The sequence below is a fragment of the Rhinolophus sinicus genome, chromosome 1 (genome assembly GCF_057876585.1).
Source record: "Rhinolophus sinicus isolate RSI-liver-muscle chromosome 1, RSI-T2T, whole genome shotgun sequence".
NCBI classification, from domain to species: domain Eukaryota; kingdom Metazoa; phylum Chordata; class Mammalia; order Chiroptera; family Rhinolophidae; genus Rhinolophus; species Rhinolophus sinicus.
Genome location: NC_142501.1, coordinates 114,972,140 through 115,044,228, shown reverse-complemented (window position 1 = coordinate 115,044,228; position 72,089 = coordinate 114,972,140). Strand labels below are relative to the sequence as shown.

The following is a 72,089-nucleotide window of genomic DNA, read 5'->3' as shown; positions in this document are numbered from 1 at the left end:
GTGCACCTGTGTCATCCGCATGAGTAGACCAGAACTTGGCAGAATCTGAAAGTAAAAAGCAGAGGTATATCAAACCAGTCAAAGCTTCTTATAATACACCTATTAATCATAATAATGCATTTCAAAGACGACATCTAGGACAAATTTAAATTAGAGTTGTATACCAGGACAACAGTAGAAAACCAGTGCTGGCTGAAGGCAACAGAGTTACCGATTTTTAGGAAATTTATTAATGACCTGTACCATCCAAAATAGGCATCATTTGTCAAGACCAATGGAGAACCAAAGATTTTATCTGCGGAATACATGAAGAAGGAGCTTGATGAACAAATAAAATGCCTAAAGTAAGTGGACCACAAATATTTGGTGCTTAAGCTGAGGTTGATTTAAAGCATGACTGTATGAACTTTTCCTCTTGGCTGTCTGGCACGAGCCAGATTTTACAAGTAGTTCTTTGAAGAACAACCTTGAAAACCAATCTAGTGCCTTACAGTAGTATTGAAGTACTTTGTGAGTGAGTCTTCTATTCATTTTTGCTGCAATCTCTTCAAAACCATTTGTGAATCTTGAATCAAAGGATTCAATGAAGGGAACACCTTGGATACTGAAAGTTTTGAAGCCTTTAGCAAATTGGAATTATTAAAAAGAGTGTGTAAATAGGAAGCCATTGAATTTGTCACTACCAAAGCGAGGAAGGATGTGAATTAAGCACAGAGAGCTCCGTGTATCTGGTTGAAGTTTGAAATGTTATAACTGTGTTTTGTAATTCCCTCCCTTTTGAGAAGAATTTTTTGATGAGCTTCCTGGGGATGAATTTGCATTTGTATTGAATGGAATGAAATAGAAAAGGCCTGTTATTTTGCAACATCTCCATTTGGTTTGGCAAAACATTCAAGATAATCAGAAATAGAAACAACTTATTTGCTGAGTTTTATGGCATAAAATATTTGTCTAAGAATGACAATGGCAATGAAATAATGAAGACAATGATGACGAAAATATTTGGACTGAAATATTTAAACATTTCCACACATAAAAGCATAAATAATAAGCTCCACATAGTAGAATTTCCCTGAACTTACCAGGAATCTCACCATCGGTAGAAACAGCATTTTTTTTTTTCCAATAAAATATGGGCTACAGAGAAGTGTCAATTAAAGGCGTCAATAAATTGAAATTCATTAATGATAAAATGCAAACTTGAAGAATATTGCCATTTTATAAACCAACTAAAAATAACAAGTTGGAGCACCGGAAAGTGAGGAGAGAAACAATGTGGCAAGAAAATATTTGAGGAAATAAAGGTTAAAATATTTTCAAATATGATGGAAAATATCAAACAGGTTCAACACAAGGGAAATAGGAAGTTATTTTGAAATGAATGGTAATGAACACACATCTTATGAAAATTTCTGGGTATAGTTAAAACTGCATTTAAAACAAAATGTGTAACAATGAAGGCTTTCAGAGAAAAGAATAAATGTTTAAATCCAAAGCTTGAACTACCACATTAAAAAGCTTGGAAATGGAAAGAAAATTAAAGACAAGGTAGAAAACAAGAAGAAATAAAGAGAAGAAATCAATGAATCAGTGAATGGAGAAATCATAAAGAAAATTCAGAAAGCCAGAATTTGGTTCTTGGAAAAATATGATGTCATCAATAATCCCTTGATCGAGACATAAAAGGATGTAATACACATGATCAATATCAAGAATTGCACAGGAGACATCACTGGGAGCTTGAAAATGATGCTAAGAAAATAATTAATGGCCACTTATGAATACGGGTAAATTCCTTGTAAGATAAGACATACCTAAACTGACCCAGTAAGAAACACGACATCTGAATGGTCTTACATTTTGCTAAAGAAAATGAATTTGAAATACAAAGCCTTCCCAGAAAAACTGAAGGCCCCGATGATTCCACTGGTGAATTCTGCAAATAGTTAAGGGAAAAATGAAGAAACGATATTAATTATTCATCATAAATTTCAGAAAATAGAAGAGGAGGATTATTGACCAGCTCATTTCCTGAAGGCAACATAACCCTGATATCAAAACTTGAGAAAGATGTTAGAAGTAAATAGAAGTACAGACCCATATCTCTCATGATCACAGGAACAAATATTGACAAAATAGTCACAAAACAGAGCAATATTGAAACTCATCACATGACATGATCAAATGTGAGTCAGCCTAGGAATGCAACGTCGGTGCCATATTAAGAAGTCATTCGTATATTCTGGATACTAGCCCCTTATCGGAGGCACTGTTTGCAAAAATCTTCTCCCATTCAGTTGGTGGCCTCTTTATTTTGTCAATGGTTTCTTTTGCTGTGCAGAAGCTTTTAAGTTTCATATAGTCCCATTTGTTTATTTTAGCTTTTACTTCCATTGCCTTTGGAGTCAAGTTCATAAAATGCTCTTTGAACCCAAGGTCCATAAGTTTAGTACCTATGTTTTCTTCTATGCAGTTTATTGTGTCAGGTCTTATGTCCTTCGATAGATGAATGGATAAAGAAGTTGTGGTATATATACACAATGGAGTACTATTCGGCGGTAAGAAAAGATGATATAGGAACATTTGTGACAACATGGATGGATCTTGAGAGAGTAATGCTGAGTAAAACAAGTCAGACAGAAAAAGCAGAGAACCATGTGATTTCACTGATATGTGGTATATAAACCAAAAACAACAAAAGAACAAGACAAACAAATGAGAAACAGAAACTCATAGACACAGACAATAGTTTAGTGGTTGCCAGAGGTTAAGGGGTCGGGGGGTGGGGGGTGGGAGATGAGGGTAAGGGGGATCGAATATACGGTGATGGAAGGAGAACTGACTCTGGGTGATGAACACACAATGGGATTTATAGATGATGTAATACAGAATTGTACACCTGGAATCTATGTAATTTTACTAACAATTGTCACCCCAATAAATTTAATCAAAAAAAAAAAAAAAAAAAAGTCATTCGACATAAAGAGAATTAGATTAGAGTAAGAAATGACATGATAATCTTAAAAGATGGATGAAAATTGTGTGACAGAATTCAGTATCTATTCATGATGAAGCATCTCAGCTTACTCAGAATAGAGAGGATCTTTCGCAACCTGATAGAAACCGCTATGAAATACCTCCAGGTAATTATTATACTTGATGTTTCCCATAGAGATGGGAACAAGGCAGGGATCCTGCACTTAGTATGTTTTCCCACGTTTTTCTGGATGTTTTAAACCAATGTAATAAGACAAGTAAGAAATAAAGATTATATCAGAGGAAATACAATGGCTTTTATGTGCCCTTCCCATAGTTGTATAGATATACTACTAAAATCTGCAAGAACTAATAAGTGAACGTAATCAAGTTACACTATATAAGGTAAGTTTACCAAAATCAATTGTATTTTTATGTACTAGAATAACATGGAAAAGGAATTTAAAATTAGTATTATTCAAAGTGCCATAAAAATAAACAATACTTGGAAGTAAATACGCCTAAACCTAGAAGATGTTCTTGAGACAAATTAAGGACATAAATCAATACACACGTAGACCATGTTCACAGGTGGAAGCATCCATAATCCTAAAATATCTATTTTCCAAATTGATCTGTAGATCCACCGTAAACTAGTCATGATCCCAGAAGGCTTTCTCTCTCTCTCTCTCTGTGGCTCTCTCTTGTTTGGATAAATTGACAGGCTGATTCTAAAATGAATATTTAAATCTAAGGAACCTAGAATCGCAAAAACAATTTGGAAAAGAAGAAAAATGTTGGACAACTTACACGACCTAATTTCAAGAATTACTGTACAGCTTTAATCTTCAAGGCAGTGTGGTATTGGCTTTAGTACAGATGATAAGATCAGTGGTCAGAAAAAAGCCACACTTAAATTGTCAACTGATTCTTTGACAGAGGTGCCAAGTTAATCCAAATTAATTAGGGAAACGATAGTCCTTTTACTAATGATGCTGGAAAAAACAGACAACTATTGTGGAAAGAAAAAGAATCTCTTTGCATACTTTGTGACAAACACAAGTTTATGGATCAAATGTAAAAACAAAACTACCGTGTTTCGCCCAGAATTAGACCTAGCTGGACAACCAGCTCTATCGCATGTTTTGGAGCAAAAATTAATATAAGACTGGGTATTATATTATATTATATAAGAGCCGGTCTTATATTGCAGTAAAATAAGACCGGGTCTTATATTAATTTTTGCTCCAAAAGACGCATTACAACTGATTGTCCAGCTGGGTCTTATTTTCAGGGAAACACGGTATCTGTTTTGAGAACAACACAGGGATGAATTTTTTTGTAATCTTGGAATAGGCAAAATTTTAGAGAAGACACAGAGAGCTCTAAGCAAAAATGGAGAACAAAGGGGAAGAGGAGGAGAAAGAGAAGAAAAATGGGATTTCAAAACTTTGAAAACTTTAGTTCACCAAAATACACCTTTAAAAGAATGCATAGCAAAGCCCGAGATTGAAAGAAAATGTAAGTTGAGCTTTTACATAATAATGCATATTGGACGTATAATGAAAACAATACTCCATTCAAGCATAACATATACAAATCTGAAAAATACTCTTCATCTAGAGTAAAACGTTGTGTCATGTAGACTCGTATCTTGCTAAATTTCAAAGATCGAAACATTTCTGCACTTGGAAACAGCTATGTACACTACTTAGGAGGTACATGATGTATAGAAGCACTACCGAAAACCTGCACTCGGGGTTTGTGACAAAAGGGCCAAAATATTCTCCCGAGCATCAGAAACAGTCTTTCTCTGCTGGAATCCATTTTTGAAAACTCAGAAAGACGCAACAGCTAAAATTGGACTCTTTCCTTCTGAAATGGTAGATTAGAAAAATAGTAGATACTTTTTCCACTAGATGCCAAAATTACGTAGTGATTAAGGAGAAGTGATTGCTAGTTCATAGCATTTTAGGTTCAAATGCATATGCAACTTAAAAGCACAAAAACCTAATGTAGCCTTAACGTGTTGTAATGTAAGGGTTTCATCCCAAGAAAGTTGTCAAAGCTATTACTGGTTTATCCTTGATTTTTAGCTATAATCTTCCATGATTTATTTCTAATGATTTATATATTTTCTTTAATTTGTTTCACTTGACGTAAGGATGTTTCTCAGACTGTCTAATAATGTCTAGGTTTAATAACTGTATTATGTCTGTATGATCTATGCTTCTGCGTATTGGTAAATTCATTTTTATATTTCCTACTCAGTTTTATAAGGACAAAAAGATGATTAAATACTCAAATATTGGCAAAATCATTGTACAGACAAGTGTCGTGACACTGCCAAAAATGAACAGTCAGCAGTGTGGTTAGTTATGAACCGATTAACTTAATGCGAACTCACGTTTGGAAAGACAGTTGAAGGATTTAAGTGACAAATTTAAGGTGGGTTTTTAAAAAAGTGTTTGAAAATCAAACATCGGCTATAATACTACTGGTCCAGTCGTCACAAATTGACAAGTGAATATAATACCAACTAAAGAAAGGATTGGAAAGGTGGATCTTTTCTGGCCATTCTAGACTGAATAAATTGGTGAAATCCTGAGGCAAAAAGAGCAAATTTCCTTTCTTTCTTGACATATATACTGAAAAGAGAAAGAGATTTCTAGTTCCACAGGCCTTATTCACAAAGCAGATAAGTACAAAGTATACTCCAATTTTTTTAAGTAGATTTTTGGGTCTAAGGTGATAGATATTGAGGTTGAAAGTAAAACATTTCAAAATACAGAAGAGTTATCTCTGGGAATCAAGCTTTTAAATGCTTGTCTGTTTTATAAATCGAGATTATTAGATTTCAGTTTAGGGTACATAAAGTTGTTTTTTCCCCTTCTCTCATTTATGGTTTTTGCTTCTCCCAAGTTCTCTGCCTGTTACATCTCTGCTTTCTTAATTCAGGAAATGAAATGTCCTATTTCATTTTGCTCAGACCACCCAGCAAAAGACTGGGCCAACGCCCACCAAGGTCAGAATGGAACTCAGCGCTGCCCACGAGCAATCTCTGAAACTTGAGACACCTGGGCCTTGCACGAGCGCTCTGGGTACCCTTGACCTCAGCCACGGGGCTTCTGTGCGCATGCGCAGTTGACATCAGTCTCTGACCCGTGCACCGTTGCTTGGTTACAGCCATTCTCTGGGCTGAGAGATTCCAAACTTCCTAACTGCCCTGCTGGGATAGTGTGGCGACAGGGAGTTGGCTGCTCTAGAGTCTGCTGTTGGTTGGGCTCGGGAGAAAAAAAGCGTAAGAAGTGCTGAGGAGGTTCTGAAGCCCTTAGGCTTGGCCATGAAGAAGGTTATTGGCTTCGGGCTTCGGAAGGTTTTCGGAAAGAGATCACAGAGCGATGGTCTTGGCAGGCATCCTTGGACTGGAGATGGTGTCTCCTTGCAGTTTGGGTACCACATCCAAGACAGAGATCTCCCCCAAATCCACAAAGCTGCCTGCAGGGGCGACGTATCAGAAGTGAAGAGGCTTCTCTCGCGCCATCCAGAGAGATTGAATGACAGAGACAAGCAGAAGAGGTGAGAGGGCCTGCGAGGCCAGTGGGCACGGGCGGGCCTGGAGGAGGCTGGGGGACCTGGCAGAAGGGCTCAGCGGCCCAGGCTCATCCAGGTGGAGCTCAGCCCTCCTGTCACCCAGGGCGCTGTGCTGTGTTCCCTCGCGGGTGGGGACCTTACCCGGGTGCCAGTGCCCAGGCCGACTTTGTGAGCACCAGGAACAAAATCTCAAGGACCCGTCACTCATAATTCCCCTTATAGAGCACTTTACTGACAATGTTAAAGCGATTTAACTAAATATCAATAATAGAAATGAAAAGAAGTATATGCAGCATTTTATTTTTGATGTCCACAGTTTTAGACCATATTGATAAATACTATAGAAAAGTGCTTAATGAGAAAACGAATTCCCATAGTAGATCAACTTGTGGGCTAAAAATTCTTCAGCTAAAGCCCAGTATCCGTTTTCCATCAGTGTCCACCCAGGTATGTACGGTGTTCACTGAGGGGCCTTAGAAGGGAAGCTTCCAGGGGCACATGCTGTGGGCTTGCCTAGGAAGACTCGTTTTCTCCCCGTGTGTGCTCTTCCTCTAGGTATCAGTTTTACATAAGCCGGCTAAACTCTCAGGGCTTTACAAGTCTGGGTTGCACGTGCTGTCTCTTTGATTGTGGTGATGACATTAAGAATCGTTTTGCACAGTAGACAAAGATTTGCCCTTCTAGGTGTCAACAGGTGCTCTATTGCCACAATTTCTTTACTAAGAGCTGAAAAGAGAGATACATGATTGGAATATAGCTGAAAATGCCCAAACACCCTAATATAGGTAGGATGTTAGAGCTTGATAGTGACGGCATTTCACGTTAGTAGAAAAGATGAATTACTCATGAATGACGGAGAAATACCTGTTAAGTATTTGGAGAAAATTCGTTAGATTTTCATATCACAAAAATAAGTTCCAGATGTACTATAGATAAAAACTTATAAATATACGAAATGAGGAACGTACCAGAAGAAAACAGAAATGCCTATTTATACATTTTTTTATGTTGGTGAAGACTTGAAAAGCAAGAGTTCAGAAGGTTGGTTGAGCAATATAAGAAATCAGTAGTCTCTGTATATCAGAAAATAATATTAACAAAATAAAAGAAAATGTACTTGCAAATTATGTACGGCATAAGTATATCAGGGAAAAGTGTATCTTCGTTTTATAGAGAAGTGTCTGAAATCAACAGAAAAAACGCACTCGAATTTTGAATGGGACCAAGTTCTTTCTGTGTATCTGTAAGTGACCAATACTTAGTGTCCCAGGTGAGAAAAGGAATTCAAGTTGAAAGAGAGATGACAACTTCTTTTCCATCCTCCAAGGTTGAGAAGATGAGGAGCCATGGTACTTGTACTGCTGCTTCAAGTTTAAGTTGCTTCTGACTTTTCAAACGGGCAGTTGGTGATAAGTACCACATTTAAAAATGTGTGTTCCCTTTACGCATCAATTCCAAGTACTAAAATATCTTTATGAAATAATTAGATAAATCACATACAATTTGTTTTTCTCAGCACTGCTTACAATATCAATGTATTGTGAAGAACTCACATCAAGGGATTTCGTAAATAAATTGCAGTGCATCCGTAGGATGGAATTACCTGAGACCGTTGAAGGTGGTATGGATGATACATACATGCTCACGTGCAAAGATGTACTCTGGTAGCTCGGAAAAGGAGAAAAGCATTCCTTTGATTATACACACACACGGACTACGATATTATTTTAGCCCAAAATATGTGCAAACTTGATATCTGAGTATTTGTACTGTGACGTTTTCTTTTTAAAAAAATCTGATCTCTACACTGAACATATACAGAAATTCTAGTAATGGTTTATTATTAATAAAGTAATCCCAGGTAATATTTCATTATTCCCAGGTATATGAATCTTGTTCAGATTAAAACAATTTCTCACTTCTATTTTTTAATATATTTTTTTTAAAGATTGGTATTTTTGGCAACTTTTAGCCTCTTCAGAAGTAAAGGCAGTCTTTTTATCTGTGCCTGTAGAAGTTCATGTATCTATATTTCTGTACACACTTAGTTTTTTTTTTATTACATAGTGCTTCATTACCTATAATATTAAATGATTTTTGATTAATCATTTTGGTTCTGTCTTTGTGGAGATCAAAAAAGCACATATAAGTGATTATTACTATTGCAGAAGTACTGCTTTACTATAAAAATGTTGTTTACAAATGTTGAAATCTCCAGCTATAGTTATCCATTCTTTCAATCCATTTATTCATCAAATATACACTGAATAACTGTTACAGAGCAGACACAGTCTACCCAGGACTCTCAGAATCTATCTCTCAGGCCCTTTTCATCCTTAAAAAACTTTATGTTGCCCAGTAGGAGTGAAATGAAAAATTGTAAATGGAAGTATTTGTACCTAATCTCAATTGAAGCTTTTCCTCCCCCATTTCAAACAAAAGGATTTCTACAGTTAGGACGTTGTGAACAGTGACCAAATTTGCTGTTCAGCTAGTGTGCAATAGTATTAAATATGAATATTGATCATTGGAAATCATCCGATTTTCATATAATCTTTGAATCTCCACAGTCAATGAAATGAGCCATCCCTAGTCACTTGACTCCTGAGTCTCCTTTGGCGTCAAGTTTCTTGAAAATCAAAACAAGAATTACTTTGTGATTTTAGTCCTCTTTCCCCGTGATGCTCTTAAGAACGAACATTTATTTAGATGCCAACTTACGAGGAGAACTGCGGAAGGTCTGGTGTGTTTCCATTATTTCACTTCACGTCAGGCACCACGGGTGGTAGGATGCCCGTTCTTGTAAGTACCAGTAAGAAATTATTTAAATGCCGCCAACTATACTTTCAAGGCATTCTGAATTATGCATTGCCTTCCAGTGTCAGAGGTGTTAAAATATGAGAAAAGAAGCATCTTAGAACCACTGCAATGCAGTGTTCTTTCTTAATCCTTAAAACACAGCTGCAAAGTAGGTAGAATGATATCATTTTACTTAATTGAAATGTTGTCTTGTAAAGTAGTAGTGATGGTAATAATTCGGATAATATTACCAAACAGTTATTGAGTGTGTGTTTTGTGCTAGGAACCTAAGTAAACACTTTGCATAGATTCCCATTTAAGCCAACAACAGTGCCCTGTGATGTTAAGTACTATTTTTATCCCCATTTGTTGATGAGGAAATGGAGGCACACAAAGGCTAAGGGACAGCTATTAAGTGGTAGAGTTAAGTTAGGATCAAACCCGAGTTGAGCTGATTCCCCAGGGCATGCTCTCTGTAGTCGCTTAGGCTGCTCTTTCATTAGTGTGGCGAGTAACAAGAGCTCGTGAATGTTGTCCTTTGTGCAGAAGAAAACTCTGTGTTGGTTCTGAAGGCATTGGAGTAGTGTGTCATGTTTACAATTGCATGCAGAACTGCATGTTTGAGACGGTGCCCTGTAATGTCCTAAATGTCCTCTCACCCTCATAGGACTGCTCTCCATTTGGCCTGCGCCTTTGGCCGTCTGGAAGTGGTGACTCTTCTAGCAGAGAAGAAATGCCAGATGAATGTCGGTGACAACAGAAACAAGACAGCTCTCATGAAGGTATGTGGTAGCCAGCTCTGTCAACAGGAGATGGATTTGGTTTAATTATTTAGAATAAAAATGAATTTCTCTCAATTAACTATACCTAATTGTGGAAACTTGTGGAATGCTTACTTTGAATTCCCATAATTTACCGTTTATTTAATGACGTAATCCTGACAGGCCGTGGAGAGCCAGGAAGAGAAGTGTGCAACAATCCTACTAAAACACGGAGCGGACCCACATATGAAGGACTTCCGTAGCAACACGGCTCTCCACTATGCGGCCATGGGGCACAACACCGTGATAGCTGAACAGCTCCTGCAACACCAGGCAGATATGGAAGCAACGAATGAGGTATAGATCCACAGATGTATGTATTTATACACTATTTATAATACATGTGTTTCAGCCACAAGCATTTTATTTCTAGTCGATATATACTGCATGCTGTACATCAGGCCCTGTCGCCACAGAAACAAGTCAAAGCCAAGTCAGGAAGGGGAAATGGGTTGGCCACAGAAAGGGCCCAGCTCTGGCCTGTAACAGTCCTGTTACTGCGTGGGAGTGGGTGCAAGGCTCAGAGCCCACCGAGGACTGAAGACCTGGTGGGCTGGAAGTATGTGGGGGTGGCTGCTACAGGGCAGGGCCTAGGAGATGGGTGCTCCTGGGGGTGGGTGGGAGGAAGGGTGGAACTTGGGTCCCGGCCGGGGAGCTGGCGATATGCAGGTGGGGAGGGGAAGCAGCAGGACACAGGCCCTGAGCAGCCCAGGCCTCGGGGGTTCTGAAGATTGGGGCAGGAGGGCCAGTCACGTTTGGACATCCAGCCGGGGCATCCACCTGTGCTCCTAGCCACTCTGCCAGCCATGGCCCCCCTTGGGGTCTCCACCTCGGAGTGGGGCTCCTGCTCAGCCTCGTGGAGACGCTGGGCGGGTTGTCGTACAGAGGGAGCAGGTGATGGGGTTGCATTCACCCCTTTTTGTTCCTGGACGTACATTACCGCTCGCCAATGCAACCCCAGCAGGAATGCCCTTGGTTGACACAGGAAGGGTCAATTTTACATCTTTGGAAGCTCAAGCATCCCCTGAATGCAAACAGTTGGAACTCAATTTTCTAAAATTTTACTTTACATGATCATACCTCTAAAGTAGCAGTAGAGGGCACAGCTCTCCTTTATGCACTTGTGACAAATTACTTGTGAAAACACAACTTGTTAGAGGCAACACTTCCTTTTTTAAGTGTTTTTTCACGTCCGAGTTGTTTTCCAATTAATGCAAAACAATGCAGGAAAGCACAATTTGCCTTTGAAATCGGCTTCTCCTTAAAACTCAAACGAACAAAAGCATTTTACAATATCATTGAAATCTTCCTGCTGTTGACAAGTTGCTATTTATAAACAAGTGATTTATATAAAGCTATTTAGCTCCCATTGGCCAAAGCCTGAGAGGGAAAAAGGAAAGGGAAAGGAAATAACTATGAGAAATATGCAGGGGAATTTGGAAATTGAACTATTGAGAGGAAATAACAAGAAGAGATTTTTCAAAAACTCATGGACACAGACAACAGTTCGATATTTACCAGAGGGTAGAGAGGGGAGGGGTGATAGATGAGGAAAAAGGGTCAAATATATGGTGATGGAAGGGGAACTGACTCTGGTGGTGAACACACAATGCAATATACAGATGATGTATTATAGAAATGACACTTGCAACCAACTACTAACCAATGTCACCCCAATAAATTTAATTAATAAAAAGTGCTTTTTTATTTTTGTTTTCCTTCAGTTTATATGCTTAGTCAAGGTCCTCTGCAGTTTTGGGGGATAATAATCCTTAGCTTGGGAGAGAGAGTCAGTGAGTTTTAAACTCCCCCGAGACCACTTCTAGGAAGGCTCCGAATCCTCCAAATTACAGTGAACAGGTGGCAATTAAGTGGGAAACGAGGGAAGGACAGATAATTAAGTGACATATCATCCTGTTCTGGCAGAAAGAGCCACCTAGGTAAGAGTCTAAACTCTGCTGTGAAATCTAGACTGTCCCATGAGAAGAAAGGAGTTTAGCTTTAACGAAATCAAGTTGCATTTTGAGTTATTAATCCCGTTTCCTCTCCTACCCAGGAAATTAAGTGTGCTTTTCATAAGTGACATGTCTCTTCCACTTTTATTTGGCCTAATCCTCAATGTCAGAGGAAATTGGTGACATAGGCGAGAGAAGAGACTGAAGTGATCGTCTACTGGACTAGTTCTCGGCTAGAATTGTGCTGGCAAATCAAAGTCACCCTAGGAACTTTAAAAACACTTACAATCATTCACAAGCTAGGCTCTTCCCTGAAGGTTTTGACTGAGTAAAGCTAATAAGGCCTGGACATGTGTTATTTAGAAATATTTCCCTGAGATTCGGATACAACTCTTGGTGAAGAACTACTAGTGCAATATATCAATTCGCAGATCTCAGATACTTAAATATCTCTAGAAGAGGTGGAGTTTGGGAGGTGATTACCCTCCAGCTCTCTCCTTCCCAACACTCTTCGCCTGACTTTTGAACTGTCTGTACCTCTGGGCTCGAGAAGTGGAAGGAAATATCATTGGCGGTATCTACTGGCTTAAAAAAGAACACCTTTTTCCTTTCAGCCATCAGTCATTCACTGGCGCTCAGAGAATCTTCAGAAATTTGCTGATGGGTGGTCTCCTAATGCACAGAATCGGGCCCTTTAAGAATTTTGCATGTTTGTTTGTGCTCCACTTGTTAGATCAACAAATGCTTACTGCAAGCAGGGTTTCCTGCAGTAATAGGAAATTGTGAGCCTACTTTTTTGCCTGTTGTTCTGTAAATCTCCAGTTTTCTTTTCTTTGTTTTTTAGTTAAATTTATTGGGATGACAGTGGTTATTGTATTTAAATAGGTTTCAAGTGTACATTTCTTTTTATTTTATTTTTATTTTTATTAAATTTATTGGGGTGACAATTGTTAGTAAAATTACATAGATTTCAGGTGTACAATTCTGTATTACATCATCTATAAATCCCATTGTGTGTTCATCACCCAGAGTCAGTTCTCCTTCCATCACCATATATTCGATCCCCCTTACCCTCATCTCCCACCCCCCACCCCCCACCCCCCTTATACTCTGGCAACCACCAAACCATTGTCTGTGTCTATGAGATTCTGTTTCTCATTTGTTTGTCTTGTTCTTTTTGGTTTATATACCACATATCAGTGAAATCACATGGTTCTCTGCTTTTTCTGTCTGACTTATTTCGCTCAGCATTACACTCTCAAGATCCATCCATGTTGTCACAGATGTTCCTATATCATCTTTTCTTACTGCCGAATAGTATTCCATTGTGTATATATACCACAACTTCTTCATCCATTCATCTATCGAAGGACATTTTGGTTGTTTGCATGTCTTGGCCACCGTAAACAAAGCTGCAATGAACATTTCTATAATGCGTCATCTATATGTCATATTATGTGCTCACCACCCAGAGTCAGTTCTCCTGCCTTCACAGTATATTTGACCCCCCTTACCCTCCTCTACTATCCACCGTCCCCCCTTACGTTCTGGTAAGCACTCAACTGTTGTCTGTGTCTATGAGTTTTTGTTTCTTTGTCTTGTTCATCTGTTGCTTTCAGTTTCCTATCCCTCATATGAGTGAAGTCGTATGGTCCTCGACTTTTTCTGTCCGATTTGTGTTGCACAGCATAATAATGTCATGATCCATGCGTGTTGTCCCAAATGGCAGCATTTCATTTGTTGTATGGCACAGCAGTATGCCTTAGTGTATACATACCACATCTTCTTTATCCAGCCATCTATTGAAGGACAGTGTGGTTGTTTCCGTTTCTTGGCCACCGTAAATGATGCTGCAGTGATCGAAAGTGTGTGATAAACTCTCTCAGTATGTCTGGGAAATTCATAGAGCCGTGGCATAATCACGATGGTAGGTTTAAACATGAAATCCCATGAAGTTAGTAGCAATACAGATGGGAAGTGTCAATAATTTAGTGTCAGCAGTCCTCTAATGTAATTATCCATTGGATTAACAATCTGAAAAATGAATACAGATAGATTATGGTTTGAATAAGAATGGGAAAAATTCTTGAAGTGGGTGTAATGAGTCTAAGTGACAGTTTTGTTGCATGTTGGGGCCCAGATTTTTAATGAAGCTTATGATACTAAAAAACGGAAAGATTTTACATACAAATATTCACATTATACACAAACATTTGGAAAAGGCAGATAACAAATCCCAAGTGGGCCATAGACTAGTTGTGGCTCCTCGATATGTTTAGTTTGCCCCCCTATGTTGAACCAACATCGAGAGTTTGGGGACCGATGAAGAAACAACGATGTCAAGCTTCTCTTAACGAATCCAGCCTGGTCCCCTTGAGCCCTGACTACAGTGGGTGTCCTGTGGAGAGGCTGCGCCTCTTCTATGAGACATGTGTTCCCCAGAGTGCTGCTGTCCCCACCTGGGTTCTTCACTTACTTGGGTCCCCTTCTTTGTCTCCGGAAGCACTGGAGTGTGCGATTCCTCTCGTACAGAGTATTTTGATAAACATTTCAAGATTTTCAAGACAGTCCATGTTGATTTATTATATGTGTTCTATGTTAATCTCCTTAGAATGAGAGTAAGTTTTTCAAGCTAGAATTCCTAAGTTGTTTTTCTTTTAAAAAAACAAAAAGAAAAAGAAAAAAACCTTCCTTTTTCATTATACGTCCTATAAATGATCATACCCATGGAAATGGCTTTAAGTCTTATGAGGTCAGTGATGGCTATAGTTGTAGGTGTCATGCATATTCCAGTCAGCATTCTATCTTCCTCCTCAACAGGGTTCCTTAAAACTGCAAGTGATTTAGTCGCTTTCATGATGCTAAAAGATCAGTATTAAAACGTTAACTGATAAGCCATGATATTTTATTTCGGAGTTATATTTTGCCTGAGCCGTAAAATAATTTTAAGTAGCAATTAAAATAGACCCAGAATAAAAACAGATTTTTTCAAAAAGTAGATAGGGATTGGGGTCCCAAGATTATCATCGTAACTGAGAATGAAATTTCACATTGAGCTTACCAACAGCCCAGATAAAAACCCATCATCTTATAATGGGAGAAAACCCATGGACCATTTAGCGATAAGCAATCAAAGGTCATTTGAAGCCTAACTCTTTTTAATTTAGAGTCCATTTCTTTAGTGACCCTTTTGGAGCAGGAGAGCCTGAAGTTGACATCTGGGATCCTGAGAACATGGATAGAAGAGAAGCAAGCATGTTTGCATAAGCTGCAGAAAACCTTCACCTCTGTTGGAAAGCTCTCCAAACTATATCCCTGAAATTCCATGATATTTCAAACGTTAATGTTTGCCACAGAAAAGTATTGTCAAATCGGGAATAAGCAACCTGAAACACTTCTTTAGTAATAGCCATATAAAGCACAGTTTTATAATACTTCTCAAACACAGGTGCTCTTTCTGGAATCTTCCTACTGGGCCACAGTAGTTAATTTCTGGTAAAGTACATATTCTTTGGAATACAATGTAACAAACACTGCCCCAGAAACAATTATTTAGGTTTTCAATTCAATAAAACGACTTAAAGCATTTACGTCTATGATTTCGAGCTTGGAGACACAGGGATGAAGAATAGCCCCTGCCCTCCAAAAGCTCCGGGTTCAGATGGGAACGATGAAATCACTGCAGTGCAGTGCGGTAGAGACTGTGATAGGAGCAAAGATTTTGGAACCAGGGCTGTCAGTGTTTGAGGGGAGTTCTGGAGAATGAGGTGGAAGTTCATCCGTTGGAGAGGAAGAAGGAGGATATTTTAAAGGGAAGGAGCAGCAGATGACAGCACAGAGGGCTACTTTGTATTTACTTTCTCTAGTGTATGTTCAAGTTTAGAGGATCTTTTATGAGTTTTCAAATTTGATGTAGAACTATGTAGTTTTTAAGCTGTAAAATGTTTTCTGTTTTACAGTTTGATTTTACACCACTTTTATTTGCTGTGCATCGGAAGAGCCAGGAAATGGTGGAGTTTTTACTCGAGAGACATGCAAACATACATGCAGTTGATAAGTGGAAAAGGTACAGTGGTTTGTTCTTTTGTTTTTAAACTTAGAACTGTTTTAGAGCGGTAACAGTTACTCAAGTCAGAAAGATTAATAAGAAGAGGATTAACCTATGATTACAAAGTGAAAAATATCAGCACATCGTCCGTTAGGTAGAAAAGCAATTATTCTGACTGGTGAACTGGAAGAACCGTATCCTGCAGGATTCATATTCCTTTATGATACCGACTGATGTCATTTGTCATTGCAGTTTGGGGTCACGTGGTATTATATTAGCTAAAGGGTTTTCACTGTAATTTTACTAGTTTTGTGTAGTATGGGGTCTGACTTAGTTTATGACACAATATGGGATTTAGTCTCTCTGACAGTTTTTTTAACCTCTGCCGCGTATTCAGTTTTCCTTAAAAGATGCACGTTAAAGGTAAATAGGAGTTGATTTTGTTGTTTGGATGACTCTGCTTGAAATTGTTTTCTTCAAGGAATGCTGATGTCATAGGGATTTCCCTAAGTGACTGTGAATTGCTACTACCAGATGTTCCTCCGTTTTTATCCTTTTTCATTTCTAGTCTATTTTGATGTGTTTTTGTTTTATCATTTTTAATTGGTGTGGGTAGAAGGGAGAAAGACAACATTAACTGAATAAACTTCTTCTTTAATGAAACAAGTCATGGATGGGTGATAAAAAAAGAGATGGGCTTTCAGTTCACTCAGGACTGGGTTCAATGCTCAGCTTTCCTACGTGTCACGTGTGTGACCATGGGAACATTACTGTCATCACCAAACATGTTTCCCGATGTGGAAACGAGGAAAATCATATCTCCTTCGAGGATGGTCGTGTGTCACGACCTGGCGTGTAATTCGGTGCCCAGCACGTGCTTATGCGCACCATTAACTTCAATGATGACAATGATTGCTAGAATTATTATTAATACTATTGTTTTGAGCCTGCCAACTAGCTTTAATTTACCTGACTTCTAGCTGACTTTGGATGTAACGTATATAAGACTAAGGAAGAAACGGGAAATTCTTCATTGAAATCTTCACCTACTTCAGATAAGTGACCTCAGCAGAGTGACTTGTCTATTAAAGAACTTTAAATTAGCAACTTCTAGGTAGTACCCAAGTGGGGCAAGAGGCTTTTTGTTTTTGTTGTTTTCATGTGCCTTCATTTTAGCTTTGGACATAATTTACAAAGATGAACACTTAAGCATGTAAATGGTCAATTCTATACAGATAAGCAATATATTGCACTTGGTAGAGTCTCTCAATGTTGCTGTTTAGGTAACTTACAGTTCCTAAGGGTGAAGTTGTCTGTCTGTTATTTCAGAACAGCCCTCATGCTTGCTGTAAAGGCTAAATCCTCAAATATAGTCCGGCTGCTGCTTCAGGCAGGTGCAGATGTCTTTGCTCAAGATGACTTTGGATTCACTGCAGAAGAATATGCTTTATCTAAAGGTTTGAAGGAGTAAGTGTTTACATTGACATGCTAATTATCACAAAACTAAACTTCCAAATACTTTAACTGTTACTTCTTAGGTAACAGGTGAGACTTCATAACTGGGTTCAGGCAGTGGGGGCATGGCAGTGAGTTAGTAGACATCCTCAGCCAGAAACCAAACAAACGGTCAGACGTGGAAGACGTAGCAAAGGGACAGATTCCTTATCCCAGAACTTTGAAGACCTTTATCTCTAGGGATCCCAACATTCTCCATTTCATTCCAAGCATAACCCCTGTGTGTCAGGTACCAATAATGTCTCTTCTCTGACTTTTTCAACTAGTTATTTGGGGGTGTAAAATGTACAGTTTAGCAGGAAATTCTCTATTTTCTGGAGGCTATCGGCTATGCTCTCCCCCTTGAAATTTTCAAGAAGCCAAAGTGTTCCCTAAGTCCAAGGGGGACCATCCTCTTTCACAAGTCAGATGGAGAGGGAACGAAGGTCATTCTGGTCATTCATTGGTTTCCATTGATTGTGTTGCTGCAGGCTTGCTGTAGCAACGGGTCCTGTCGTCATGACTACCTGTGCTCCCAGGTGCCCTTGCTGATCCCGAGTCCTCGGTGTTCGTGGTTTTCCACACTTGGACTTCCAAGTGACGATATTTTTTACTTGACACGCATGTGTTTGTTTACATTCTCAGCCCCTATTCCAGAGCACCAGCACCCTGTCCCGGGAGCTTGGACTTCTAGCTTTAGCCACACACACCCTTCCCCAACACTGAAAAACAAAACTATGCGGGGCCCACATCTTAGCCCAGACCTCATGATGACTTACCCTTTTGAGTATCTTGTTTTGTCTTCTGCTAGCACATGTTAGTTGGAACATTCTGAGCTGTCAGAGAGGTGCCAGTAATGCTGCAGGAAAAGATCAGACTTTCCTTTCTCCTTTGTTACCAGATCTGTACGCCAAGGCCACTTGCTATCCCATGGAGTATCTTTCCTTAGGTCCTGGAAGGTCCCATAACGCCTTTCCCACAGTAGCAGGCACTAACTTGCCTGTGATTCCTTAGTTAAGATGAGGCTCAGTGATCTGTTTTCCAAAATAATGAAAATCTGTCAAGTGACTTGACTCTCCCTCAAGTTTCAGAATATTTAAAGTTTTGCCTGACATGGAAGCCAGTAAACAGGAAGCTCTGGATCTAAAGGAGGTTACTTGGTGTTAGACTAGCTGCACCCCTTCCATGCCTCATGAATGTGCATGTGTTATATCTTCCAAGTCAACTGGGGATGCCTAGGAAGGTTAGAAAGATCTGATAGTTCAGAGTTTCAGGAGGTAGTCATGAGACAGAAGTAGTCCAAGCCAGGTCTTGACTTCTATACGTTTTCTGCCACTGGTGTGATTAGCTACGATAATAGGGGGCAATTATGTTATCTGACTTATTGAGGTAACATATTTCTAAACGCCTTTAATTACAAATTACATAATAGCTGAGATGTACTGAATTACAAACCACAAAGAAAGAGTAGCTAATAACCAACATTTAAAACATTTTCTGTAAACTGCAGCATTTGAATGTTAAATAGAACCTATGAAAAGCACACATTAGATTTATTTGGAATTCCAAAACAATTTCAAAAACTAAAGCTCAAAAAAACTTACTCCATTGCCTTCCATTTTGTTGTATTATCTATTTGATCCTCTGACAACCTGTAAAATAAGGCAGTGAGCTGCTTGGTTTGTAGAGGAAAACTCTGAGCCTAACAGCAGTGACTTCTCCGACAATGGATCTTGTGGACTATGGAACTAGGATTTCTCAGTTCTCGCCACTTGCCCCTGCTAATTCTAATTAACTGACTGAACTATTCTGCCCTCACCATGACTGGTTCACCTTGCTTTTTTGTCTTCTTTAATCACATGCTTAAGAAAAATTTTGTACAACTTACCATGTTGTTGTTTTTTTAACTTAAGTTGATAGGGGTGACAACGGTTAGTAAAATTACATAGGTTTCAAATGTCCAATTCTTTAATATATTGTCTGTATATCACATTGTGTGTTGACCACCCAGAGTCAGTTCTCCTTCTGTCACCATGTATTTGACCCCCTTTACCCTTTTCTACTATCTATCCCCTCTTCCACTTACTCTCTGACAGCCACTGAACTGTTGTCTGTGTCTATGAGTTGTTTTTTCTTTGTTTGTCTGTAGAACTTACAAAATTGAAGCGTATGGGATAATTCAAGTTTTTATATTAGCTCAGACATTACCTGAAATACTCTAAGAATTCCATGTTTTGATAAATGTGTTCCTGTCAGTTATACCACAGTAATATTATCACCTCTTTTACACATAGCGACGCCAAACTAATTTCTGATTGTAAAAAAGAGAGGAGATGGAAAAAGTCTTCTGACAATAACAGTCGAGGTAAGACTCCTAATAGTGAAGTATACTTTGTGGTCCTACCAGACATACAGTAAGACTAAGAAAGTTTTGCTATTGAAAGAGCTGTTAAAGCAAAATGTGTATATTGCATGTATATTTTTTCTTTCTTAGTTAATGTCTTTCTTAATAGTCTAGTATTCAGAATTATTATAAAAGTGAATTGTCGGTATTTAAAATCTGAGAGCGTATTGTGTGAAAAGAAAGTCATTTATCTAGTCATGACCCCTACAATCCCATATGATATTTGTGTAAATACGAAAAATGATTTTTAAATCAGTATGTTGTATGTTTCTTCTATAATCAATCACCTTGCAACAAGTTGGACTTGTTCTAAAAATGGACCTTTGTTTAAATTTTACATCAAATGGCTTACAGGTAGTGAATGAATTCTTGTGATTACATTGTGGTTTGTCTCACCATAATGTAACTAAAACTAGGAACTCAACAATACCTTCCTAGTCCCATAAACAAATGGCAAACAGTAAGAACTGCAAAACTTAGCCAGTGTGAAGGAATCGCAGTGAGACTGTTTTTGAAAGGTATCTCCTGATGCAAGTCAGTAAAGCTGTGCCTTGCTGAGAAGCATGGGTTATTTTCCATGTGGCTATGCCAACAAGTTCTCACTAGTATCACCTTTTTTCCTCATAAGTCAAAACAGAGTGAGACATGTTGACCTCATTAGAAGAAGCTGTTTTCTTCTGTTCGTTGGATAGTTGTCATGACAGTGTAATTTCTCTAGAACAAGATGCTCTGTAGCCATTAGTGAAAAGATAATCACAATAAATGTTCCCATAGCCCAACTTAGGACTCGAAAGATGATAATAAAAGTACAGAAAAGTTTCACAATGACAAAAACGCTATTCTACTCACTGGATGTGGCACCTTGTGCATTGTACAACATGAAATGCCCGAGGACCCCTTAAACATTGTAGACCTCTATCAAAGCACTTGTGTCGGTGGTTTTGCAAGTTATAGGAAACACAGAGATGAGACGGAATTTGATCTTTAATGTGCCCCTAATACTTTAGAGCTGTCCCTGGTTTATTTCTGGGGTTTCTTAAAACAGAATTTTCAAGGGCAATCTTTTCATTCATTTATTTATTTGCCTCTGCAGCCGTTTGCTATGTAAGCATCAGGTGTCTTTTAGGTACTAAGTATTATTTTGATGTTGCAGAAGACAAGCGTTTTAAAACCACAGTCCCTACCCTCCAAGAGCTTGTTCTTATCATTGTCATTGCTATTATTTACTATACGTTACACAGTGCTTACTAGGTGCCAGAGCCCACTGAGAGCTTATCATTATCATTATTGTTTTTTATTGGGTGTGTAGTATGAGATCTGACAATTAAGTTCGAGAACTCGCCAGCGTGCACTTACATTATTAGCAGCACTGTACAAACAGCTCAGTAAGGTTTCATAACCTTGGTATATCAGTGTCTCAGAGCTGTGTTCGTGTTGACGTGTGGCAGTGTCTTGCTGAGTGGCGCTCATTATTGTTGTTGCATATTTTTGTGTGCCATTGCGAGGCTGTCTGAGCTTGAATTAGAGCTATGATCAAACATTAAATTTCTTGTTAATCTTGGCAAGAGTGGAAGTCAAATCAGGAACATGTGAGTCCAGGTTCATGGGGATAATGTCGTGAAGAAAACGGCCATGTACAAATGGATTAAACGTTTTTCTGAGGGGAAAGATTGCGTCACTGATGAAGAGACGTCAGGGTGGCCAATAACGACCAGAACTGAGGAAAACATTGCAAAAGTTCATCGAATTGTGAGTCAAATGCATCGGCTGACTGTGAGAAGCATAGCAGACCAAGTACACATCGATAGAGAAACAGGAAAATTTTAACTGAAAATCTTGGCATGAGAAAGGTGTGTGCAAAAATGGCTCCAAAGGAGCTCACTGATGAACAAAAGCAAAGGAGAGTCAAAGGTTGCCAAGACCTTTTGGATAGTCAAGACAATGTTTTGAGCCGTGTTTTCGCTGGTGATGAAACATGGGTGTACCATTACGATTCTGAAACAAAGCATCAAAGTGCACAATGGAAGTCAGCCAATTCTCCACGACCAAAAAAGTTCTGTCAGTCCAAATCAAGAGTCAAAACAATTTTACTAACCTGTTTTGATATCAGAGGGATTATTCATGATAGATTTGTACCAACTGGACAAACAGATAACAATGTTTAGTTTTGGGAAGTTCTGAAAAGACTGCATGAAAATGTTAGAAGAAAACAACCTCAACATTTGGCCCACTATTCATGGCTGTTGCATGACGGCAACGCATCAGCTCACACGGTACCGTCTGTGAGAGAGATTTTAGCCAGTAAACAAATAACTGTATTGACACACCCACCCTACTCATCTGATCTGGCCCCCAATGACTTCTTTCTTTACCCGAAGATAAAGGAAATATGGAAAGAAAGACATTTTGAAGACATTCAGGACATCAAGAGTAACACGACAACAGCTCTGATGGCCATTCCAGAAAAAGAGTTCCAAAGTTGCTTCGCGGAGTAGACGAGGTGCTGGCGTCAGTGCACAGCTTCCCCAGGGGTGTCCTTCGAAGGTGGCCATAGTGATACTCAGCAGTGAGGTATGCAGCACTTTTTCTAGGGTGAGTTCGTGAACGTAATTGTCAGACCTTGTGGGCCAGACACTCGATGTCCATGCTGACGATTTCGGTTGTAAAAATCTGGGTAGGATTTTAGGGAAGTGTGCAGCGTGAGTGGGAGTTGGCCAGATAAAGAGCAGAAGGACCGTGTTGGGCAAGGGAAGAATAATCAAGATCACAGGTTTGGCAGAAGGAAGTGCAGACATAGGCTAAGACACACAGTGACCTTTGCAGATTTACGAGCAGTTCAGTTTTGATGGTATGAAAAGCGTGCTGTGGGAATGGTTGAGAAGGTGGTGAATACCTAGGTAAGGCAAGCTTAGGAAAGTCTTTAGTTCTAGACAAAGGAGTTGCTCTTATCCTGTAGGCCTTGGGAAGTATATCAGTTAGAATGTTTTAGCCGCAGGTAATAGGTGACCTAATTAACAGTGGTTACCACAGGAGGAACCAGGATGGTTTTGGTGGGTCTGTGATGCCATCAGGATCCCTGTTGTTCTCCCTGTTTCAGTTGTGAGGTCGTCAGTGTTTTGTTTAGGTCCCATTTGCTGGCTGGTTAATTAGCAACGGTTCCAAGCATCATATTCTCACATGACGATATCCAAAGACTGAGGACTGCGTTTCTGCAGGGGTTTCTATTTTCCTTTTATGTTTTATGAAAATATAGTTGGCATACGATATTATATCAGTTCAGGTGTAGAACATAGTGATTTGACATTGCTATAACTCGTGACGTGATCACCACAGTATGTCTAGTAAGCATCTATCACCCTTCAAAGTGACTGCGATATTTTTGACATGTTCCCTGTGCCGTTAACTGCATCCCTGTGGCTTAGATATTTCATCACTGGAGTTTGTACTTCTCATTCACTTTCCTTTTCATTCATCTCTTCAACTCCCTCTCATCTGGGAACAGTCAAGGAGCTTTTTCTAGCTATCGGTCTGTTTCTGTTTTGTTTGTTTTGCTTTTTTAGGTTCCACATGTAAATGAGATCATAAGGTATTTGTCTTTCTCTGTCTTCTTTCACTTCACATAATACCTCTAGGAACGTCCATATTGTTACAAAGGGCAAGATTTCATCTTTTATGGATGAGTTAGTATTATATCAGTGATATTATGGATGAGTTAATTATTCTAATATCAGTCATAGTATTACTGTATACACACACACACACACACACACACACACACACACACACACCTCCCACAGACACACATATCAAATCCTCTTCATCCAGTCATCTATTGAAGGACACCTATGTTGCTTCCATATCCTGGCTACTATATATACTGCTGCAGTGAGCATAGAGGTGGAGATATCTTTTCAATTTAGTGTTTTGGTTTTCTTTGGACAAATACCCAGATGTAGAATTGCAAGATCTCATGGCAGTTCTATTTGTAACTTTTTGAGGCATCTCCTTACTGTTTCCCACAGTGGCTATAACAATTTACAAATCCAAAAACAGTGCAGGCTCGGTTTTCCCTTTCCTCCACTTCCTCGCCACCATTTGTTATATGGGACCATTTTGATGATAGCCATCTGACAGTCATGAGGAGGTATTGCACTGTGGTTTTGATTTGCCACAAGCCATGATAAACAGTGATGTCCAGCTGTGTGATTCTTTTAATAGAAAGAAAACTGAGAGGCTGCCAGTAGACCCACGTGACATTTACAGGCTGGGGTCTGGCACATGCTGGTACCCACACCAGTTAGTGGTAAAGCAGTCACTGATTAGCTTAGTATCATCATTTTTCTCTGTGGAGCTGGAGAGAGGCCATGCTCTTTGTGTATTGGGACAGGAAATATCCACAGAGCATTGTGGTTCTCCAGTGAGAATGAAGACGAAGAAATGGCAAGTGGGCAGGGACTCAGCAGTGGTTACTGCAGGGATCATGGGAGAGTTTTGAGCAGACTAGGAAAAAGATGAGATGGCATTCGGACACTCTGGTTGTGGTATAAAGCAGGGACCAGCAAGCCTATTCTGTAAAGGGCCTGATTTTAGGCCATGTGGTCTCCGTCATACCTACTCACGTCTGCCATTATGGTGTGAAAGCAGTCGTGGGCCAACTGAATGGGCAAGCTGTGCTACAGTAAAGCTTTATTTACAAAAGCAGATGGCAGGATGAAGTTTGCTGGCCCCCTCACATAGAGGCTAGTTTGTAGAAAAGCGCCTACAAATAACTGGCAGACAAAGGAGGCTTTTACTTCCTTGAACTAGTATCAGTGCGCTATGATGTTTTCAGCCATCCATTTTGAGAGAAAAAAAGTCAGGAAGGTTAATTTATTCCATTTAACATGTTGGTGTTTGCTGGCTTATATCTTTCTCATTTGTTTTGCTGACAATAAATCCTATTCATTTAGGAAGTAACCATAACACTAGGTGGTGTTTCATTTTTTCCCCCCCTGTGAAAGCCATCTGCTCAGAGCCCCTGTTTGACTAGGGCAGTGGCTGTGGCAAAACAAAGCAGAGCCTGGAGAGTGTTATGGTTAATACGATTTAGTGATGATTGAATGTAAAAAGATAGTGGAGAGAGAGAAAGTCAGATGATTCCTAGGTTTCCAGATTGTGCACTAGCATTTCAATGGGACATGAGAAGAGTGACTAGGACATTATCAGATGGAGAGCGAAGAGCAGCAGGTCAATAGGGAAGCACGTTTTTTTCTCTGAATGTTGAGTTTCTTGGTATATCCATGGGTAACTCATCCTACATGTTGGATATAATTTTTTGTTTCATTTTCACTTACTCTGTTAACCACTGCCTTTTCATACGAGAGCTATGTTTTTACTTTTAGAAGAAATGAAGAAATTTAGAAACCAAAGGAACTCTGTAATCAGTGTACATTATTATACTACAAGTGATAGTTATTTGTTTTGGGGGGGTTTTGTTTGTTTGCTGTTATTCATTGGCTTAGGATCTGATGATATATGACTTACAAGGTAAAAAACCATGATTTCTATACGCATTTGCCACTATGGTGAGGGATGAGAAAAATGGCATCACACGCTGCTATACAGCAATGACTCTTTGGACCTTCCTGCTCTATGAGGTGAGTCCGGATAGACTCTCAAGCAATGAGGGAAACAGTCTCAGGGGTTGTACTTGATAAAACTGGAATCACAAAGTCTTTCATACTTGCCCTACATTGGAGAGATGGCCGGAAAGAGTCTGTTTCCATGTTTTGCCGTGCTGCAAATTAGACTGCCTCTTGACTAAGCTGCTAATAACAGGGTGTTTCATCCTAAGCTGAATACCCTTGACCGAAGAGCGGCACCAGTGGTACTGTGTAAGAGCAAAAAAGGGTTCAAACTGCTCTTCATGACGGAAGTCCAGAAACATCATGCTATTTAAATTTGACCTTGTTAGCTTATGATACTAATTTTACTACTGATACCATTTTCGTTCATTCTGATGGGTCTGGTTAGGATTACAATCATTGTAAGTAGCACTTGACTTGCAGCTATCAAATTTTTGCACATCCCGTTTATTTTTCTTTCATTTGATATAAATATATAATACAGACAAACATACATAAGGACATACATATACATATATATGTGTGTGTATATATGTATGAACATATAAATATAAATATATATACACACATATAAATAGGAGAAATGTAAAGGATCTGCATGTATTAATTGCCGACCAATAGTATCATTACTATTCATTCTACTATAGCCTTCAGGGGTTGTCCCAAAGAAATGTTTTTACATCACTTCAGTCTGACGCTTTCAAAATTCTGTGTTTTTCTGTTGTGTATTTACACTTTATTTGAATTTTTTCTTTAACAGTGGATGAGTGTTCTACATGCAACAATGCGAGGAGGTAGGATTTTATGGATTTCTAAAATTGCATGTTAACTAAGAGACTGCAGAGAGAAGCCAGTAAGCTTTAATGAGTGTTCTGCTCTGGATTAGGCCCTGTACTATGTGCCTAACATTGGTTCTCTCAGGTCGTCGGCACAGTAACTTCGCAAAGGAGCTGTGCTGTTCGGCCTGGTTTTTATTCATTAGACGTGTGTGTTCCGGGAGGTGGATTAGTTGACCCCTGTACCATAGTTACAAGTGGCTGACCCGTGATGTGACCTTCGGCCTGCTTGGCTTCCCAAGCCCCTTCTCTTGTCCCTCAGCCTGTACTGAGAAGTGCCTGGACGGGTCTGGATTCAAGGTTCAGGTGCAAGTCAGGTGGACTCAGAGAGTCCCGTTTAGTGACGTGTTAACACTGATTGAGAAGTGTCCTCCCAAGCCCAGTGAGCGCAAGCTCTTGTGTTAATGTACTCCACAATTGCAGCAGTCTCGAGAACCTTGTTTTCACCATCAGTGTTTAAGGCAGATCTCAGTTCGCTGTGGCCACAGAACCACAGGTTGTGCATAAGCAAGACCTAATCAGGCAAGTGTTTTCAGGTATAATGCGATGTAGCCTTCTTGGGACGAATCGTTGTTCTGTAAGTGAAGAACATGTGTGTATAGATCATGTTGCATTACTGCAGCACAAATTGAGATGATATTTCCAATTGATTTCTCTACTTACTGATGTCTCAGCCTGTGTTTCTCTTCTGGCTGATACCTTTCCCTTGTTCTTGGAAGTTCTTTCCTTTTTTCCAGACTCTTTCTTCCTTCTTCCATGACTTTTCTTGATTTTTTACCTGTGTCTCTGCTTTTCTCGGGGTTTTTTTTTTTTGCTGTTCTGTTACTTTTTTCCACTTCTGCCAGCTAAGTGTTCTCCATTTTTCTAGACAGAATCAAAAGTCCATAGAATTCCAGGTGTTGAAGGGATGTTAGCAATTAATTATTCAAATACCCCCTAGTACTTCATGCTGCCGTTAATGTTTTGGTCAAGTGGTTGATCACATGAGTTTGAACTCAAAGAGATTATGTGACTTATTTGAGTACAGTGAGTGATGAAATGAGATTAAGTGTAGGTGTCTAAGCCCAGTACACTTCCTTCTTTATCATCATTTGGGTGAGTGTTTTAATAATGGAAAGGTCTAGTGACTGCAGTGGAAGAAGATAAGAATGGAATTAGCAGTTGAATCCAAGTTTCAAGAGGAACAACACAGGTTGGGATAGGAATAAGGCTTTTAGAGCAGAGATTAGAGATCAGATAAGGGAAAAGAGATCAGAATAGTAGGGTATGACAAGGTAAAGAGAAATTACAAGAAGGAAGGACACAGGATGTTGGTAATCGTCTAAAAAAGCAGATTAAAATAAGGGGTGCAAGAGCGTCCTGAAAATCTTGCTGCTTTTGTTTGCTAAATTGGAAAAGTAGCAAAATGTAAGTTTTGTATCAAAACACATTATACTAATTTGAGCCCTTGGAAACATTCTCTTAATAGCAAGTAGGAATGTGGAATCATCCACCTGCACCCCAGCTTACCTAGGGGGCTTATGTCCCTCGAGTGCTAAGGCACTGGAGATTGCTGAACTACATAGATCACTCGCCCAAGGCAGGTGTCTCGTCACCTCCACCTCTTTTCCCAATGTGCTAATGTCCTTCCCATGGATATGGAGGGTTGGGCAGAGATAGGACTGATTGTGAAAACAGTAATGGAGTTGGGTCGGTGGTAACATGCCTGTGTTAGGACTGGATGACCGAGGCTCCATTTAGCTTATTTTCCAGGAACAGGGAAATGGAGAACTCCTACTGTGGGTCATTTGAGCCCATCCTTGTTTCAGGAGTCTGTGCTTTCGTAGGCTGAAGTTTTGGAGGTTGGAGATTGCCAGGAAGCTGTGAGGACAAGTGGTCTGGGAGTGGGGAGGCTAAGAACATACATATTTGTTCTTTGACTGTTGTACGTGTAACTTGCAAATATTTCACACATTTCAGGGAACTGATTGTAGTATTTCAGGGTGAAAGGAATGAATGGCGCGATTTAATAACTGCTTTCTACGTTAAAGCAAGACTGCCATTTTTGACTGACGCAGATTAATCTTTGAACCAGGGACAGACCATGGAGAAGGGTCAGTGTATCTTTCTACCTTGATTTAGGTCCTCGCTTTTGTCCCAGTTCAGGTTCCAGTTATGTCAGCTATTAGTTGCGTTTCAATTCAGCCTTCAGGACTTTTGGTGAAAACAAGGTACTCTCAGGTGTTGCCAACATATTGGCTGTCATTCTTTGTTACAGAAACTTAGAGTGTATCTTCATTAAATATTGCATGAGTTGGGAGTGGTGGAGGCAGAAATAGGTAACTAATAGCTTTTCTAGCACATCATACAAATTTTAATCATATCAAGAAACTTCATTTCATATGCAGATAGCTGACCTTTTACGCCCTTTGTTGTTGTTGATTTTGTCAAGAAATGAACTCACTTGTTTTTGTTGTGTGTCTTGACCCTAAAGTGTTTCCCGCGAAACTTGCAAGAATGATTCCTGGTCTGTATCAGCGGAACGGCTCGTCGATGTTGATACCAAGGTAAAGTGCTCCTTTGTGAAATTAACTTTTTTACTCTGAATTTAGTTTTTTAGCATTTACTTGTAAAATTTAGTAGTGTTCCAACTATCATTGTTTTATGTTTGTAATGGAAAATTTGTCACTGTGAACCGTTTTATAAAATATCACCATTCGAGGGTTTTTTTTTTTCCTTTAAATTAAAATTTATTGGGGCGCAATTGTTAGTAAAGTTACATGGATTTCAGATGTACAATTCTGTAATACATTATCTATATCTCACATTGTGTGTTCACCAGCCAGAGTCAGTTCTCTTTCCATCACCACATATTAAACCCCATTTACCAATGGTCCTATTTCATCTTTTCTTACCACCCAATAGCATTCCATTATTTATATGTACCACAACTTCTTTATCCATTCATCCATCGAAGGACATTTTGGTTGTTTCCATGTCTTGGCCACCATAAGTAAAGCTGCAATGAACATTGGAGCACACTTGTCTTTATGGATAAATGCTTGCAGATTTTTGGCGTAGATACCCAGGAGAGGGATTGCTGGGCCATATGGTAATTCTATTCGTAACTTTTTGGGGAACCTCCACACTGCCCTCCATAGCGGCTGCACCAGTCTGCATTCCCACCAACAGTGTATGAGGGTTCCTTTTTCTCCACAGCCTCTCCAACACTTGTTACTATTTGTCTTGTTGAACATAACCATTCAAACTAGGTGAGGTGATATCTCATTGTGGTTTTATTTGCATTTCTCTGATGATTAGTAATGTTGAGCATTTTTTTCATATGTCTATTTGCGATTTGTATGTCCTCTTGGGAGAAATGTCTCTTCAGGTCCTCTACCCATTTTTCAGTTGGGTTGTTTGTTTTTTTGTTGTTGAGTTGCATGAGTTCTTTGTATATTTTGGATATTAGCCCCTTATCAGAGGCACTGTTGGCAAAAATCTTCTCCCATTCAGTTGGTTGCCTCTTTATTTTGTCGATGGTTTCTTTTGCTGTTCAGAAGCTTTTAAGTTTGATATAGTCCCATTTGTTTATTTTAGCTTTTACTTCCCTTGCCTATGGAGTCAAATTCATAAAATGCTTTTGAACCCAAGGTCCACAAGTTTAGTACCTATGTTTTCTTCTATGCAGTGTATTATTTCAGGTTTTATGCTTAAGTCTTTGATCCATTTTGAGTTAATTGTGGTACATGGTGACAGATAGCAGCCCCGTTTCATTCTTTTGCACGTGGTTTTCCAATTCTAGCAGCACCATTTATTGAAGGGGCTGTCTTTTCTCCATTGTATGCTTTTTTGCTTCTTTGTCAAAAATTATCTGTCCATGTTTATGTGGGTTTATTTCTGGGATCTCAATTCTATTCCACTGGTATGTGTCTGTTTTTCTGCCCATACCATGCCGTTTTGATTATTGTTGCCCTGTAGTACGAGCTCAAGTCAGGGAGTGTGATACCTCCGGCATTGGTCTTTTTGCTTAGGATTCCTTTGGCCATTTATGTCTTTTGTGGTTCCATACAAATCTGATGATTTTTTGGTTCTATTTCTTTAAAAGGTGGTATTGGGATTTTGATGGAGATTGCATTAAATCTGTATATTGCTTTGGTAATACGGCCATTTTTAATTATGTAGATTGTTCCAATCCATGAGCATGGAATGTCTTTCCATTTCTTTGTGTCTTCTTCAATTTCTTTTAAAAATGTCTTATAGATTTCAGCATGTAGGTCTTTCACTTCCTTGGTTAAGTTTATTCCTAGGTATTTGATTCCTTTTGTTGCAATTGCAAAAGGAATTGGTTCTTTTCCTTTCTTTTTCTGAGATTTCATTGTTAGTATATAGGAATGCAATGGACTTTTGTACGTTGATTTTGTAGCCGGCAACTTTATTTACTGTATTCATTGATTGTTTTTAATAGCTTTTTGGTGGAGTTTTAGGCTTTTCTATGTATACATCTACAAAGATTGACAATTTAACTTCTTCTTTCCCAATTTGGATGCCTTTTATTTATTTGTCTTGCCTGATCGCTCTGGCGAGGACTTCCAACACTGTTGAAAAGCAGAGGTGATAGGGTACAGCTCTGTTGTGTTCCTGAACGTAGAGAAAAGGGTTTCAGTTTTTCACCATTAATTATGAGATTAGCTGAGGGTTTGTCATATATAGCCTTTATTATGTTAAGGTAGTGTCCCTCTATACCTATTTATTAAGTGTTCTAATCACAAATGGATGTTGTAGCTTGTCAAACGCTTTTTCTGCATCAATTGATATAATCATGTGATTTTTGTCTTTTATTTTGTTTACGGGATGAATCACATTGATGGATTTCCGAACGTTTAACCATCGTTGTGCACCTGGGATGAATCTGCTTGGTCATGATGACTAATCTTTTTAACACATTGTTGCATTCGATTGGCCGAAATTATTGATTTCATTCCCCAAATTGACTCTCGTATCCCCGTGGCACTCTTGTGGTTACCAACTGTGCATTCTAATCCCCTCACTTTCCCCCTTATCCCCACCCTCCATCTAGCAACCCTCAGTTTTTCCTCTATGTGTTTGAGACTGTTTCTGATTAGTTCATTCATTTATTCTTTTCTTTAGATTCCACATATAAGTGAGATCATATGGTATTTGTCTTTCTCTGTCTGACTTATTTCACTTAACATAATGTTCTCTGGGTCCATCCATATTGTCGCATGGTAAGATTCCATTCTTCTTTATGGCTGCATACTACTCCATTGTATAACTGTACCACAGTTTCTTAATCCAGTCGTCTACCGATGGGCATTTCGGTTGTTTCCATGTCTTGGTTATAGTGTATAGTGCTGCAGTAAACATAAGGGTGTATAAATTTTTTTGAATTAGAGTTTTAGATTTCTCCGGGTAGATACCTAGGAGTGGAATTGCTGGATCATATGGTAGTTCCATTCTCAGATTTTTGAGATACCTCCGTACTGTTTTCCATAGTGGCCGCACCAATCTGCAATCCCACCAACAAAGCACGAGGGTTCCCTATTCTCCACGTCCTCGCCAGCACTTGTTCTTTGTTGATTTGTTGATGACGGCCATTTTGACTTGGGTGAGGTGGTATCTCATTGCAGTTTTTATTTGCATTTCTCTAATGATTGGTGAAGTGGAGCATTTTTTCATATGTCTGTTTCCCATCTTATGTCCTTTTTAGAAAAATGACTTTTCATGTGCTCTGACCATTTTTTAATTGGGTTGTTTGTTTTTTTGGAGTTGAGTTGAGAGAGTTTTTTATAAATTTGAGATATTAACCCCTATGGGATATGCCATTGGCAAATATCTTCTCCATTCAGTAGGATCCCTCTTTGTTTTAGTGATGGTTTCCTTTGCTGTGAAAAAAACTTTTTAGTTTGATGTGATCCCACATGTTTATTTTTTCTCTTACTTCCCTTGCCCGAGGGGATATATCAGTAAAAATCTTACTCCAGGTAACGTCTGTAAAGTTTCTTCCTATGTTTTCTTCTAGGAATTTTATGGTCTCAGATCTTACACTTATGTCTTTAATGCGTTTTGAATTTATTCTTGTATATGGTGTAAGGCAGTGGTCAAGCTTCATTTTTTTGCACGTGCCTGTCCAGGTTTCGCCAACACCATTTATCGAATAGACTGTCTTTACCCCACCGTAAATTCTTGCTTCCATTGCCGTAGATTGAATGGCCATATAGGCATGGATTTATTGCTGGGCTCTCTATTGTGTTCCATTGATCAATGTGTCTGTTTTTACACCAGAACCACGCTGTTTCGATTACTGTAGCCTTGTAGTATAATTTGATGTCAGGTATCGTAATACCTCCCACTTTGTTTTTATTTCTCAAGATTGCCGAGGCTATCCGGGATCTTTTGTGGTGCCATATAAATTTTAGGATTATATGCTCCATTCCTGTGGAAACCATCCTTGGTAATTTGATAGAAATCGCATTGAATCCGTATATTGCCTTAGGCAGTATGGACATTTTAACTCTATTAATTCTTCCTATCCATGAGCATGGTATGTGCTTCCATCTATTTGTATCCTCTTTCATTTCTTTCTTCAGTGTCTTATAATTTCCTGAGTACAGATCTTTTACTTCTTTCGTTAAATTTATTCCCAGGTATTTTATAGTCTTTGAAGCAATTGTAAATGGGATTCTTTTCTTAATTTCTCCTCCTGATATTTTATTATTGGTATATACACACGCAACTGATTTCTGAATATTAATTTTGTATCCTGCTACTTTACTAAATTCGTTTATCAGTTCTAATAGTTTTCTGGTGGATTCTTTAGGGTTCTCTATATATTGTATCATGTCATCTGCATATAATGACAATTTTACTTCCTCCTTACCAATTTGGATGCCTTTTATTTCTTTTTCTTGTCTGATTGCTGTGGCTAGAACTTCCAGCACTATGTTGAATAGAAGTGGAGAAAGTGGGCAACCTTGCCTTGTTCCTGATCTTAAGGGGAATGTTTTAGCTTTTCCCCATTGAGTGTGATGTTAGCTGTGGGCTTATCATATATGGCCTTTATTATGCTGAGATGTGGTCTCTCTATTCCCATTTTCTTAAACGTTTTTATTGTAAATGACTGCTGGATTTTGTCAAATGCTTTTTCTGCATCTAATCGATATGATCATATGATTTTTATTTTTCATTTTGTTAATGTGGTGTATCACATTAATTGATTTGCAGATGTTGAACCATCCTTGCATACCAGGAATGAATCCCCCTTGATCATGGTGTATAATGTTTTTAATGTATTGCTTAATTCTGTTCAGTGATATTGCTTAATTCTGTGTAGAGGGTTTTTGCATCTATGTTCATTAGAGATATCGGCCTATAGTTTTTTTGTTTCTTTTTTGTAGTGTCTGTCTGATTTAGGGATCAGAGTGATAGTGGCCTCGTAAAAAGTGTTTGGGAGCCTTCCCTCCTTCTGAATTTTTTGGAATAGCTTGAGGAGAATGGGGGATAATTCTTTTTTGCATGTTTTGTAAAATTCACCTGTAAAGCCATCTGGTCCAGAGCTTTTGTTTGTTGGGAACTTGTTGATTCCTGACTCAACTTCTGTGGTGGTAATCAGTCTCTTCAGGTTTTCCGTTTCTTCTTGAGTTAGCCTTGGAAGGTTGTATGCTTCTAGAAAATTTTCCGTTTCTAACAGATTGTCTAATTTGTTGGCATATAGATGCTTATAGTAATTTCTTAAATATTTTTGTATTTCTATGTGTCTGTTGTCACTTTTCCTCTTTCATTTCTGATTTTATTAATTTGGGTTCTCTCTCTCTCTCTCTCTCTCTCTCTCTCTCTCTCTCTCTCTCTCTCTGATGAGCCTGGCTAAAGGTTTGTTGACTTTGTTTATTTTCTCAAAAACCAACTCTTGGCTTCATTGATGTTTTTTATTGTTTTCTGGTGTCTATTTCATTGATTTCTGCTCTGACCTTTATTATCTCCCTCCTTATACTCCCTTTGTGGTTATTTTGCTGTTCTTTTTCCAGATCCCTTAAGTGTGAAGGTAAACTGTTGGTTAGTGATTTTTTTTGTTTCTCTATGTAGGCCTGCAATGCTGTGAATTTCCGTCTTAGGACTGCTTTCGCTGGATCCCATAGATTTGGTCTGTCGTGTTTTGATTTTCGTTTGTCTCGAGACATGTTTTGGTTTCTTCCTTGATCTCATAGTTAACCCATTCATTATTTAGTAACATGTTAATTCAGGCTCCATGAATTTGTGTGTCTTCCAGCTTTTTTTTCCTGTAGTTGATTTCTGATTTTATAGCACTGTTGTCAGAGAAGGCAATTGGTATGATGACTCCTCTGTAATCTGACACTACTCTTCAGTTCAGGGGCCAGCTTGAGTGTCTGGAAAGGCAGGGGTAGGATTGGGAGAGTGGGCAGAGGGGCCCGGGTGTTGTGATCAGGTCCTTTGTCTGACCTAGGGCCCAGCTGGAGGTCTCAGCTGAGGTTACTGCCTCAAATGCTGGATATGCTGGTCTCTCAGCAGGAGAGATCAGCTGTGGGACGCAGGGAAAGAGCCTACGTCTTGGCTCTTGTGGTCTCTGTTCTGTCCTGGGATCCTCTGTGTCTCCACAGCTGCAGGTGCGGGCTGAGGTCGCCACTCCACCCCCTTCTGTGTTCCCCTGCTCGCCCTATTTGCCCACCTTCACGTAATCCTCGAACGAGTCTCTTAGCTGTTCTATGTGATGAGCAGAGTCCTTTGATGGGTTCAATTTGTGGTAAGTTCCGGAGGAGAACTCAAGGAGACCACCTCGCTGCTGCCATTCCTATGATGTCACTCTTCTATGTATCCTTTGATCTATCCTCTTATTTCTTCTTTGACCAGGTCGTTCTTTAAAAGTATGTTGTTCAGTCTCTATGTATTTGTGGTTTTTCCTGCTTCCTTTTTGCAGTTGATATCCAATTTCAAAGCCTTGTGATCAGAGAATGTGTTTGGTATGATTTCAATCTTCTTAAATTTGCTGAGGCTAGTTTTATGTCCCAATAGATGATCTATCCTTGAGAATGTTCCGTACACTAGAAAAAAAATGTATAGTGTGATGTTTTAGGATAAAGTGCTCTATAAATGTCAATTATGTCTATTTCATGTAATGTGTCATTTAGGGCTGCTATTTCTTTCTTTATTTTCTGTTTGGATGATCTATCCATAGCTGTCAATGATGGATTTGGGTCCCCTAGTATAATTGTGTTTTGGTCAATTTCTCCCTTTAGTTCTGTTAGTAGTTGCTTGGTATATTTCGGTGCTCCCTGATTGGGGGCATAAATATCGATGACTGTTTTGTCTTCTTGTTGTATAGTCCCCTTTATCAATATGAAATGTTCATCTTTGTCTCTTGTTACTACCTTTTTTATCCTGAAGTCTGTTTCATCTGATATCAGTATGGATACACCTGATTTTCTCTGGATAGCATTTGCTTGGCGTATCAATTTCCACCCTTTCACTTTGAGTCTACGTTTGTCCTTGTAGCTGAGATGTGCCTCTTGGAGGCAGATATGATTTGGTTTAGTTTTTTGATCCAATCAGCTGCTCTGTGCCTTTCTGTTGGTGAGTTCAGTCCATTTACATTTAGGGTGATTATTGATATGTGAGGATTTCCTATCATTCTATCTCTACTTTTCTGGTAAGACTGTGTCTCCATTGTTTCTTTGCCTTTTTGTTGTTGTCTCTTATTTCTATGTGGTGGTAGTCTATGATTTTTCCCTCCTCTTCTTTCATTACATTATATATTTCAGTTCTGAATTTCTTTTGAGTGGTTACCATTAAGTTTATGTGAAAGAAAGTTTGATATTTAGAGTATTCCATTTTCTCAGCATGCTTACTTTCTCCATTCGCATATTCCGGTTGAGGCCTTTACTTTCCCCCCTTTTATGTTTTGGTTGCCACAAATTGTCCCTGTTGATCTGGTCGAATAGCTTCCTTCGGTATTTCTTGTAGTGCTTGTCATGTGTTAGAAAATTCCCTCAGCTTCTGTATGTCTGGAAAGGTCTTTATTCCTCCTTCATACCTAAAAGATACCGTTACTGCATATATTATCCTTGTCTCATAATTTCTCTCTGTCTATTGTTTGCATATTAGGTTCCACTCCCTCCTGACTTGTAGGTTACCGTCTTCTTTTTCCTGGCTTCCTTGAGGATTCTTTTTTGTCATTGATTTTTGACAGCTTCAATACAATGTGCGTTGGAGAAGGACTGTTGGATTTGAGGTCATTAGGTGTTCTATTTGTTTCTTGAATTCAAGGATCCAGTTCTTTCCACAAGTTTGGGAAGTTCTTATCGACTATTTGTTTGAATATATTCTCTGTTCCCTTCTCTCTTTCTTCCCCTTCTGGTATGCCCATTATTCTTATATTGCTCTTTCTGATGGAGTCACAAAGGTCTTGTAGTCTCACGTCTCAGGTCTCTTTCTCCTTCCATCCTCGTCATTTCCAGATTTCTAGCTTCGATGTCACTGATTCTTTCCTCCACCTGGTCAACTCTACTACCTAAACTGTCTCTTTCATTCGTCATTTCTTTTGATTATGTTTCTGAGTTCATTAAACTGCCTGTCTGTGTTTTCTTGCATCTCGTTGAGTTTTTCAAGAACTGCAGTCTTGACTTCTCTGTTATTTAAGTCACATATTTCCATATCTTTAAGTTTATTTTCTGGAGACTTTTCATTTTCTTTCTGAGCTGTCTTGTTGCTTTGGTTATGCATGGCAATTGATGATTTATTATTTGTCTTCCTAGACATCTGCAGGAGTGAGTTCTGCAACAGGTTGATAGAAAGAGGTCTTTCTTTTGTTTTCCAGTCGGTGTTGGGATAATGTTTTATTTTCTCTCCGACTGCAGCCTTTTATTGTCTCTCACACTGTAGTGTTATGTTTCCTCTGCACTATTCCGGCTTCTCACATAGTGGTGGGATTCCCTGGAAGGCGGGCGTTTCCTCTGTGAACAGTTCACTGGGGTCATAAGGCACTGCCTCCGTGGGGGGATGTGGGGAACTTCTGAAGTTCCAAAGCTCTTCCTGCACCAGATTCAGAGCCCGTGCATTTCAGCAGTTGTGTTCATTCCTGCAGGGATCCGCCCAGATAGGTGGGGACAGGGGTGGGGTGGGTTGTGAAAGGTGGCCCAGAGCAATGGCGGTGACGACCACCTCAGCCAGTCCTGTTTCCACAGCTCCCTGCCCTTTGCTGGAAGTACTTGGGCTGTGAGTCCTTGACTGCCGACCACAGTTCTCAGAACTGCAAATATTCTGTTCGTTTGATCTGACACTGCTACTGTTCTGCTTCTAGCACTGGACAGGTGGGGAAGGGGCGAGCTCTGGGAGGGTAGGGAGGAAGCAGCTAGTCTCTGTGCCTAAGGCTTCCATTCTTTACTCGGCAGTGAGGGCTTAAACCACTGTTTTCAGCCTTCTTCCCTCAGTCTTTGCTCTGACGTCCCTGCCGTTAGTAGTGGGTTCAGCTGTGTTATATGCTGTCCCCTCAGCCCTGTGGGCCATAATCAGAGCCCTAGCAGTCCAAGTTCTTCCCACTCCTGCAGCTGCACTAGTTCCGGGATGAAGGGAGCTCGGAGCACCGAGCTAGGTCTGCGTCCTGAGCCCACACGGCCCCGTGTGCCCACTTCTCCCCTCCCTCCTCCACCGCTCGAGCAATTTGTCCACCTTTAGGCTATTGCAGTAGTGCGGCCCTTAGTCTCGCCGGTCTTCTGCGCAGGGAGTCCTTTGTGAAATTTCAGTTGTTCAACTTGTTGTAAATTCCAGGGAAGATTTCAAGAGGCTCACCTCACACTGCCATTTTTACGACGTCACTCTTTCTTTTTTCCCCTTCACTTTAGGAAGTATTGAACATGGGGAATGAAAAAAAGAAGAGGCTGGGAAATATAGAGTGATAGTAAAATTTTATTGGGAGGTTTCCCACAGTGATGGAGATATGCAATTTGGTTAAGGGTAAGGAATCTTACTGTGATTTTACATTACATCAGCGGGACTTTTAGAATACTCGTGCATACACGAAATCTGTAATGGATTCATTTACTTATTGTAATAGTCATGAAATCTTCCTGGTACATTTCAATTTTAAAACTATGTGGCATATAATATATAGTTCTATTTTATTACACTTTGTATTTTGGTATCATATAGTTGGTAGGCGTGAGTGTTTTCTCTATACTTTTTTCTTTTTCTTTTTTTTTCAGTTATATTCAACTGACATTCAATATTATTTTATATTAGTTGCAGGTATCCTGGGTTCATCATTTTGACTTAAACAATGGTAATTTTGAAAATTGAGAATTCAAGTTCTCTATCTCAAAACCCGTATTACGAACGGATTCCACTATGTCCTCAATCAGTACATTATGAATATATTTAAATGTCTTCATCTAATTGAAGAGTACATGTTTTGCATAAAATAATAACCAGTTTTAGAAGCAGAGATTCTTAAACCATATGGTGAAATGTCAAATTTCAGAAAGTTTTTAGTTTTCTTTATAAATGTAAAATGTTTCATTTCCGTTACAGTTGACATTCAATATGATGTCAGCCTCAGGTGTACAGCATAGTGGTTAGGCATTTATATAATGTGTAAACTGGTGCTCCGATTAGTGTGGAATCCCTGACACCATACTTAGTTATTACAATGTTATTTCCTGTATTCTGTGTGCTGTCCTTGACAGCTACATGACTGTTTTATAACTGCCAGTGTGTACTTCTTAATCCTTTTACCTTTTCAAGCATCCCCCAACACTCCTCGAATCATGCCAGGATCAGTTAGTTCTCTGCATCTATGAGTTTGTTTCTCTTTTCTACGTTTATTTATTTTTTTTACGTATCACCAATAAGTGAAATCATGTGGTGTTTGTGTTTCTCTATCTGACTTATTTCACTTGGAAAAATACCCTCTAGGTCCACCCACGTTGTCATAAATGGTAAGATTTTATTCTTTGTTACAGCCAAGTCGTATTTTGTTGTATCTATGTACCACTTCTTCTTTATACAAGATGATGGATACTTCGGTTGCTTCCTTATCTGGATTAATGTAAATAATGTGTCAACGACCATAGAAATGCATATGTCTTCTCAAATGAGTGTTTTGGATTTCTGTGGAGGAAAACCCAACGTGGGATTGCTTCCCCACATGGTAGTTCTATTTTTAAAGTTTTGAGGAACTTACATATTGTTTCCATTGCGGCTGGCCGGATTTACAGTCTCAGCAACAGTGCACAAGGGCTCCGTTTTCTTCACATCCTCACCAACACTTGTTATTTGTTGAATTATTGATGATGGCCATTTTGATAGGTGTGAGGTGATAGCTCATTGTGCTTTTAATTTGCATTGCTCTAATGATTAGTGACGCTGAGAATCTTTTCTTATGTCTCTTGGCTATCTGTGTGACCCCTTTGGAGAAAAGTCTATTCAAGTGCTCTTCTCATTTTGTAATTGCATTGTTTGTCTTTTGGTGCCGAGCTTTATGACTTCCTTATATATTCTTGATATCAACCCTTTCTCAGATATATCATTGGCAAATATCTTCTCCATTCATCTGGTCGTGATTTCATATTGTAAATGGTTTCCTTTGCTGTGCAAAAATTTTTTAGTTTGATGTCATATATATATGGGTCTTGTATTCTTAACTATTCAGCCACCTTATGTCTTGACTGGAGCATTTAACTTATTTACATTTGCACTAACTATTTGTAGGTATGTAGATATTGCCATTTTATTATTAGTATTTCGTCTCCTCCTCCTCCTCCTCGTTCTGCTTCTGTTTTTTCTTCTTCTTCTTCAAGTTGTGGTTTTACATTTCTTGTAATACTGGTTTGCTGGTGCTCAACTGCATTACCCTCTTTTTCTTGGCAAGTTCTTTACGTCTCCTTTGATTCTAAATGAGAGCCTTGCTGGATACAGTAATCTTGGTTGTCGATTATAGCTTTTCATCACTTTCACTATTTCTTGCCAATCCCTTCTGACCTGCAAATTTTCTGTTGAGAGATCACCTGACAGCCTTATGGACGCTCCCTTGTTCATAACTAACTGCTCTTTTCTTGTCGGTTTTAATATTCTCTGTGCGTCTTTCCCCTTTGGCATTTTAATTATGATATGTCTTGGTGTGGGCACATTTAGGTTCATTTTGTTTGGAACGCTCTGTATTTCCTAGGCTTGTGTGTCTATTTCCTTCTCAGGTTGGGGAAGGTTTCTGTCACTATTTATTACAAGAGGAGTTCAATTCCTTGATCTCTCTTCTTCTGATAGATTTACAAATGTTACTACATTTGATGTTGTACGAGAGGTCTCTTAAAGGATTCTCTGTCTTTATTTTATTTTGCTTATTATTCATTTTTTTCTTTTTGTGTTCTATTTGGGTGCTTTCTGCTACCATTTCTTCCAAATCACTGATTTGAACCTCTACTTCACCAAATGTGGTGCTGATTCCATCTATAAATTATTCATTTCAGACTTTTTTTAAATGATTTGTATGTCTTCTTTATGTATGCTGTCTCTTTGTTGAAGTTTTACTGAGTCTATCTATTCTTCCCCTAATTTCATTGAGCATCCTCATAACTAGTATTTTGAGCTGTGTATCTCATAGATTATTTGTCTCCATTTGGTTTATTTCTTTTTCTGGAGATTTTTCCTGGTTTTCCATTACATAAACGTTTCTTTCTCTCTTCTTTTTTCACTGCCTCTCTGTGTTTGTTTCTATGTATTATGTAGATCTGCTAATTCTCCTCATCTTGGCAGCATTGGCTCATATAACAGGTGTCCTGTGGGTCCAGTGGTACAGTCTCCCTGGTCACCTTAGCCAGGTTCTCCAGAAGCTCGTGTGGGTGGTGTGTGCCCTCCTGTTGTACTTGAGCCTTGATTGTTGTTGGCGCATCAGTGTGTGGAATTGACCCTCAGGACGACTGGCTGTGACTACAGTAGATGAGCTGATGTGTGTGGGCTGACGTCACAGAGTGGGATCGGCTGTAGCAGGGCTCCGGTGTCTGCTCAGTCCATGGCTTGGGCGTGCCATTTGTGGAGCTAATTGGGTGTCGTTCTGGTGTTGCTGAAGCTGATCACCAGGTGTGTTGGATTTGGGGCCTCTTGGGAGGGGCTGTGGGGCAGGCCCAGGTCAGCTGCTGCTTGTGCCCAACCCGGAGCACCCAGTGGAAGCCAGAAAGTGACCTACTCTTGGTAGCTGCCTTTGTGGGTTTGGAGGCCCCTGGGAGAGGCTATGCTGTGACGCAAGACAGGATGATGCATAGGATACTGGAAAGAAACGGAGGTCCTCAATAGCATAAGTTGCGGCCTTATTGACTGTCTTAAAACAGAATTGTGATGATGCAACACCTCTGCTTACTGAGTGACTCCCCAGTATGTGAGGGTAAAATTCATATGCTAGCATGACACGTGCCTTCTTTGATTTGGTTCTGAAACGGCAGCGGTATCTCCATCCCATTCTCAGTGTTCCAGGCTTACCCCATCCCTTTGCGGCCCTCACTTGCAACATGTTGTTTCATCCTCAGGCTTTTGCTCCCTCTGCCCTTCTGGAATCCCCTTCATGGTTTCTGTCAGCACCTCGTATATCTTTCAAGATGCAGCCCTATCTTTGCCGCATCTGCTGAGCTTCCCTGGTACAACTGATTGTTGTCTCTTTTATGATCTAACTGTACTTTATTCACTTCAGGTGTACAAGTAGCGAGCGGTACTTTTCTGTTCTTGTTGTTTTTATTTATTATATCTACCCCTACTAGAGTATAGGACCAAGTGTTTCATTTATATTCCCAGCTTCCACTGGGTCTACGCCTATGATATGATGGCTACAGTAAAGTTTTGTTGTCTTACTGACTGATGATTGAGTGAGTGAACGAGTAAATGAATATGATGTTTTCTGGAGTTGGGTTTTTGTTGTTGATTTTTACTTGTAGTAATAGAAGTACAGTGTAATGATGAGCTAATGTGAGGTGACAGCTGTGGAAAGATATAAGAAAGGTGTGATCTTCTGATATAGGCAACTGCTGCCTACTGGTATAGACACTGTCCTTGCAGAGTAGCACAGATTAGAATCCTGGATGGTCAGTTACTAGCTATGGGGTCTTGGGGAAACTTCTTTTTAAGCTGTCGGATGTAAGTGGCCTCATTCGTCATAATGGTGCTAATGCCTACCTTTCAGGTATGTGGAATGCACAAATATGGTAACAAATGTGAAAACACTTCGTAAACTGTAAAGGGAGCTACAGAATGTAAAACACCATGATCACAGTGGGATGTAGTAACTTACTAAATATCGGGACAATTTTTGTAAACCTGTAGGACAATCAAATGGCAATACTGTCAAGACCAGAAAGGAAAAGTTAGATGGGCCATGTGGATTTCTAATCTTAGGGATGTTAAGTTGCAGGAGACTGTGATTGGCGATACACTATGTGTACCGTTTTGGTACTTGAGGCTTTGTTGGTGCGATCTCAATGTTTCGACCTGAAGTAAATGTCTGTGTTGGATACCAACTGTGTGCTGGGCAGATAGACAGTGAATGGAGAAGTTCAGGGCTTCAGCTGTAGCTTTAGAAGCAGAAATACAAGTTAACAAGAGTCCGTTATAAGTCACTATGAGTGCTTCATTTAAAGAGAATGGAGAATGCTGGGGGGAGGGACATGGTTGTAGTTGGAATAGGAGTGGGAGTGGAATTTCGGTGATCAGGAAAGATCTTTGTGAGTGTGACAAAAACTGCCAAGTGAAGCATGAGAAGGAGCCAGTCGTGTGAAGATCTAGGAGCAAAACCTCCTGGACAGAGACAATACTGGATCGCATCTGTTCATCATTTTATTCTAATGTCTTGGAATGGCCACCAAGCAGGAAGTGGGGTAACCATCATCAAACCGTTTTCACATTTGTCGTTTTGGGTGGAAAACAAATGAAATTTGGATAGTAAGTACCCGGGACATTTTAGTTGGTTAATAAATAAATGTTCTTATTTAGCCTGATTAGAAATTATTATACTTTTTTGAAAATTTGCATAATTATATATAATATTTTTCCTATGATTTATTAAAACAAAATTTAATGAAAAGATTTTCTTATCACTTCGCTATGTTATTCCATCATTTTTCCTATCAAAATTTTTATCAAACTAGAGTTCGGTTTTTCTAAGCTCTTGCTGACCTACATGAAGCGGGTTCTAAAATGTTTTGTTTAGACTCAACAGGACATACACCAAGGTTTCTTACCATATCAAGCAAGTAGCTTGTTTTAACACTAAAAAAAAAAAAAAAAAAAAAAAAAAAAAGAATGTGTCATTAGAAATATTTCAATGGTATATGAAGTACACTTTTCAAGGTGTTAGGTCAGTTCAAAAGTAATCGCGGTTTAAAAGGTTAAAAAAATTGCACAAACTGCAATATAATTTATACCAACCTAATATTTGCTTAAATACCTATTTTTCAAAAAGTCATTTTCTTGGAGGTTATAACGTTAATATTGTTATCCTGAATTGTTAACTAGAGATTGCATGAAATGTCCAATAGTTACTAATCATCTTGTTTCCTAACCCCTTCAGCCGACAATTGAAGAGAAAGATCCTGTTCCTGACGAAGCTGTAGGAATGGACGAAGTGCAACCCTTCAGACCCGGTACACTTTGTAACACCAATTTAATTTTGGGAAGGAGTACGCGAGGACTTTTGGCATGCGTGCAGTCTTCTCTTCCTCATTCCTTTTTTTTTGTTACAAATTTAATTGAAGGATTTGACATAAATAACATGATGTCACTGTTGGTATCGATGTTTGACAAAAGGTATTTACAGGAATAAGAAAATGAGATTTAAAAACTGTGACTCCACTAAGCTGTTCCTCCATTTGTTCGATACCCTAAATGTCCCAGTGTGGAATCCCGGTACTTAATAGTGGTTACCAGAGGTCAATTATCACACTGGAAGATATTCCCAGTGTTTTCAAATGGTTATTTGAATTTTTATGTTTACCCAAGTAAGCCTCAATTGCTACCATGTCAATTGTTTCTTAACTTTACTTCTCCTCTTAGTGTTTTAACACTGATGGTCTTAAGACATCCAGATATTCTACCGAGCAAACACTGGCTGTGTGTGTACGTGCGCCTATGGTGTCTTCGATTATTAAAAATGGGAGAAGTAATTAATGTTAATGAGTATTTGACAGACACAATCTTTGCAAGCAGGAATTCTGAAGCTTTTGTGCCTTGGGATGCTTTGATGCTATTAAAAATTTTTGAGAATTCCAAAGAACATTTTTAAGTCAGTAGTCTCCATAGATAGTTACAATCTTAGAAATAAAAACCGAACAATTTAAAATACGAGCACACACAGGCATGCATTCCATGAGCCATTAGAGCAACGAGCCAGTCACCATCAGACCTATGATGTTACCATCAGAGCTGTGATATCACGGCTGTGGAGAACTCTACTGTACACTTAGAAGAGAATGAGAGTGAAAATAGCAAATGACAGTCAGTGTTTCTGTGAATATAGTTTTGACCTTTTCGGGCCCCTCGACTGACAGACTTTGGGACTTGACACATTCTCACATGACATTGGAAACCACTATTTTAAATGATGTACGAGCTTCCAGGATGTGAAGTGATAAGAGGCTTTAAAGCTTCACTTCTACAGTTGTGGTTTTCTTTCACTTGTCTTAAACGTTTAAGCTGAGATTTTGTTTAAAAAGCAAAAGGATTCTTTTGCTGTGCAGAAGCTTTTAAGTTTCATATAGTCCCATTCGTTTATTTTAGCTTTTACTTCCATTGCCTTTGGAGTCAAGTTCATAAAATGCTCTTTGAACCCAAGGTCCATAAATTTAGTACCTATGTTTTCTTCTATGCAGTTTATTGTGTCAGGTCTTATGCTTAAGTCTTTGATCCATTTTGAATTAACTTTGGTACATGGTGACAAATAGCAGTCCAGTTTCATTCTACTTATAGACACAGATAATAGTTTAGTGGTTGCCAGAGGGTAAGGGGGGTGGGGGCTGGGGGGTGGGGGGTGGGGGGTGGGAGATGAGGGTAAGGGAGATCGAATATATGGTGATGGAAGGAGAACTGACTCTGGGTGATGAACACACAATGGGATTTATAGATGATGTAATACAGAATTGTACACCTGAAATCTATGTAATTTTACTAACAATTGTCACCCCAATAAATTTAATAAAATTAAATTAAAAAAAAAAAAAAGATAAAAAGCAAAAGGAAAATATTCGTTTTCTGTCTCTTGGTGCCCTGTACTCTTTGGAGCTGACGTGGACCTAGTTTGATCGTATTTTTACTTGGAAACAATAAGGTCACCCAAGTCTGTCATTTGTCATTTGAATTTCAATTATCTAAAGCTTACAAAATGAATTCTGAAGATATTGAAGCATTTAGAAAAGACCATTTTCTTGTAATAAGTAGCTTCTTCTTTGAAATAGTATGATTCATTCAAAGTTGTTTTAAACCCATGTTTGTCACGCATATTTAAACGTCAGCGATTAGACATAACTTTTGATATTGACAAAAAAATTCACACCCCACACCATTTTAACTATTGAGAAGGAAAGCTTTAATTGGGAACACATTATATAACAGAAATTGCTGAGTGACAATAGTTAATTAAACTTACCTATGTGAATGGCAAGTATAGGACACCTAAAATAACATGTACTCTGAAGGAGTAGTGTGTTTGGGAGAAAGAGGGTGTGGGGCTGCTTCTCTGAAGAAGGAAGTTTTACACGATGGTCGACTTTGTGTTATTTTTACCTCCTAATAAATGAAAACTGTATTTTCAGATTCTTCCAGCTGGAATGCTACTTCTTTGACTTTCAATCATGGAACTTCTCAAAGATCCGGGGATTCGAAATTTGGTGATAAACGGCCATTTGCCACACACTCAAGGAGCAAACCTCTGTCAGCATCCACAGAGTTTGGACAGATGACCGTAATAGACAAACGAAAGACTCAGATTGGAGGTGTGTTTTTCTTATGTACTTCTACGCTCCATGAATTGCGTGAATCACAGCTACAAGAAAACAGAGAAAGCAAAGAAGGAAATGAAAAAACAGAAAGAGTTCAACCCTAGCCTACCTCTGTGTAGGTTGATCGTAGTTCTGAATTTCCCACAGTCATTTTGTAGCAAAATGTGCTTTATGTTTACTCTGTTTAGGCAAGTTACAGCCAAATAGAATACCTTTTAGCGAGACATTAGCTTTCTTCCTCAATCTCAGTAACATAAGGAAATAAGAAAGGGAATAAGGAGAAAGTGTGGTTCCATTTAGACTAGTATTTAGCGTACACTGGGGAGTGTATATGCATACATACACACATATATAGGTACATAAATATATGTGTGTGTATATATATATATATATATATATATATATATATATATGTATATATGTCTGTGTATGTGTGTATGTGTACGTATATACCTGAATATATAAATAAAAAATATATATGTATGTATAGATATATAGATATATAGATATGTATTTATATACACACACACACAAATATATAGCAGGGGAAGTAAAAGTTCTTTATGTATTAATTGCCCACCACTTGTATCATTAATATTCATTCTACTATAGTCTTCAGGGGTTGTCCCAAAGAAATGTTTTTACATCACTTCAATCTGCGCTTTCAAAGTTCTGCGTTTTTCTGTTGTGTATTTACACTTTATTTCAATTTTTTCTTTAACAGTGGATGAGTGTTCTAAATGCGACCCTGCGAGCAGGTAGGATTTTATGGATTTCTATAATTGCATGTTAACTAAGAGACTTCAGAGAGAAGCCAGTAAGCTTTAATGAGTGTTCTGCTCTGGAATAGACCCTATACTGTGTACCTAACATTGGTTCTCTCAGGTCTTCGGCACAGTAACTTTGCAAAGTAGCTGTGCTATTCGGCCTAGTTTTTATTCATTAGACGTGTGTGGTTCCGGGAGGTGGATTAATTGACCCCTGGTACCATAGTTACCAAGTGGCTGACCCGTGATGTGACCTTCAGCCTGCTTGGCTTCCCAAGTCCCTTCTCTTGTCCCTCAGCCTGTACTGAGAAGTGCCTGGACAGGTCTGGATTCAAGGTTCAGGTGCAAGTCAGGTGGACTCAGAGAGTCCCGTTTAGTGACGTGTTAACACTGATTTAGAAGTTTCCTCCCAAGCCCAGTGAGCGCAAGCTCTTGTGTTAATGTACTTCACAATTGCAGCAGTCACGAGAACCTTGTTTTCACCATCAGTGTTTAAGGCAGATCTCAGTTCGCTGTGGCCACAGAACCACAGGTTGTGCATAAGCAAGACCTAATCAGGCAAGTGTTTTCAGGTATAATGCGATGTAGCCTTCTTGGGACGAATCGTTGTTCTGTAATAGAAGAACATCTATGTATAGATCATGTTGTGTTAATGCAGCACATATTCAGAGATATTTCTTATTGATTTCTCTACTCACTAACTCCACAGCCTGTGTTTTCCTTCTGGCTAGTACCTTTCCCTTGTCCAAGGAAGTTTTTTTCTTTTTTTCCAGAGTCTTTCTTCCTTCTTCCATGACTTTTCTTGATTTTTTACCATTGTCTCTGCTTTTTGGGGGGTTTTTGTTGCTATTCTGTTACTTTTTTCCACTTCTGCCAGCTAAGTGTTCTCCATGTTTCTAGACAGAATCAAAAGTACATAGAATTCCAGGTGTTGAAGGGATGTTAGTAATTAATTATTCAAAACACCCCCTGGTACTTCATATTGCCATTAATGTTTTGGTCAAGTGGTTGATCACATGAGGAGTATTAATTCCAAGAGATTAAAGTGACTTACTTGATGCAGTGAGTAATGAAATGAGATTAAGTGTAGGTTTCTAAGCCCTGTACACTTCCTTCTTTATCATCCTATGGCTGTGTCTTTTAATTATGGAAAGGTCTAGTGACTGCAGTGGAAGAGGATAAGAATGGAATTAGCAGGGGAATCCAAGTTTCAATAGGACCAACACTGGATGGAGTAGGAGTAAGGCTTTTAGAATAGAGATCAGAGATCAGATAAGGGAAAAGAGATCAGAATAGTAGGGTATGACAAGATAAAGAGAAATTACAAGAAAGAAGGAAAGAGGATGTTGGTAGTGGTCTAAAAAAGCAGATTAAAGTAAGGGGTTCTAGGGTGTCCTGAACAGGTTGCTGCTTTTTTGTTTGTTGACTTGGAGGAACCAGCATTCTTTAAGATTTGTATGAAAACATATTAAACCTTTGAGCCTCTGGAAACATTCTCTTTATAGCAAGTAGGAATATGGTATCATCCACCAGCACCCGAAATTACAGAGCGGGTCCCCTCGAGTCCAAAGGCACTGCAGATTGCTGAACTCTATAGACCCATGGCCCACCGCAGGTGTTTCGTCACCTCCACCTCTTTTCCCGATGCACTGATGTCCTTCCCATGGATATGGAGGGTTGGGCAGAGGGAGGACTAATTGTGAAAACAGTAATGGAGTTGGGTCGGTGGTAACATGCCTGTGTTAGGAGTGGATGACCGAGCTCCACTTAGCTTATTTTCCAGGAACAGGGAAATGGAGAACTCCTAGTGTGGGTCATTTGAGCCCATCCTTGTTTCAGGAGTCTATGCCTTTTTAGGCTGAAGTTTTCAAGGTTGGAGATTGCCAGGAAGCTGTGAGGACAAGTGGTCTGGGAGTGGGGAGGCTAAGAACATACATATTTGTTCTTTGACTGTTGTACGTGTGACTTGCAAACATTTCACACATTTCAGGGAACTGACTGTACTGTTTCTGGGTGAAAGGAAGGAATGGGGTAAGTTTAGTATGTGCATCCTATGTTAAAGAAGTAAGACTGCCATTTTTGACTCACACAGATTAATCTTTGAACCAGGGACAGACCATGAAGAAGGGTCAGTGTATCTTTCTACCTTGATTTAGGTCACTGGTTTTGTCCCAGTTGAGGTTCCATTTATGTCTGCTATTAATTGCGTTTTGAATTCAGCCTTCAGGACTTTTGGTGAAAACAACATATTCTCAGGTGTTGCCAACATATTGGCTGTCATTCTTTGTTACGGAAACTTAGAGTGTATCTTCATTAAATATTGCATGAGTTGGGAGTGGTGGAGGCAGAAATAGGTAGCTAAGAGCTTTTCTAGCATATCATCTAATTTTTTATTATATCAAGAGACTATATTTCATATGCAGATAGCTGACCTTTTACTCCTTTTGTTGTTGTTGTTGCTTTTGTCAAGAAATGAATTCACTTGTTTTTGTTATCTTTACCCTAAAGTCTCTCCCGCGAAACTGGCAATAAAGATTCATGTCCTATATCAGAGGAATGGCTCTTCGATGTTAATACCAAGGTAAAAGGCTCCTGTGTGAAATTAACTGTTTTGCTCTGAATTTAGTTTTGTGTAGCAATGACTTGTAAAATTTAGTTGTGGTCTACCTATCATTGTTCTATGTTTGTCATGGAAAATTCCTCAGCATGAACCATTTTAAACATATGACCCTTTGATGCTGCATTGTTTTGTTGTTGTTTTTTTAACTTCAGTAAGTATCAAAGATGGGGGCTGAGAAAAAGAAGGGCTGGGAAATGTATAGTGATAGTAAAATTCGATAGGGAGTTTTCCCACAGTGACGGAGCTATGTAATTTGGGTAACGGTAAGGATTCTTAATGTGACTTTTACGTTATACCAGCATGACTTTTATAATACTTGTGCCTGAATGAAATCTTGAATGGATTCACGTACTCATTGTAATAGTCATGAAATCTTCCTGGTACCTTTCAGTTTTAAAACTAGATAGTATATGACATATGGTTTTATTTTATTACGCTTTGTATGTTGGTATGGTATACTTGTTAGGAGGGAGTGTTTTCTTCATTTTTTTTTGTTTTTTTCACTTACATTCCGTTGACATTCCATATTATTTTATATTAGTTTCCGGTATACTATGTTCATCATTTAGACTAAAATAGTAGTAGAATTTTTGAAAGTTTAGAATTCACGTTCTCTATCTCAAAACCCGTATTACAAAGGGATTCCACTGTGTTCTCAATCATTGTTTTGTGAATATATTTACATGTGTTCATCTAATTGAAGAGTAAATGTTTTGCATAAAACAATAACCAATTTGAAATGCAGAGATTCTTTTTTCTTTTTTTTCTTGTTTGGGGTTTTAATGGCCTGTGTGATTACATGGTATTTGATAACGTGGGCTCCTGGGCCCATATAAGCAAGAGCAACACAGATTTTCTTTCAACTGATATTCTGACATACTCCATCGTCAAATCAACACTTGTTGAGTACCTATTCTGTAACAAGCACGATCTCATTTACTTCTCAGAATAGCCTTGGCAAGGAAGGGAATCCTCATCTTCAGAGATAAGGAAGTGGAGACCAAGTCAGTCTAGGTAGCATGTGTTGCAGTAGCCAGGGAGAAGGTTGAGGGTTTGATCCAAATGCACTTGGCTCCAAAGCTGATGATGCTCTCGTCTGTTCCCTATAAAAACATGTCCGTGAGATTCTATGCCCATTGTCCATGATGCATTGACCAAAGTAAAGAAAGGATCCGTGTCTGCAAAAGACAGGATGCTTTCTTTACTCTGGTCAAAAGCAGAGATTCTTAAAAATGAAATAATTAAATGTCAAATTTCAGAATGTTTTTAGTTTTGTTTTTTAAATGTAAAGTTTTTCTTTTTTTTTCAATTTATTGGGGTGACAATTGTTAGTAAAATTACATAGATTTCAGGTGTACAATTCTGTATTACATCATCTATAAATCCCATTTTGTGTTCACCACCCAGAGTCAGTTCTCCTTCCATCACCATATATTTGATCCCCCTTACCCTCATCTCCCACCCCCACCCCCTTACCCTCTGGTAACCACTAAACTATTGTCTGTGTCTATGAGTTTCTGTTTCTCATTTGTTTATCTTGTTCTTTTGTTGTTTTTGATTTATATACCACATATCAGTGAAATCATATGGTTGTCTGCTTTTTCTGTCTGAATTATTTCGCTCAGCATTACACTCTCAAGATCCATCCATGTTGTCACAAATGTTCCTATATCATCTTTTCTTATGCCGAATAGTATTCCATTTTGTATATATACCACAACTTCTTTATGCGTTTATCTATCGAAGGACATTTTGGTTGTTTCCATGTCTTGGCCACCGTAAGCAAAGCTGCAATGAACATTGGAGCACACGTGTCTTTATGTATAAATGTTTTCAGATTATTTGCGTGGATACCCAGGAGAGGGATTGCTGGGTCATATGGCAATTCTATTCGTAATTTTTTAAGGAACCTCCACACTGCCTTCCATAACGGCTGCACCAGTCTGCATTCCCACCAGTTGGAGAGGCTGTGGAGAAAATAAATGTAAAATGTTTCATTTCTGTTACAGTTGGCATTCAATATGATGTCAGCCTCAGGTGTGCAGCATAGTGGTTAGGCATTTATATAATGCATATACTTACTGGTACCCCGATTAGTGTGGAATCCCTGATACCATATTTAGTTATTACAATGTTATTTACTGTATTCTTTGCGCTGTACTTGACATCTTCATGACTGTTTTAGAACTCCCAATTTGTACTTCTTTCCTTAATCCTTTAACTTTTCAAGCATTCCCCAACAATTCTCGAACCTGGCAACGATCAGTTCGTTCTCTGCACCTATGAATTTGTTTCCCATTTCTATGTTCATTTATTTTTTTTTCATATCACCAATAAGTGAATTCAGGTGTGTTTTTCTCTTTGTCTGACTTTTTTCACTTAGAATAATACCCTCTAGGTCCACACACTTTGTCACAAACGGTAAGTATTTATTCTTCGTTACAGACAAGTAGCATTTTGTTATATATATGTCCCACTGCTTCTTTATCCAAGACGATGGATCCTTTGGTTACTTTGTTATCTGGACTATTGAAAATAATGTGGCAACGACCATAGACATGCATATTGCTTTTCAAATTAGTGTTTTGATTTCTGTGGAGGAAAACCCAGAAGTGGGACTGCTGTGCCACGTGGTAGTTCTGTTTTTAAATTTTTGAGGAACTTCCATGTTCTTTTCCATTGTGTCTGGTCGGATTTGCAGTCTCACCAACAGTGCACGAGGACTCTGTTTTTTTTCACATCCTCACCGACACCTGTTGCTTGTTGATTCATGGATGATGACCATTCTGACAGTTGTGAGGTCGTATTTCATAGCGTTTTTAATTTGCATTGCTCTGATGATTAGTGACACTGAGCATGTTTTCGTATGTCTCTTGGCTATCTGTGTGACCTCTCTGGAGAAAAGTCTATTCAGGTACTCTTCTCGTTTTGTAATGGCATTGTTTGTCTTTTGGTGTTAAGATTTATGATTTCCTTATGTGTTTTGGATGTCAACCCTTCATCAAATATATCCTTGACAAATATCTTCTCCGTTCATCCGGTCGTGACTGCAGGTTGCTGTTGGTTTCCTTTGCAGAAATTTTGTAGTTTGATTGTCGTGTATATGGGTCTTGTATTCTTAACCATTCAGGTACCTTATGTCTTTTCTGGAGCATTTAATCTATTTCCATTTAAAGTAATTATTTGTAGGTATGTAGTTCTTGGCATTTTATTGTTCATTTTCCTTCTCCTCTTCCTGCTCTTCCTCCTGCTCTTTTTCCGTCTTCTCCTCCTCCTCCTCCTCCTCCTCCTCCTCCTCCTCCTCCTCCTCCTCCTCCTCCTCCTTTTTTTTCTTCTTGTCGTGGTTTTACATTTCTTGTGCTAGTGGTTTGCTGGTGCTGAACTGCATCACCTTCTTTTTCTCTGGCAAACTCTTCACCTCTCATTTGATTCTAAATGAGAGCCTTGCTGGATACAGTCATCTGGGTTGCACATTATTGCATTTCATCACATTTCAATATTTCTTGCCCATTCCTCTGGCCTTCAGATTTACTGTTAAGTGATCACCTGCCAGTCTTATGCGAGCTCCCTTGTATATAACTAAGTGCTTTTCTCTTGCTGGTTTTAATATTCTCTCTGTGTCTTTCCCCTTTGGCGTTTTGATTATGGTATGTCTTGGTGTGGGCCTGTTCGGCTTTCTTTTGTTTGGAACGCTCTGTGTTTCCTGCGCTTGTGTTTCCTTCAACAGGTTAGGGAAGATTTCCGTCATTATTTATTCAAATAGGTTTTCAATTCCTTTCTCTCTCTTCTCTTTTTGATAGCCCTACAAGTGTTGTTACACTTTATCTTGTCCAAGAAGTCCCTTATAGTATTCTCTCTCTCTCTATCTTTTTATTTTTTATTCATAATCATTTTTCATTTCTTTTTTTCTGTTCTGATTGGGTGTTTTCTGCTACCTTGTCTTCCAAATCACTGATTTGATCCTCTGCCTCAACCAAGTCTGGTGCTGATTCCATCTATTGATTACTCATTTCAGATGTTGTATTTTTCATATTTGACTTTTGTTAATGATTTCTATGTCCACTTTTTATGTTTGCTGTCTCTGTTGAAGTGGTACAGCGTTTATCTATTTTTCGCCAAAGTTCATTGAGCATCCTTAGAAGTAGTGTTTTGAACTCTGTATCTGGTAGATTGCCTGTGTCCATTTGGTTTACCTCTTTTTCTAGAGTTTTGTCCTGTTCTTTCATTAGGGAAATGTTTCTTTCTCTCTTCTTTTCTCACTGCCTCTCTGTGTTTGTTTCTATGTACTATGTAGATCTGCTAATTCTCCTCATCTTGGCAGCATTGGCTCATGTAACAGGTGTCCTGTGTGTCGGGTGGTACAACCTCCCTGGTCACCGGAGCCAGGAGTTCCAGAAGCTCGTGTGGGTGGTGTGTGCCCTCCTGTTGTACTTGAGCCTTATTGCTGTTGGCGCATCAGTGTGTGGAATGGACGCTCAGGACGACTGGCTGTGACTACAGTAGATGAGCTGATGTGTGTGGGCTGACGTCACAGAGTGGGATCGGCTGTAGCAGGGCTCCGGTGTCTGCTCAGTCCATGGCTTGGGCGTGCCATTTGTGGAGCTAATTGGGTGTCGTTCTGGTGTTGCTGAAGCTGATCACCAGGTGTGTTGGATTTGGGGCCTCTTGGGAGGGGCTGTGGGGCAGGCCCAGGTCAGCTGCTGCTTGTGCCCAACCCGGAGCACCCAGTAGAAGCTACAATGTGACCTACTCTTGGTAGCTGCCTTTGTGAGTATGCACCTGCGAGGCCCTATGTTGTGAAGCAAGACAGGCTGATGGGTAGGATCCTAAAAAAAAATGGAACTCCTCTGTATCATAAATTGCAGCCTGAGTGACTATTGTAAACTATGATCGTGATGGTGCAACACCTCTGTTTACTGAGTGACTCCCCGTTACGTGAGGGTAAAAGTCATATGCTAGCATGACACGTGCCTTCTTTGATTTGGTTCTGGTTCTGCAGTTGTCTCCCCATTCCATTTTCAGTGTTCCAGGCTTACCCCATTCTTCTTCTGCCCTCACTATGATATGTTGCTTCATACCTTAGGCTTTTGCGCCTGCCGCTCTTTCTGGACTCCCCTTCATGGTTTCCCTCAGCACCTCGTGTATCTTTTAAGATGCAGTCCTCTTTTCTCAGCATCTGGTACAACTGCTTGTTGTTTCTTTTGTGCCTGTGCTATACTTGATTCATGCGATGTGTAGAAATGGAGAGCGGTACTTTTCTGTTCTTACTGTTTTGACGAAAATCAGAATACATCGAGCCCTAGTAGAATATAGGACAAAATCTTTCATTTATATTTCCAGCTTCCCCTGGGTCTATGCCTATGATTTGATGGTTACGATAGCAGTTTGTCATCTTACTTACTTGAAGGACTGAGCGAGTGAGTGAACGAGTCAATGAATATGATGTTTTCTGAAGTTGGGTTTTTATTTTCTTTTTTCTTTCTTTTTTTTAATAGAAAGAAGCAACCAAGCCGGCAATTGGAAAAAGAGAAAATGGTGTGGATATTATTGAAAGTGCTCCACAAGCGCAAACAAAAACTGATATTTTCACTTGTGTTGATGGAGCACACCAAAATAATACAAGTGATAACTTAGTGACTATCTATGAATTCTTTCTAGCTTGAGTGCTGCTATAAGCAAATCTAACATGTGTAGATCCAACTGTGATTTTCATTTCTTATAAGCATTTTTTCCTATCTTTTTTGCAAAAGTATCCCCACTACTAACAACTTCTTCTTGCAAATGATTTGACCCCCTGAAATTCTTTTCTGCTATTACTTTTATTGAAATGTTCATGACTTGAATGTGTATTTAAAATGCATAGTAATATGTGTTCACATTAATGTTCTGTGACTACATTTTATAGTTAAAACATCCGCATTAAGATTAGAAGAAGCAGCTGTAAAATCATGTTGGGATTCTGAGGTACTGTCATTCACTACTATTATTTTTATCATTATTATTTTAAATATCACCATTCAGTGATGTTGAAACTTAAAAGGTATGCTTTGACTGTACTTTCTCACCTCTGCGTTTCCCCACACAAATTATTTTCTTACGGTTTAGCCTATAATTAATAAAAGACATGTGTGCTTAGTATAATGAGGCAGCGTAGTAGAATTCTGCTAACTTGCGAGGTTCACTTAAGGCGGTCGGTGTAGAATAGTATAAAACAAGAAGGCTTCCAAGTCATAAGGAATCAGTTGGGTTCTGAAGTGAAGTTTACCTAAAAGCTAAAGAATTATTCCAGCTTGAAGTATGCCCAAATGCATGATTCTGTGGTTTTTATGGTTGTGTAAATGTCCTAATGAGATTCAGAAAGAAAGAATTTGGAATTTAGGGTTTTTTATACCTTGGAACTTGAAAAGATAATGCCTGATACATGAAAGTATTATTACATTTGTATTCTCAAATAGATCTGCAAGGAACTTTTCCCAGGAAGGAAGAGCATTGTTAATAGAAATAATATGTAGAATTATACTAACAGCAATCCCCTGAGCGCTGCTTTAATGCATAACAACTGTCTTGTTCAGTTAAAACAGCAGGCATTGAGTATCTTGATGGCAACCGTACTTGTAGTAATAGAAATACAAAGTAATGATGAGCCAATGTGAGATGACAGCTGTGGAAAGAGACAGGAGGAGTGTGATCTTCTGATATAGGCAACTGCTGCCTACCGGTATATACACTGCGTTTGAAGATAAGAACACACTAGAATCCTGGATGGGTCACTTACTAGCTATGGGATGTTGGGGAAACTTCTTTTTAATCTGTCGCATGTCAGTGACCTCATTCATCATAAAGGTACTTATGCCTACCTTTCAGGTATGTGGACTGAACTAATGAGGTAACAAATGGAAAACACTTTGTGAAGTGTAAAGGGAGCTGTAGAAATGTAAAATCTATGATCACAGTGGGCTGTAGTGACTTACTAAATGGTGGGGACACTTTTTGTAAACCTAAAGGACAATCAACTGGCAGTAGTGTCAAGAACAGAGTGGAAAAGTTAGAAGGGGCACGTGGATTTCTCACCTGGGGGATGCTAAATTTCAGGAGACTGTGATTGGCAATACCCTGTAGATGTGTAGTGTTTCGGTACTTGAGGCTTTGTTGGTGCGAGCTGAATGTTTTGACCTGAAGTAAATGTCTGTGTGGGATACTGCCAAGTGAAGCATGAGAAGGAGCCAGTCATGTGGAGATCTAGGAGCAAAACCTGCTGGGCAGAGACAACAATGGATCGTACAGGTTCCTCATTTTATTCTAGTGTCTTGGAATGGTCAGGAAGTAGGAAGAGGGTTAACCACCATCAAACCATTTCGATATTTGTCATTTGTGTGGAAAACAAATAAAATGTGCATAGCAGAGGCCTGGTACATTTGAGACAGTTAATAAATAAATGTTCTTATTTTTTCCCTGATTAGAACTTATTATACTTTTTTGAAAAGTTGCATAACTATATATAACATTTTTCCTATTATTTTTAAGTATAATTTAAAGAAAAGCTTTTCTTACAACTTTGCCATTTTATTTAATCATTTTTCCCATCAAAATTTTTATCAAATACAAGTTTGTTTTTTCCAACCTCTTGTTGACCTAGATGAAGTAGGTTCTAAAATGTTCTGTTTAGACTCAACACGACATACACCAAGGTTTCTTACCATGTCAAGCAAGTATCTTGTTTTAACACTAAAAAAAGAATAAAAAAAAAAAAGAATGTGTCATTAGAAATATTTGAAAGTTATATGAAGTACACTTTTCAAGGTATTAGTTCGGTGCAAAAGTAATTGCAGTTTCAAAGGTTAAAAAAATTGCACAAACTGCAGTATCATTTGTACCAACCTAATATTCGCTTAAATACCTATTTTTCAAAAAGTCCTTTTCTTGGAGGTTATAACGTTAGTATTGCTAGCCTGAATTGTTAACTAGAGATTGCATAAAGTGTCCATTAGTTACTAATCATCTTGTTTCCTAACCCCTTCAGCCGACAATTGAAGAGAAAGATCCTGTTCCTGACGAAGCTGTAGGAATGGACGAAGTGCAACCCTTCAGACCCGGTACACTTTGTAACACCAATTTAATTTTGGGAAGGAGTACGCGAGGACATTTGACATGCGTGCAGTCTTCTCTTCCTCATTCCTTTTTATCTTTGCTACAAATTTAATTGAAGGATTTGACATAACGTGATGTCATTGTTTGTATGGATGTTTGAGAAGAGGTATTTATAGGAATAAGGAAATGAGATTTTAAAACTGACTTCACTAAGATGTTTCTCCATTTGTTCGATACCATAATTGTCCCAGTTTGGAATCCCTGTACTTAATAGTGGTTACCACAGGTCAATTATCACCCTGGAAGATTTTTCCAGCATTTTCAAATGGTTCTTTGACTTTTTATGTTAACGCCAGTAAGCCTCAATTGCTACCATGTCAATTGTTTTCTAACTTCACTTCTTCTCTTAGTGTTGTAACACTGATGGTCTTAAGACAACCAGATGTTCTGCTGAGCAGACACTGGCTGTGTGCGTACCTGCGCCTCTGGTGTCTTCGAGTATTAAAAATGGGAGACGTAATTAATAGTAATGAATATTTGACAGACACAATCTTTGCAAACAGGAATTCTGAAGCTTTTGTGCCTTGGGATGCTTTGATGGTATTAAAAATTTTTGAGAATTCCAAAGAACATTTTTAAGTCAGTAGTCTCCACAGATAGTTACAATCTTAGAAATAAAAACCGAACAATTTAAAATACATAACTTTTGATATTGACAAAAAAATTCACACCCCACACCATTTTAACTATTGAGAAGGGAAGCTTTAATCGGAAACACATTATATAACAGAAATTGCTGAGTGACAATAGTTAATTAAACTTACCTATGTGAATGGCAAGTATAGGACACCTAAAATAACATGTACTCTGAAGGAGTCGTGTGTTTGGGAGAAAGAGGGTGTGGGGCTGCTTCTCTGAAGAAGGAAGTTTTACACGATGGTCGACTTTGTGTTATTTTTACCTCCTAATAAATGAAAACTGTATTTTCAGATTCTTCCAGCTGGAATGCTACTTCTTTGACTTTCAATCATGGAACTTCTCAAAGATCCGGGGATTCGAAATTTGGGGATAAACGGCCATTTGCCACACACTCAAGGAGCAAACCTCTGTCAGCATCCACAGAGTTTGGACAGATGACCGTAATAGACAAACGAAAGACTCAGATTGGAGGTGTGTTTTTCTTACGTACTTCTACGCTCCATGAATTGCGTGAATCACAGCTACAAGATAACAGAGAAAGCAAAGAAGGAAATACAAAAACAGAGAGTTCAACCCTAGCCTACCTCTGTGTAGGTTGATCGTAGTTCTGAATTTCCTACAGTCATTTTGTAGCAAAATGTGCTTTATGTTTACTCTGTTTAGGCAAGTTACAGCCAAATAGAATACCTTTTAGCGAGACATTGGCATTCTTCCTCAATCACGGTAACATAAGGAAATAAGAAAGGGAATAAGGAGAAAGTATGATTCCATTTAGACTAGTATTTAGCGTACACTGGGGAGTATGTATGTATACATATACACATATATAGGTACATACATACATGCATATACGTGTATATGTGTATGTATGTATGTGTATATATATATATATATATATATATATATATATATATATGTATTTTTATATACACACAGATGTATAGCAAGTGAAGTAAAAGCGCTTCACGTATAAATTGCCCACCACTTGTATCATTAATATTCACCCTACTATAGCCTTCAGGGGTTGCCCCAAAGAAGTATTTTTATATCACTTCAATCTGACGCTTTCAAAGTTCTGTGTTTTTCTGTTGTGTATTTACAATGTATTTGAATTTTTTCTTTAACAGTGGATGAGTGTTCTAAATGTGACCCTGCGAGCAGGTAGGATTTTATGGATTTCTAAAATTGCATGTTAACTAAGAGACTGCAGAGAGAAGCCAGTAAGCTTTAATGAGTGTTCTTTCTGCTCTGGATTAGGCCCTATACTATGTGCCTAACATTGGTTCTCTCAGGTGTACGGCACAGTAACTTTGCAAAGTAGCTGTGCTATTCGGCCTAGTTTGTATTCATTACACGTGTGTGGTTCCGGGAGGTGGATTAATTCACCCCTGGTACCATAGTTACCAAGTGGCTGACCCGTGATGTGACCTTCGGCCTGCTTGGCTTCCCAAGTCCCTTCTCTTGTCCCTCAGCCTGTACTGAGAAGTGCCTGGACAGGTCTGGATTCAAGGTTCAGGTGCAAGTCAGGTGGACTCAGAGAGTCCCGTTTAGTGACGTGTTAACACTGATTGAGAAGTGTCCTCCCAAGCTCAGTGAGCGCAAGCTCTTGTGTTAATGTACTCCACAATTGCAGCAGTCACGAGAACCTTGTTTTCACCATCAGTGTTTAAGGCAGATCTCAGTTCGCTGTGGCCACAGAACCACAGGTTGTGCATAAGCAAGACCTAATCAGGCAAGTGTTTTCAGGTATAATGCGATGTAGCCTTCTTGGGACGAATCGTTGTTCTGTAAGTGAAGAACATGTATGTATAGATCATGTTGTGTTACTGCAGCACAAATTGAGATGATATTTCCAATTGATTTCTCTACTTACTGATGTCTCAGCCTGTGTTTCTCTTCTGGCTAATACCTGTCCCTTGTTCTAGGAAGTTTTTTTCTTTTTTTCCAGAGTCTCTCTTCTTTCTTCTATGACTTTCCATGATTTTTTACCTTTTTCACTGCTTTTCTCAGGGTTTTTTGTTGCTGTTGTTCTGTTGTTGTTTTTCCACTTCTGCCAGCTAAGTGTTCTCCGTTTTTCTAGAGAGAATCAAAAGTCCATAGAATTCCAGGTGTTGAAGGAATGTTAGCAATTAATTAATTCAAAACACCCCCTAGTACTTCATGCTGCCATTAATGTTTTGGTCAAGTGGTTGATCTCATGAGGAGTTTGAACTCAAAGAGATTATGTGACTTACTTGAGTACAGTGAGTGATGAAATGAGATGAAGTGTAGGTTTCTAAGTCCAGTACGCTTCCTTCTTTATCACCCTTTGGGTGAGTGTTTTAATTATGGAAAGGAATGGAATTAGCAGCGGAATCCAAGTTTCAATAGGACCAACACTGGGTTGGAGTAGGAATAAGGATTTTAGAATAGAGATCAGAGATCAGATAGGGGAAAAGAGATCAGAATAGTAGGGTATGACAAGATAAAGAGAAATTACAAGAAAGAAGGAAAGAGGATGTTGGTAGTTGTCTAAAAAAAGCAGATTAAAGTAAGGGGTTCAAGGGCGTCCTGAACAGGTTGCTGCTTTTTTGTTTGTTGAATTGGAGGAACCAGCATTCTTTAAGATTTGTATGAAAACATATTAAACCTTTGAGCCTCTGGAAACATTCTCTTTATAGCAAGTAGGAATATGGTATCATCCACCAGCACCCGAAATTACAGAGCGGGTCCCCTCGAGTCCAAAGGCACTGCAGATTGCTGAACTCTATAGACCCATGGCCCACCGCAGGTGTTTCGTCACCTCCACCTCTTTTTCCAATGCACTGATGTCCTTCCCATGGATATGGAGGGTTGCGCAGAGATAGGACTGATTGTGAAAACAGTAATGGAGTTGGGTAGGTGGTAACATGACTATGTTGGGAGTGGATGACTGAGGCTCCACTTAGCTTATTTTCCAGGAACAGGGAAATGGACAACTCCTACTGTGGGTCATTTGAGCCCATCCTTGTTTCAGGAGTCTATGCCTTCTTAGGCTGAAGTTTTCAAGGTTGGAGATTGCCAGGAAGCTGTGAGGACAAGTGGTCTGGGAGTGGGGAGGCTAAGAACATACATATTTGTTCTTTGACTGTTGTACGTGTAACTTGCAAACATTTCACACATTTCAGGGAACTGATTGTAGTGTTTCAGGGTGAAAGGAATGAATGGCGCGATTTAATAACTGCTTTCTACGTTAAAGAAGCAAGACTGCCATTTTTCTCACACAGATTAATCTTTGAACCAGGGACAGACCATGGAGAAGGGTCAGTGTATCTTTCTAACTTGATTTAGCTCACTGCTTTTGTCCCAGTTCAGGTTCCATTTATGTCAGCTATTATTTGCGTTTTGAATTCAGCCTTCAGGACTTTTGGTGAAAACAACATACTCTCAGGTGTTGCCAACATATTGGCTGTCATTCTTTGTTATGGAAACTTAGAGTGTATCTTCATTAAATATTGCATGAGTTGGGAGTGGTGGAGGCAGAAATAGGTAGCTAAGAGCTTTTCTAGCATATCATCTAATTTTTAATTATATCAAGAGACTATATTTCAAATGCAGATAGCTGACCTTTTACTCCTTTTGTTGTTGTTGTTGCTTTTGTCAAGAAATGAATTCACTTGTTTTTGTTATCTTTACCCTAAAGTCTTTCCCGCGAAACTGGCAATAAAGATTCATGGCCTATATCAGAGGAATGGCTCTTCGATGTTAATACCAAGGTAAAAGGCTCCTGTGTGAAATTAACTGTTTTGCTCTGAATTTAGTTTTGTGTAGCAATGACTTGTAAAATTTAGTTGTGGTCTACCTATCGTTGTTCTATGTTTGTCATGGAAAATTCCTCAGCATGAACCATTTTATAACATGTGACCATTTGATGCTGCATTGTTTTGTTGTTGTTTTTTTAACTTCAGTAAGTATCAAAGATGGGGGCTGAGAAAAAGAAGGGCTGGGAAATGTATAGTGATAGTAAAATTCGATAGGGAGTTTTCCCACCGTGACGGAGCTATGCAATTTGGGTAACGGTAAGGATTCTCAATGTGACTTTTACGTTATACCAGCATGACTTTTATCATACTCGTGCCTGAATGAAATCTTGAATGGATTCACGTACTCATTGTAATAGTCATGAACTCTTCCTGGTACCTTTCAGTTTTAAAACTAGATAGTATATGACATATGGTTTTATTTTATTACGCTTTGTATGTTGGTATGGTATACTTGTTAGGAGGGAGTGTTTTCTTCATTTCATTTTTTTTTCACTTACATTCCGTTGACAATCCGTATTATTTTATATTAGTTTCCGGTATACTAGGTTCATCATTTAGACTTAATAATTGTAGAATTTTTGAAAGTTTAGAATTCATGTTCTCTATCTCAAAACTCGTATAACAAAAGGATTCCACTATATTCTAAATCATTGCTTTGGGAATATATTTAAATATCTTCATCTAATTGAAGAGTACATGTTTTGCATAAAATAATAACCAATTTGAAAAACAGAGATCTTTTTTTTTTCAAGTTTTGTGTTTTAATGGCGTATTTGATTACATGGTATTTGATCCGTGGGCTCCTCGGCCCATATATGCAATAGTGACACAGATTTTCATTCAACTGATATTCTGACATACTCCATCGTCAAATCAACACTTGTTGAGTACCTATTCTGTAACAAGCACGATCTCATTTACTTCTCAGAATAGCCTTGGCAAAGAAGGGAATCCTCATCTTCAGAGATAAGGAAGTGGAGACCAAGTCAGTCTAGGTAGCATGTGTTGCAGTAGCCAGGGAGAACGTTGAGGGTTTGATCCAAAATGCACTTGGCTCCAAAGCTCATGATACTCTTGTCTGCTCCCTATAAAACGTGTCCGTGAGGTCCTATGCCCATTGTCCATGACGCATTGACCAAAGTAAAGAAAGGATCCGTGTCTGCAAAAGACAGGATGCTTTCTTTACTCTGGTCAAAAGCAGAGATTCTTAAAAATCGTGTAATAAAATATCAAGCTTCAGAAAGTTTTTAGTTTTGTTTTTTAAATGTAAAATGTTTCATTTCTGTTACAGTTGACATTCAATATGATGTCAGCCTCAGGTGTACAGCATAGTGGTTAGGCATTTATATAATGTGTAAACTGGTGCTCCGATTAGTGTGGAATCCCTGACACCATACTTAGTTATTACAATGTTATTTCCTGTATTCTGTGTGCTGTCCTTGACAGCTACATGACTGTTTTATGACTGCCAATGTGTACTTCTTAATCCTTTTACCTTTTCAAGTTGCTCCCCAACACTCTTCCCTCTGGGCAATGATCAGTTAGTTCTCTGCATCTATGAGTTTGTTTCTTTTTTCTATGTTCATTTATGTTTTTATTTATTTTTACATATCACCGATAAGTGAAACCATGTGGTATTTGCGTTTCTCTGTCTAACTTATTTCACTTCGAATAATACCCTGTAGGTGCACGCACGTTGTCACAAATGGTAAGATTTTATTCTTTGTTACAGCCAAGTAGTATGTTGTTGTATATATGTAGCACTTCTTGTTTATCCAAGACGATGGATACTTCGGTTGCTTCTTTATCTGGAGTATTGTAAATAATGCGACAAGGACCATACAGATGCATACATGTTTTCAAAGGAGTGTTTTGGATTTCTGCGGAGAAAAACTCAGAAGTGGGATTGCTGTGCCACATGGTAGTTCTATTTTCAAATTCTTGAGGAACTTCCATATTGTTTTCCATTGTGGCTGGCCGGATTTGCGGTCATACCAACAGTGCACGGGGGTTCCCTTCACATCCTCACCAACACTTGTTGTTTGTTGATTTATTGATGATGGCGATTCAGACAGTTGTGAGGTGATAGCTGATTGTGTATTTAATTTGCATTGCTCTAATGATTAGTGCACTGAGCATGGTGTCGTATGTCTCTTGGCTATCTGTGTGAGCTCTTTGGAGAAAAGTCTATTCAGGTACTCTTCTGATTTTGTAATTGCATTGTTTGTCTTTCGGTGTTACGTTTTCTGAGTTCCTTATATGTTTTGGATATCAACCCTTTCTCTGATATATGATTGGCAAATATCTTCTCCCATTCGTCCGGTCGTGTTTTCATTTTGTTGATGGTTTCTATTGCTGTGCAAAACTGTTTCAGTTTGATGTCATATATATGGGTCTTGAAGTCCTATCCATTCAGCCACGTTAGGTCGTCTCTGGAGCATGTAACGTATTTGTATTTAAAGTAATTGTTATACGTATGTAATTATTGCCATTTTATTATCCATATTTCTTCTCCTCCTCTTCGTCCTCATTCTCCTGTTTCTCCTCCTCCTCCTCTTTCTTTTCTTCCTTCTTCTCCTTCTTCTCTTTCTCTTCCTCCTCTTTCTCCTCCTCCTCCTCCTCCTTCTCCTTCTTCTTCTTCTGTGTCTTGTTCTTTTTTCAAGTTGTCGTTTCACATTTCTTGTAATATTGGTTTGTTGGTGCTGAACGCCATCATCTTTTTCTCTGGCAAGTTTTTACCTGTCCATTGATTCTAAATGAGAGCCTTGCCAGATACAGTAATAGTAATCTTGGTTGTAGATTATAGCTTTTCATCACTTTCAATATTTCTTGCCAATCTCTTCTGACCTGCAGATTTTCTCTTGAGAGATCACCTGACAATCTTATGCGATCTCCATTGTACGTGACTAACTACTTTTCTCTTGATGGTTTTAATATTCTCTCCGTGTCCTACCCCTTTGGAATTTTAATTATGATATGTTTTGGTGTGGGCCTATTTGGGTTCATTTTGTTTGGAACTTTTGTGTTTCCTACGCTTGTGTGTCTATTTCCTTCTCCAGGTTAGGAAAGGTTTCCATCATTATGTATTCTGATAGGTTTTCTTTCTTTTTTTAATTTATTGCGGTGACAATTGTCAGTAAAATTACATGGATTTCAGGAGTACAATTCCGTATTACATCATGTATAAATCCCATTGTGTGTTCACCACCCAGAGTCAGTTCTCCTTCCATCAGCATATATTTGATCCCCCTTACCCTCTCCTCCCAACCCCCACCCCCTTACCCTCTGGTAACCACTAAACTATTGTCTGCGTCTATGAGTTTTTGTTTCTCATTTGTTTTTCTTGTTCTTTTGTTGTTTTTGGTTTATATACCACATATCAGTGAAATCATATGGTTCTCTGCTTTTTCTGTCAGACTTATTCGCTTAACGTTATACTCTCAAGATCCATCCATGTTGTCACAAATGTTCCTATATCATCTTTTCTTACCGCTGAATAGTATTCCATTGTGTATATATACCACAACTTCTTTATCCATTCATCTATTGAAGGACATTTTGGTTGTTTCCATGCCTTAGCCACCGTAAACAAAGCTGCAGTGAACACTGGGGCACACGTGTCTTTATGTATAAATGTTCTCAGATTTTTGGGGTAGATACCCAGGAGAGGGATTCCTGGGTCGTACGGTAATTCTATTCATAATTTTTTGAGGAACCTCCACACTGCCTTCCATAACGGCTGCACCAGTCTGCATTCCCACCAACAGTGTATGAGGGTTCCTTTTTCTCCACAGCCTCTCCAACACTTGTTAGTGTTTGACTTGCTGATGATAGCCATTCGGACTGAAAGAAATTGAAGAAGGCACAAAGAAATGGAAAGACATTCCGTGCTCATGGATTGGAAGAATCAACATAGTTAAAATGGCCATATTACCCAAAGCAATATACAGATTTAATGCAATCCCCATCAAAATCCCAATGGCATTTTTAAAGAAATAGAACAAAAATATCATCAGATTTGTTTGGAACCACAAAAGACCCCGAATAGCCAAAGCAATCTTAAGAAAAAAGAACAATACTAGAGGTAAGACACGCCCTGACTTTAGCTTGTACTACAGGGCTACAATCATCAAAACAGCATGGTCTTGGCAGGAAAACAGACACAGAGACCAACGGAATAGACTTGAGAACGCAGAAATAAAACCACTTAAATGTGGACAGACAATTTTGACAAAGAAGCTAAAAACATCCAATAGAGGAAAGACAGCCTCTTCAATAAGTGGTGCTGGGAGAATTGGATAGCCACGTGCGAAAGAATGAAACTGCACTGCTATCTGTCACCATGTACCAAAATTAATTCAAAATGGATCAAAGACTTAAGCATAAGACCTGACACAATAAACTGCATAGAAAAAAACATAGGTACTAAACTTATGGACCTTGGGTTCAAAGAGCATTTTATGAATTTGACTCCAAAGGCAAGGGAAGTAAAAGCTAAAATAAACGAATGGCACTATATGAAACTTAAAAGCTTCTGCACAGCAAAAGAAACCATCGACAAAATAAAGAGGCAACCAACTGAATGGCAGAAGATTTCTGCAAACAGTGCCTCCGATAAGGGACTAATCTCCAAAATATTCAAAGAACTCATGAAACTCAACAACCACTAGGTTTTCAATTCGTGCTCTCTCTCCTTCTTCTCCTTTCGATAGCCTTACGAATGTTGTTACACTTGATATTGTCCCAGACATCCCTGAAAGTATTTTCTGTTTTATTTATTTTTTATTTATGTTCATTTTTTTTCTGTTCTGATTGGGTGTTTTCTGCTACCTTGTCTACCAAATCACTATTGGAACCTCTGCTTCACCAAATGTGCTGCTGATTCCATCTATAAATTATTCATTTAAATACTGTATTTTTCATTTCAGACTTTTTTTTTAAGGATTTCTATGTCTTTTTTATATTTGCTGTCTCTCTGTTGAAGTTTTACTTACTTTATGGATTCTTCCCCTAATTTCATCTCACATCCTTATAACTAGTGTTTTAAACTCTGTATCTGGTATGTGTCCATTTGGTTTACCTCTTTTTCTAGAGTTTTGTCCTGTTCTTTCATTAGGGAAATGTTTCTTTCTCCCTTGTTTGTTCACTGCCTCTCTGTGTGTGTTTCTATGTATTATGTAGATCTGCTAATTCTCCTCATCTTGGCAGCATTGGCTCATATAACAGGTGTCCTGTGTGTCGGGTGGTACAACCTCCCTGGTCACCGGAGCCAGGAGTTCCAGAAGCTCGTGTGGGTGGTGTGTGCCCTCCTGTTGTACTTGAGCCTTATTGCTGTTGGCGCATCAGTGTGTGGAATGGACGCTCAGGACGACTGGCTGTGACTACAGTAGATGAGCTGATGTGTGTGGGCTGACGTCACAGAGTGGGATCGGCTGTAGCAGGGCTCCGGTGTCTGCTCAGTCCATGGCTTGGGCGTGCCATTTGTGGAGCTAATTGGGTGTCGTTCTGGTGTTGCTGAAGCTGATCACCAGGTGTGTTGGATTTGGGGCCTCTTGGGAGGGGCTGTGGGGCAGGCCCAGGTCAGCTGCTGCTTGTGCCCAACCCGGAGCACCCAGTGGAAGCCAGAAAGTGACCTACTTTTGGTAGCTGCCTTTGTGGGTTTGGATGCCCCTGGGAAAGGCTATGCTGTGACGCAAGACAGGATGATACATAGGATACTAGAAAGAAACGGAGGTCCTCAATAGCATAAGTTGCGGCCTTATTGACTGTCTTAAAACAGAATTGTGATGATGCAACACCTCTGCTTACTGGGTGACTCCCCATTATGTGAGGGTAAAATTCATATGCTAGCATGACACGTGCCTTCTTTGATTTGGTTCTGAAACGGCAGCGGTATCTCCATCCCATTCTCAGTTTTCCAGGCTTACCCCATCCCTTTGCGGCCCTCACTTGCAACATGTTGTTTCATCCTCAGGCTTTTGCTCCCTCTGCCCTTCTGGATTCCCCTTCATGCCTTCCCTCAGCACCTCGTATAACTGTCGAGATGCAGCCCTATCTTTGCCGCATCTGCTGAGCTCGCCTGGTACAACTGATTGTTGTCTCTTGTATGATCTAACTGTACTGTATTCACTTCAGGTGTACAAGTAGCGAGCGGTACTTTTCTGTTCTTATTTTTTCATGTATTATAATATCTCTACTCCTACTAGAATGTAGGACAAAATGTTTCATTTGTATTTCCAGCTTCCCCTGGGTCTGTGCCTATGATTTGTTGCCTACAGTAAAGTTTTCTTGTCCCACCGATGGATGGACTGAGTGAGTGAGTGAACGAGTAAATGAATATGATGTTTTCTGAAGTTGGGTTTTTCTTTCTTTTTGTTTTCTTTACTAGAAAGAAGCAACCAAGCCGGCAATTGGAAAAAGAGAAAATCGTGTGGCTATTATTGAAAGTGCTCCACAAGACCAAACAAGCAATGGTAATTTGACTTGTGTTGACAGTGCACACCAGGATAATATACGTGGTAATTTAGTGACTATCTATGAATTCTTTCTAGCTTAAGCTCTGCTATAAACAAATCTAACATGTGTCGACCCACATGTGATATTCACTTCTTTTAAGCATTCTTTCCTATCTTTTTTTGCAAAAGTATCCCCACTATTAACAACTGCTTCTTCTTGCAAACGCTTCCACCCCCTGAAATTCTTTTCTGCTATTACTTTTATGGAAATAAGCATGACTGAATGTGTATTTAAAATGCACAGTAATATACGTTCACATTAATGTACCTGTGACTCCATTTTATAGTTAAAAAGTCATCATTAGGATTAGGACAAGATGAAGATGAAGAATCACCTTGGGATTCTGAGGTACTGTCTTTCAGAATTATTATTATTATCAATGTTATTTACAAAATCACCATTCTGTGATGTTAAAACGAAAAGGGTGTGCTTTGACTTTACTTTCTCACCTCTGCATTTCCCCATACAAATCATTTTTTGATGGTTTATCCTATAATTAATAAACTAGCTATGTGGTTAATCTAATAAGACAGCGTAGTACAATTCTGCTAACTTGCAAGTTTCACTTTAGGAAGTCAGTGCAGAATAGTATAAAACACGTAGGCTTCCAAGTCTTAAGGAGTCAGTTTGGGATCTGAAGTGAAGTTTACCTAAAAGGTAAAGAATTATTCCAGCTCGACCTATACCCAAATGCATGACTCTGTGGTTTTTGTAGATGTGGAAATGTCCTAATGAGTTTCAGAAAGAAAGAGTTTGGATTGTAGGGTGTTTTTATAATTTGGAACTTGAGAAGATAATGCCTGGGACACCAAAGTATTATTATATTTGTATTGTCAAATAGATCTGCAAGGAACTTTTCTATGGTAGGAAAAGCATGGTGAATACTACTAATATGTTGGATTACACTAACAACAATTTGGCTGAGCGCTGCTTTACTATGTAACAACTGTCTCGTTCAGTTAAAACAGCAGGCATTGAGTCACTTGATGGCAACTGTACTTGCAGTAATGGAAGTACAGTGTAATGATGAGCCAATGTGAGGTGACAGCTGTGGAAAGAGACAGGAGGAGTGTGATCTTCTGATATAGGCAACTGCTGCCTCCTGGCACAGACACTGCGTTTGACGATAAGAACACAGTAGAATCCTGCATGGGTCACTTGCTAGCTGTGGGGTCTTGGGGCAACTCCTTCTTAACCTGTCGGATGTCAGTGCCCTCATTTGTCATAATGGTACTAATGAGTACCTTTGAGGTATGTGGAATGCACAAATGTGGTAACAAATGTGAAAACACTTCGAAAACTGTAAAGGGTGCTATAGAATGTAAAACACAATGATCACAGTGAGATGCAGCGACTTATTAAATATCGGGGACACTTTTTGTAAACCTGTAGGACAATCAAATGGCAGTAGTGTCAAGAACAGAGTGGAAAAGTTAGAAGGGGCACGTGGATTTCTCACCTGGGGGATGTTAAGTTTCAGAGACTGTGATTGGCAATACCCTGTAGATGTGTAGTGTTTTGGTACTTGAGGCTTTGTTGGTGCGAGCTGAATGTTTTCACCTTGAGTAAATTTCTAGTTGGATACCAGCTGTGTGCTGGGCAGTTAGACACTGACTGGAGAAGTTCAGGGGACAGCTGTAGCTGTACAAGCAGAAAAACAAGTGAACGACAGTCCATTATAAGTCACTATATCTGCGTCATTTAAGCAGAATGGAGAATGCTGGGTTAAAGAATATTGTCGGGGGTCGGGCATGGTTGTAGTTGGAATAGGAGTGGGAGTGGAATATCAGTGGTCAGGAAAGATCTTTGTGAGTGTGACAAAAACTGCCAAGTGAAGCATGAGAAGGAGCCAGTCGTGTGAAGATCTAGAAGCAAAACCTGCTGGACAGAGACTGCAATGGATCGCATCTGTCCATCATTGTATTCTAACGTCTTGGAATGGCCAGGAAGAGGAAGTGGGGTAACCATCATCAACCCATTTTTATACTTGTTGTTCTGTGTGGGAAAGAAGTAAAATGTGCATGGTAAGTGTCTGGTACATTTTAGATGATTATAATAAGTAAATGTTCTTATTTTTCCCTGATTACAAATTATTATACTTTTTTGAAAAGTTGCATAACTATATATACCATTTTTCCTATTATTTATTGACACATAATATAATGAAAAGTTTTTCTTATCTCTTTGCCACTTGGGTCAATGATTTTTTCTATCAAAATTTTTGTCAAATAACAGTTCGGTTTCTCCTAGCTCTTGTGGACCTAGATGAAGTACGTTCTAAAATGTTCTGTTTAGACTCAGCTGGACATACACCAAGGTTTCTTACCATGTCAAGCAAGTATCTTGTTTTAGCACTAAAAAACAAAGCTGTGATTAGAAATATGTAACGGTTATATCAAGTGCACTTATCAAAGTATTAGGTTGTTGCGAAAGTAATTGGGGTTTCAAAGGTAAAGAACAAATTGCAAAATTGCAATTACATTTGCACCAACCTAATATTTCCTTAGATACATATTTTTCAAAAAATGCTTTTCTTGGAGGTAAGAACTTTAACATTTTCATCCTGAATTATTAACTAGAGATGGTATGAAGTGTCCATGAGTTACTAATCATCTTGTTTCCTAACCCCTTCAGACCAGCATTGAAGTGGAAGATCCTGTTCCTGAGGAAGCTGTAGGAAAGTACGGTGCGCAACCCTGCAGACCAGGTGCACTTTGTAACACCAATTTAATTTTGGGAAGCAGTACGCGCGGACATTTGGCATGCGTGCAATCTTCTCTTCCTCATTCCTTTTTTTTGTTACAAATTTAATTGAAGGATTTGACATAAGTAACGTGATGTCATTGTTGCTATCGAAGTTTGAGAGAAAAGACATCGACAGGACTAAGAAAATGAGATTTTAAAAGTGTGACTTCACTAAAATGTTTCTCCTCTTGTTTCGATACCCCAAAAAGTCCCAGTTTGGAACCCCTGTGCTTATTAGGGGTTCTCAGGGGTTAATTATCACACTGGAAGATATTTCCAGGGTTTCCAAATGGTTATTTGAATTTTGACGTTTGCCCAGAGTAAGCCTCAGTCGCTACCATGTCA

The 72,089-nt window shown here is 39.0% G+C and overlaps 1 long non-coding RNA gene across 1 annotated transcript; it reads left to right on the top strand.

Annotated features, from left to right (window-relative positions):
* The first annotated feature begins 29,074 nt into the window (after positions 1–29,074).
* On the top strand, positions 29,075–59,166 carry LOC148759232 (uncharacterized). The gene is made up of 3 exons (XR_016018040.1): positions 29,075–29,097; positions 55,410–58,007; positions 58,993–59,166. It is a non-coding gene; the product is annotated as an uncharacterized LOC148759232 (long non-coding RNA).
* Positions 59,167–72,089: the final 12,923 nt, after the last annotated feature.